Consider the following 72,089-nt stretch of genomic DNA (forward strand, 5'->3'; position numbering starts at 1 on the left):
TATTTTAAGACCAAAGGTCTTCTTTGAGTTTACCACCTCAAATAACATTCTCATATGCTGATCCTGAAATCACTACAGAAAGCATCTCACCTATTCTAGCAAATGTTCTTCATTCATAAGAAGGTATGAAAAAGTAAGAATTGTAGGGTAAGTCATATAATCATATAATGATTTGGAATAGGTTTGTTATTTGGTCTTTTCTATTATAATGATAGTTGCTATTTGGTGAATTATATTTATGAAATCATCATAATTTATGAAATCATCATAACTACCAGATGACATGAGTAGACAAGATGTACCTGCCTCAAGTAATGACCCTACTTACCTTCTAAAAAAAAGCTACTTATGCCAAAAAAAATAAGGAATATTGTCTTTAGGATGATTAGTATTAAAACTTGTCCATTGTGGATGGGGAAGTAGACAAGGAAAAAATTTAAGCTAGTGAAGCTACTTTTGCCTATTTTCATAACTACTTTGTGAAATAGTTGAAATATCACTTAGAGATATTAGTGACAACCAAGCCAGGAGAGCATAGTTCTCCCTTAAACAGCATTTATTTTTAATATTCCTATTTTTCTTACTATTACTTAACACTGACATCCCTGTTCTTTTTAATGGATTTAGGATCCTTATGTGTATTTATAAATCAATAGAAATACTTCACAGGGACAACACTTTACACTCTAACCCTCCCGAATGATGACACGCTATTCCTTAAGCAAAACATTTACCTTTTTGTTTGTTTGTTGCATTTGGTTAAGAACTAAAATGCCACTTTAATGAAGAAAGTTGTCTGTCTAAAATATGTCAGTTTTGACATTTCTGTTTTCAAAGTTCAGTAAATCAAAGTTGTTTTCTTGTGAAATACCAAAATAATAATAAATCTTCCTCAGCATTCCATTTCTCAGCATGAAAACTCTTAGCTGGTTGTCTGTAAAAAGTCAGCAAATCAGGCAGAAGAGAAATGCAAGCCTTGAAATTCCATTACCTCCTTATGGAAACCACTGAATCACAATTCAGTATTTTTCAGATCTAGGAACCCAAGGTTCTCTGATTTTTTTTTTTTTTTTTCCTAGTGGTGGTATAACTTACTGCAATTCAGACAAGACAGACCAGCCCACGAAAGAAATCATGTAATGAGTTATATACCAGCTGCCATGGTGAAGTTAGAAATGTAGAGTTTCCTAAAAAAGCAAAAATATAAACAAAAAACTGCTCAATTTACTGGTACAAAGAAAAGGTAGAAGAATAAAACATACAAGTATTTTTGTAAAAGTAACAATGTGCTTTGCAGAGATGTTATATTCTAATTTTACAAGTATAATTCAAAATTTAAGTTTAAATTTTCCAGTAACAATGAACGATAAGATTTTATAATGTATCTATGGAACAGGCAATCAAAATATATAATCATAATTTTACCAACAATACCAAGTACATGAACACATTATTTTTTTTTCATTTTCTTTTATTTTTTCAGAGATTGGGTCTCACTTGGTCACTCAGGCTGGAGTGCAGTGGTGGGATCATAGTTCACTGGAGCCTTAAACTCCTGGACTCAAGTGATCCTCTTGCCTCACTTTTTATTTTTTTCCATTTTCAAAACTGAAACAATGTTAATGAACTAGTTTTACTTATAGTATTTCTGACACCAAATGCATGGTGTTTTTTCCAACACTACTTTTCCAATTTTTTGACGCCACCTGAATGTCCTGCATACAATTCAACCCAACTCTGACACTATTTACCTGGAATTAGCAATAGATCCCATAAATTATGGGCACCCTCTCCTTCCTCTCTTGTTCCTTCTCTCACCATGTGACACGCCTGCTCCCCTTTCACCTTCTGCCTTGATTGGAAGCTCCCTGAAACCCTCACCAGAAGCAGATGCTGGTGCCATCCTCCTTGTACAGTCTGCAGAATCGTGACCCAAAGAAACCTCTTTTCTTTATAAATTATCCAGCCTTAGGTGTTTTCTTTATATTAATAGCAATGCAAATGGTTTAATACAGAATCTAAAGGAAGAAAGCATTATTTTGTGTACCAAAATGGCATTTTATTTATTCATTGCTCAGCAATAACACTTAGCCTTGAAAAGTACAAAAGAATACAGACTCATACACATTGTTATCTCAGCACCTACCCATGCAGCCTTTCTCACGTGGTGTTTGGAAAAGAAAAGTGTTCATGTAAAATACAGAAATTCCACTTCTAGGAATTTAGCCTAATAAAATAATTAAAAATCTGCAGAGAGATATATCTACAATGTTGTTCCTAGAAATAATACTGAGAGTGATGTACTACTAAAAATAACCTAAGAACCCAAGAAAAAAATGAATTAATTAAAAATATGGTATGCCTTTTTGAAGAAACATTAGGCTAATATGAAAAATGATGCTTTGACAGAACAATTAAATAATAGAAAATATTATTTTTAACAAATTATGAAGAAAAAAGCAGATGCTGAAATGATACTTAAAGGGTAATGTCAAAAGTATTACAAAAGAAGAGTATATTTTATATACACATATACACACACACTAAAGAGAAGTTAACAAAAATTATGTATCTATTTTGGTACTATAGTAAATGAGTTACATACGTAAAGATATCAGTGACTTTCTCTGAGGGGTAATTTTGCTTTTCTCTATTTTCATGTTCTACCTATATATACACACGTGCTCAGGAGGCATATATACAATATGTATAATCAGAAAATAGTAATAAAAATCAGATAACAAAATTGAATTTTTATATACTATCTGAATTAGGAATATTAAAATGAACAAAAATATTTACATATTAAAAGAACATTTCTTAAAGTTTATTCTTCATCTTACCTCCATGACTAAAGTGGAAAGGGGAAAATCAGATGTGTGCTTCTCTCTGCAAATTCTCCTGTATAAAATATCATCATATTTACTACATTGAGTTTCCAATACATGTAGTCATTTTTTAACTAGTACCCAGGTGCAAAAATAGCCTTGTGGTGCCCACTGACATCTTAGACAAATGAAAATTTTGAATTTTGTTTTTTTGTATTTTTTAAAATAAGCTTAAATTCCTAAATAGCCAAACCAATATAAAGAGACTGCCATTCTTAAAATTGGTCTTAAAAAGAAAAACAGCCATGATAGGCATCTGAAAAAACAATCACTCTAGCAAGAAACTAGGTTAAGGTGCTTAATTGACAAGATCTGAGGGTCGAAGGTAGACAACGTGGAACCGTAGAAATTTGAATATCGGGACACAGAACAGGTTTGTTTTGACTGTTCAGTTCAAATCTACCAGGTGATGAGGTTGGGGAGAAGTTGCACAGGTAAGGACTAAGCTAAGCCTTATCATAACATTTTCTGGAAATTATATTGACTCCAAAGAGGAAAAGTGCCTGAGCTATAAAAATATTCTCTCCTAAGTCCAGTAATAGGAGCATCAGTGAGGGCATGTGGGTGTTAGCAAAGAATCAGCTGTCCAAACACACAACTAAGTAGGCTACATTTTTTTAAGTGTTTGGTATATGAAACTCTATCCCAGAAAAATAAGTTTTATGGCAAATATTTAAGCAAAAGATATTTATCACAGTACTATGTATAATAGAAAAAACTGAATACAGTCTAAATGTCCCCAAATATGTGATTGTCAAAAATTAAAGCACGTACATAAAAGGCTCATTAATAGTTTGTAATGATTTTAAAAAGCATTTTTGATGAATGCTAATGAAAAATATAAAAAATACATGATAATATTATATAGTAAACATAGATTATGTCAATATGTTACATTTTTTAATCCTTGGATATTGGGATTATTTATGCTTTACTTTCTTCTTTGTAGACTTCTGAACTTTGTAAATTATCTTCAATTTTTGAGCATTATATATTTTGAAAAAATAAAGCTTGTAAAAGTTTGAAAATACTAAGGAAGGTCGTTTTGAAGAAAGTAAGAAGATTAACAAATTAATTAGTTAAAATATGTAGTTATGTTTTATGTCAGGAAATAAATTTTCTCATATCAGTGGTTTACAATTTATTCTATTCATTGCAACCAAAAAATCAAGATTAGTGGCAGTATATAGTTAAGTGCTCAATTTCAGATTAGGTAAGTGAAATTGTAATCAAAATTGAAAAGTTGCAAATTCAATTAGTGAATCATAGAAAAATGTCATTTGTGGTTAAATGAAGAGTCCTGTGTATTTATTGTCCATGACAAATTTTCATCTCTTACTGGCTTTAATCTGCAACCCACAAACCACCACCAAACTTCCTCCCTACAGTATGTCCAATATTCCATGTGCTCATGGACTATAAATTACTTTGAACAATAACAAAGAATAATAAAACAAAATTTTAAGAAGCTAGGAACTAGAACATGCTATGCAATCTGACATCAAATTTAAAAAAAGTCTAGTAGTTTATGTTTTCTATATGTGGAATTTTGTCCAATAGAAATCTGAAAACTGGGTTCTAGTCCTGTTTCTTGAATTATGATTCTGTGTTTTATTGGATGAATTATGTGACTTTTCAGTGACTCCATTTTACCGTGTGTTACATGAACTTTTATGTCCCTCCTAGCTCTGGGATTGTGGTCCATGTCCCATACTAACCATTTTCAATAAGGTTCAGATAATTTTCTCTTTTCCTGGAATCAAGAAATGGTAGCCAAGCATCACTTTGAAAATTATTTTTCCCTGCTGTAAAGAAAGACTGGAAAATAGTCTTCAAATGCTCCACAGTGAAACCCTCACCACTAGAGTCACGCAGTGGAAGCAGCCCTCAAGCGCTGCACTGAGGAGGCTGGGAGCCCAGCTGGGAGCCCAGCTGGGAGCCCGGCTGGTGGCATCTCCTTCCTGAACAACTTCCTGCCAGTCCTGCCCCCAGAGCAAGTCATCTTCCCTCTCTTGTCCACCTTGTCTCCGTGACATTCAATGGATCACCCTCCTTGACACTTGCCTAGTTATTCTCACATAAAACTCCCTTTGGCACATGAATCCTTTCTTGTGCTGTACACTATTCACCATTCCGGTATTTTTTAATTAATTATTTGTGACCTCTGTGTGAACATGTTTTCCTGCCCTCGGGTCTGTCCATGCTCCAATTTGCTTCCCATCCTTCTCATTATTTAAGCTTTGCTTGATATAAGGCTTGGTGCATACCATTCTCAACTGGAAAGGAACACTACTGGTGAGTGTAAAGCATTTATTACAGGAAAGACATTAACATCACTGTGACCTGTCATCGAAAATACACTCAATCTGCATTCATTGAGATCGATCCGTGATTTAGATTTAGGAGTAACTGTTAATGTGCCCTCCTTTACATTTTTAAGAAAATAGAATAATAGTAAAACCCAAGCCCGAAGCCAACACCAGCCCTTATCTTTCTAGGAAATGGGGTATCATAGAACCAAAATTCCAAATAACTTCTACACAGAATAAAATAGTAAATATTGCAGTAAATGGCAATATTTACCCAAAGTGTACATTTTAAGAAAATTCTATCATAGTGTAATTCTGCAATTTTTCAGTGCAGTTTATGGGTACGATATATGGACGGCCAGTCTGGAGGTGTTAAATGTCAGAGGAGGAGTACAGGGCCACTGCCTCAAGAATCAAATTTAACTAAAGGTGAAAAAGTTTTGAATGTGTGCACTTTTAAAAGGTTTTTTCACTTGCACGTGCATATAGAAACAGCAGAATTATTCATTTTCATGTTTTATATAAAACAGAAGATTTCAAAGGAACTTTGTGTTTTCAGGGCTGCTTCAGGCTCTCTGCCCAGACTTCCCCGGGATATGCACAGACCTTGTCCTCTGCTTTAAGGAGCACTTCAGAGGAAAAGTTTGAGAAGCAGTGCTCTAGTTGAAAGAAAAATAAACTTAGTGCTGGAAGAACCGAGGACAAATTCTGGCTTTGATATTTACTAGCTATGTCACCTAAACTCTCCGAACTTCAGTTTCCCCTTCTGTAAAATGGGATTCATATTATACACTTTATGGGTGGATGAGAGGATTCAATAATTAGCACATTTGAGAAAGCTTGGGAAGATGTTAAGCACAATTTACATAAAAAGTTTGGCTTGGAGCAAGATTAAGAAACATAATAATAACCAAGGCTTATATTAACCAAAAAAGTTACACCTTTTAAAAAATATTTTTATTTAGAGATGGGGGTCTCACTATGTTGCCCAGGCTGGACACTAACTCCTGGGCTCAAGTGTTCCTTCCACCCAGCCCCTGCCCCCAAGTAGCTGGAACTACAGGCATGTGCCACTGCACCAAGCCAAAAAAAAAAAAAAAATGCTATCTAAATATTGCACTTTCACATTGATTTTTGGACACATCTTTTGATAGTCAGAGAACTTTTTATTCTATCTACCTGCTTCACTAGTCACCCTCCCCCAAATTTCCTGAGGGTTTTGATGTTCAGTCTTGCTTTAGCAACTGGAGTTTATAGGTGTTACGTCTTATTTAAATGACTAATACCGCTAAGCTGTCACAGAGTTTTTGTTTTTTTTTTCTTGTTTTCTAGTACCTTCTACATATAGGCTCATAGTGAAACTTCCTGAATAAAAGAATTAATGAATAACTAATCTGAATTTATAATATAAACATGGCTTAAGTCTAGTTTCAGGAATCAGGCTGTCTGACTATAAATCTTGACTCTTATCACTTCCTATCTCTGTACTCTTAGACAAATTACTTACGTAAGACTCAAATTGCTTATCTAGAATATGGAAATTGCAGCCCTGCCATAGTGTTGTGAATATTAAATATGATTATGTATGTAAAGTGCTAGCATACCTTTTGCTACATGCCAAGTATGCAGTAAGTGGAAATTTCTCTAAAAATTGTTGTTTAAGTGGGAAATATGAAATAGCGCAAAATGTTACATGATGTTGGCTATAAAGTATCAAAATTTTTTCCCAACTTCTAGAACTCATGGCTTTATGATTTCTTCTAGTTCTGATTTTAATGACTAATCTTTGCTAGAAACTTGCATCCCTGCCCCTCACCACTCCCCTGTGTTTTCTTCAGTAGCTCGTCTTGGATTTAATGGTCCAGTTGCTAGTTCCTTTCCATAAGCACTTCCATTCTTTCCTTCCACTTCCACATGATTTAGCACAACGCTTTTTCACGGATAACTCTACCTTGTTATGAAGATGCTTATTTTTATGGTAATAATCTGCAAAGATAGGTGTACAAATTATTATTTTCACTTTTTAAATTTATTTCCATTTTAAGTAAATGGCTAGCCAAAAACATTTTGAGTTCAGTTTGGTTGGAATAATTGTGTAAAGTAGCTACTCAATATATGTTATTGATTGCTTTAAAAATGCTTCCCATCACCTATGCACATTACAATAGAAGAGCATTTATTCACGCATAAAAAGGGAACTTCCTGACTTCAAGATCATTAGATTCATAGAGTTGATCCACTGAGTCAGATTATCTTCTTTCCTTGATGTCTTTAAAAGTGGGAGAGGCACTGAAATGATTGTAATAAGGAAAATGCTATCATGATACATCACAATAAATAAGCTTCTCTTCCAGCCCCAGGATGTAGCTCCATTTTTTAAAATGGAACATTAGAAATTAAGAGGAAATTGAAATATTTCATATCCAGAAAAAAAATTACAGAATATTAAACTTCTTTCCATATTATTTTAGAGCCAGACATTTGACTCAACTAAAATCAATACAAAATAATATAGTTGGACTTCTGTTTATGGTACCAGGTTAGGATTAGAAAGTGGCAATGTACAAGCTATGGACCTTTTTTCTCAAGATGTTCACAGTCTATTTGAGAAGACAGGTATATAAAAAATGCCACTAACCAATAAACATATGTACACGAGAGAAAGTCAGCATAGAGAAATGACTGATTACCTCCGAGACAGGTTCAGAAGACAAACCTAATGATAACAGTACTACTGGGTCTGAGTTTTGAAGGATTAATAGAAGTATGTCAGACTGGGCCAAGAAGAGCTTTCTAAACAAATGGAACATGTGATTTGATAGAATGTAAATTGCAAGAGAGAAAAGGTGTCAGAGATAAAAAATAGAAAGTTCAGATTATGAGAAATTGTGTGGTCCAACCACAGAGAAATGAAAGAAACAAAATAGCAAATAAATAAAAATCTTTGGAAATAGGAAGTTAGGTGCAGCTACTGTTCTGACAAGCATTACTAAATATGTTGCTCTAAATATAGTTGCCTCACAAAGCATCCAGGCTCCGGTGACTTCATTCCTCTATTGGCAAAAAGAACAGTGCAAGAGCCTAACTACCTGGTACTTCACTGATGCCATTTTTCTCAACTTCCAATATCATAAATTTTATTTGAAAGTTACTTTCTTCCTATCTGAAGAAACAGAAAGAGGCTTTCAAATTCCTGCACATGTGCTTGTTTCGGGGTTGTCTTAGAATCTGCCACCAGAAAGCACAATTCAGAATTTCCAGTTCAAAGTATCAGTAAGAGTTTTCCTGAATTCATTCTAATCAAAAGAAAGCCACCTGGAATTAATCACGTGGTAGGGGAGCATGAAGCTGATTAAGGGTGATTTGCTTCAGTAAAAAAGGCTTTCAGAACAATTGCAGAAGGTGCAGCAGGCAAGGACAGAAGGGATTCTGTTAAAATTTTTCTTTTTTTTTTTTTTTTGGAAAATATCCCTCTTTGCAAAATAGCTAGTGAATATTAATTGTTACACTAAGACATAATTCAATAAATGGACACTTTTCACTATTAAAAATTAGCAAGTTTCCAAAGTAGCAAGCAGAATAGAAACATTCAGTGTTGTCAGTAACTTTCTCAATTGCTAATACTTATCTTTTTCTCAGGCTTGTCTCCCTCTTCCCGATGCGGTATGTTGGAACTACTCTCCCTGAGCTGCTCTTGTCCTAATCTTGAACTCAATGGCTTTTCTACGTCTTCTGTCAACTTGTCCTCTTCAAGTCATTGAATACTCTTGCCCTCTATCCAGAAATTCTTCTCGTCCCTTTTTCTCATAATCACTGCAATTTCTGGACATCTTATATTTTACTCTTCCTGAACCGACTCATTCACTGGATTCCCTTTCTCTTCCAGTTCCCTAAATACTACTGTTTCTTTAACTTCTGTACTTCAGCTACTTGCCTGCTGCTCTGAACCTTCAATGCCTAACCCACTTCCTAATTTACCGCCAGAAGATTAAAATCTGGTTTTTCATCTAAAGCTCTCCTCCTCTCATGAGAGAAAGATTACCTACCATACATTGTCAGCAGCCACAAGGACACCAAATCTTAAAAATCTGCTGCTGCTCGTTTCTCAAAATGAACACAGTCAGATTTACCTTTTTATGTTATATCCAAATAGGCTTATTTTCTTTCTTTTCTTGGAAATCTGTCTACTGTAATAGGTTTCACCCGCATATGCTTGAAATCTCAGAGAGCTCTTTGTTTTGCTCCCATGCAATTTCCTCCAGAACCTAGACGTCTAATTTTAGTGAACGCCCTTCAAAAACATTACCTCCTCCAAACTTTCCTTCCTCAAACTCACTGTGGCCACTTTCCCAGTTTCTTTCTATCTATCTATTTATTTATTTTTAGATAAAGTCTCGCTCTTGTCGCCCTGGGCTGGAGTGCAGTGCCATCATCATAGCTCACTGCAACCTCAAACTCCTGAGCTGGAGCGATCCTCCTGCCTCTGCCTCCCAAATAGCTGAGACTACAAGTGTGCCACCACCATACCCAGCTAATTGTTCTATTTTTAGTAGAAATGAGGTCTCGCTCTTGCTCAGGCTGGTCTCGAACTCCTGAGCTTAAGTGATACTCCTATCTCAGCCTCCCAGAGTGCAAGGATTACAGGCATGTGCCACCATGGCCAGCCTCCCAGTTTCTCCTTATTTTTTGAGACAGGTCATGCTGTCACCCAGGCTGGAGTGCAGTAGCCCAATCATAGCTCACTGCAGCCTTAAACTCTGGGCTCAAGTGATCTTCCCGCCTCACTCTCTCAAGTAGCTGGGACTATAGGTGTGCACCCCCATACCAGGTAATTGTTTTATTGTTTTGTAGAGATGGGAACTAGCTATGTTGCCTAGGGTAGCCTTGAACTCCTGGCCTCAAGTGATCCTCCCACCTCAGGCTTGAAAAGTGCTGGGATTACAGGTGTGAACCACCATGCCTGGCTCCACTTTCCCCAGTTTAACTGTTCTAAATGACAAAAATACTCTCATAATTGGTTTTCCTGCCCCAATCCTCTCTCCTGTAAACCATTATGCATAGTGCTGATATATTGATATTTTAAAGATTTGCACTAATTATATGCCCCAAGGCTCAAAACTTTACCTTTTCTACGATGTCTTATTAGCATTAAAGGACTTCTCCTCTTTGACCCAGCCAATCTTTCCACCAGTATCTTCTAGTGCTTCTCACTATGTATTTAATGCCAGTCACCAGAAATACTTGCTGTTCCAAATTTAGTATCTACCTTTACCTATGTTTTTGCTTCCAAATTCTGTGCTTCGAAACTCACCTCCACATCCATATGCTTTACATACAGTGAGATTCTGTTCAAATGTGTGTCTGGAATAAAGCTGCCCATGATTACTCTACTTAGAAGTAAAAGCATTTCTTCTGAGCACTCAAAGCCCATTCTCTGTACATCTGGAGTAGCACATATGGCCCTTTCTGTTACACAGAGTCATGACGACATGCCAAGTTTCATATGCTCCTTAGCAATTACAGGATGAAAGAACACACCACTAAGTTTCCTGATTTCCCGTGGATCTTGAAATATCTGTAAAGACAATATAAATTTGCCCTTGGATGTTAATATTTGGTTTCCAGAGACATTACATTCCTGTTCTCAAGAAATCAAAAAAAAGTTGCTTAAGTATTAATTTATTTTTGAGCAATTTGAATATCTATAATGTTTTATAATTTTTTTTAAAAAAACCTTCTTATTTCCCTTGAAGATAGATTAATTAATTCACGGTCATGGGTACAGAGGGTTGGTAATAGAAGAAAAGCATTCTGCTGTGTTTAATTCTTTCCTTGACTTATCCGTATATGCCACCATTCTGCTTCGATTTACATGGATAGATAAAGGAATCAGATAAAGAAAAAGGTACTAAAATCTATGTATGTGCATGGAATAGTAATAAGAGTTTCTGCAAAACTTTACTCAGTAAACCATCCCATCAAGCATGTGGGTTAAGAAGATTTAGACCCATTTTTGCAGAACAGGAAACTCCATGAAACTGGTGGCTGTTGGATCTTGAATCAGGTGTCTGACCCCAAATACAAGGCTAATACCCCTAACTATCCCATCTGCTGCGAGCTACACTTTCCTTCCCTCCTTTGGTGCTGCAAACTGCAACTACTTAGGTTGTATTTGATATTAAATTATCTCTAAATTTTCTTACACATCTAAGATTTTAAGGCAGTGATTATAAATAATTTTTGGCATGGGGGTGACAAAAATCAGTTACAGAGATGTGTCTTCTCACTACACATGTCCATGAGGTATAGTAAAAAAAAAAAAAAACTATCAGAATCTTAAAAAGGCAGTCATGAAAGAATTATAAGGAAAGTACCAAGAGTCCCTATATGACTCTGATATTTTCCCCTGGTTGAAGAGCTGGTATATTAAGAATTCTGTGATTTCTACACAAAAGGATCAAATAACAGGAAACCTATGTCTGAAAGATATCAGACACTTATGGAAAACAGAAAAACTTCATTTAAAATTCAAGTTTGACAATAATCTGAATGTACGGTTTATGTAGTGGTACTTATTCAGAGAATGTATTAAATTTTTCAATCACATCTTATTATTTAGGATATATAAATTCTTACTAATATGTCATAGAGATACAGGCAAAATGGCAAAAATGCAGTATATAGATATGTAGATGCATACTTATATAGCTATACTATATGAATTTAATTTTTGAGGGGTGCATGGTCTCAGTTACACTTTTTATGAAGATTTAAAAGTTCACATTTATTTATCAATACAATTTTGTATAAGCTAGCAGGATTTTATTCATAAAAAATCATGGCTAGATGAGTCCCAATAATGCCTTATGATTTAAGCAAAGTTACTGTTTTAAATAGACAACAGTTCTAATAATAAAAAAATATGCAGGAAGTGAAGCAATTTACTTATTTTACATTATTCATAAATGTTAACTCACACAGGTTTATGATTGAACTCTAAGTATAGAACACATTTTTATATAAATGATGGCTTCAGGAAATGGCATATATTTGTCTATTGTTTATACTACATTTTGATAAAAAACAGCAAAAACATTTCTTAGCAGCCAAAATCCTACATACAACAACCTTAAGCTGAATGAGTGGATTTCTGGATTCTAATTTTAAAAGAAATAATATTTGCTGATTCTAGTTTGATAATAGTTTTATTAATATCTGTGTACTGAGAACATTTTCTTAAATCCCCACAAAAATGGTTTCAAAATTTCAGTTGACTGACAACATGAACAAAGGTTCCAAATAAAACTACACTCAGGTCATCAAATTCTTTAACTTTCATTTCACTTTGACATGCAATTCATAACGGGCAAAGTAAATTTTCTTGTTTCTAACATAGAAATCATTGGGAAACCATGGGTTAGGGTCAACTTATTAAAAAGAAAAAATAATAGCTAAATATAACCACACTATCATAGTATGTTTTATAAAGAAATTCTAATTCTGGAACATTTTAAGATTATAATCTGTTTAGTAGAAATCAGTTAACTTAAGAAAAATTGTTTCCAATCTATGACCAAAATTACCAATAAAGCCTTTTGTACTTAATGAGGTGAGTTTCAGAATTTTGTGAATGGAGTACCTGTCTTTGCTGAAGCCACCTTATTTTCAACATTAAACACATGACTCTTTGGGTTTATATATCTTTACTCTTTTGGTGCTGCAAAATAGATGTTCTCTAGGTATTCCTGTCCTTGAGAAGAGAGACACTACAGTTCAGGGTATGGATTTCTCCGTGTGTGTTTGTATATGTTGAGGCTAATGGTTTACTGTTTTAAGAAGAAAGTAAAGTTCACTTGGCCTCTTGTCATTCTTAGAAATATATACACTCTACAGAACACACACACAAAAATAATGTACAATTCCTTCAACCAAATGAGACACACATTTGAGAAGCACGCATGACAGAGATATGGAACAATAGAAGTGCTAAGTTTTTTTGTTTTTAAAGCACACAGATATTATATGTATTATATAAAGCATCATTCTATAATATGTTTGATTCTTAAAAAGTCTTTCTTTTGCTTGCAGAAATGATTTATGTAGTATAGTAGATAAATAAAATTAGGAAAAGATTACTGTCTTTCCTAAAGTTTTTGAAGTTTGCCTTCTTAAACTTAATTTTCTTTTGCTTTTTGAGTTCATTTTTCTGCTTATGAATCAAAACATGTCCTCTAAAATGCACTTTTTCTTTCCTCCTTTTTTTTTTTTTTAATATTGAGAGAAGCTCTCACTCTGTTGCCTGGGCTAGAGTGCAGTGGCATCATCATAGCTCTCTGCAACCTCAAAATCCTGGGCTCAAGTCATCCTCCTGACTCATCCTCCTGACTAACTGGGACTACAGGTGCGCACCACTAACCCCATCTAATTTTGTTTTTTTTTTTTAGAAACGGGGTCTCACTATGTTGTTAGGCTGGTCTCAAACTTCTGACCTCAAGCGATCCTTTTGCCTCAGCCTCCCAAAGTGCTAGAATCACAGGCATGAGCCACTGCACCCAGCCTAAAATACACATTTTACCATGACATCTTACTTAAAATCCTTAGATGTCTGGTGACTGAGACACCGAGTTCCCATCACAAACTATGCCCCCAAAAGGTGTATAATTGCCAATTTCAAAGTGGGTATCATATATGAGTGTAATTACTATGCTGAAATATAATGAAACTCTCATTATGCCCACAATTGGCCACCAAAAATAAAATCATCTCACAGGATGATGCAGGTGCTTGCAGTGAATTATAGAAATAAGCTTGAAGTTTTACAGACTCTTTATCTATAATAAACGCAATTCATCTTTCCAATTGTGACCTCTATTTAGAGCAAGCCCAAATGTTATAAATATAACTAAATAACTAAAAACCTGTCTCTCTCTCTCTCTCTCTCTCTCTCTGTCATCGCTGGAGGTAGGGGGTGTAAACAAAATCCAGTAAAGGCTTATAAGTTCTATCAACTGTTAAAGCAAAATCTATATTATTATGACCCAAGTTCAGAATTCTGGAATCTGGGATCAAATGCCTCATATCTGAGCATCTCCTTTAAACATCTTATTTACTGTACTATTTTAAAACTCAAATTTCAAAGTTTGAAAGTGGTCTCATCTGATTCTTGCCCTTTATCTACCAACTCTAAAAATTCTGAAAGCATGTTTTACTTAAGATTTCTAAGAAAATAGCTTAAATAATATGTCTTGACAAATAGAACTTACTAGCAATATTACAAAACATACAATGTAATCATTTAGGAAATATTACAAAAAATTCCACGAAAATATTGCTTACTTTCTTTAACATTTAAACTTTCAAATATAACTTACAAATGGTGAATCTTCTGAAATGCTGTAACATTTCTTACTACATTTAGGCTCATCTATTTTTCACTAAAAATTCAACAGAAAAGGCACGGTTCAAAGGAAAATGACTTTTTTTTTTATTTTACACAATGTTAAGAATTGCATTTTGCTCTTACAGCTTCTTTGCTGTACAATTTTTTATGCTCTCAAGCTTGTGGACAATACTTCCATAGATCTTGTAGCACCAACAACTGTCAAACATGTCATCTCAACAGAATGAAGAATGTCCTTGGTTAGTTTATAGAAGATTGTTGTATTTTTACATTCTTTGATGCCATAAGAGTCTGTCTGAAAATAGACAACTGCATTATTGGTAATTCGGTTGTGAATTTCTTTTTCTTATTTCAGTGAATCAATGACTGTCTTATATAGATTGTATAAAACATATTTTAGAAACTTTTATACTGGCCCACAAAATTAAATTCCTCTACTGTTTTCAAATCCCTAGAGAAAACAGAGACTGTGGAAAACAAATCTTGTTGCTTTCAGAAGTGTCAAATATACATCTGTCTGGCTACTTACACACCTTTGTTTTATTCTGAGCTCCTCAACAGTGACAGAAAACACACATTGATGGGGGCTACAAAACATTACTCTGGAAACTGCAAGAAAATTTGGTAAAGAACTTTATCTTGTTTTGTACTTTAAGAAAGAGAAAGAACTAAATTTACTACTATTTAAAGTAAAAATATACAACTCTGGCGTGATTGCACATCTGTTAGCTGGAAGGGAAACTATAAATGTGCTGCTATTTCGGCCCTTAAATTGTTGCTGTAAACTTCCAAAAACATTAAGCAAGTTTACTTATCCCAGCTAGTTTAATTATATTGGCTTATTAAACAAGAAATGACAGAGGAGCAAAGTGACTTTGTTTTTAATATTATGATGTCTGATTTATTTTCATCCACATGTGGACAGTAGCCAAAATTTAGAAAGCACACTATTGACTACTTCCTACCTTAAGTTAATGGAATGTGATGCATTCTCCTATCATAATTACTACAGTGTGTTACTGTGTTAATTTTGTTTTCCTAAATGTGTGGCTTTTTTTTTTTTTTTTACTTTTTTAGCTTAAACAAAATAAACACATATATTCTGGGTTTGTGGTAACCACTAAATGAATTAAAATTTCTTTTCCTTCAAGGGAGGGAACACAGAGAACCATAAAAAATTTGCTCCCGGTCCAGTACAAGCGTGAGAGCTGATCTCACAGGACTTCCTTTTAGCTGAATGGCTTGTACTTTAGAGAACTGGGGGGAAAAACAAGGGATTTTGAACACAGTCAATTTCCACTGCAATTTTTTTTTTAACCTCTAAAACTTCTTAGCTCAACATTAGAATAAAAAGATTTATGTTCATTTGTTTTTGTTTATATAAACTCCCTTGAATTCCCAAGATGTGTCCTTCCAAGATTTCATGAGGACAGATTTAGGGTCTTCTTTTCTTCTTTTACCCTCACTCTCTCTCCCTTCTTTTTTCCCTCTGTTAATTCCCTTTCTTGTTTTCTTTTTGTTTGTTCTTGAATTTAAAAAGTATTTATCATCCACTATTTACATGGCAGAGATCACAGTAATGATCACATTTGTATCATCAAAACACAATGTTTTTGTTTTAAAATATTTGCTGGCTTCACATGGCCTCCCCACCAACATCTCATTATTTAAGGAAAATAAATTTTAAAATACTAGTAATGGTTACTGCCCCATCCACAAACCAGGTGTGGCTTTTACAGTTTAAATCCATCTCATGTGGGATCCAGAGTGGTGCCTGGGCTCATTACTCTCTACCTACATAATTCTTCCACTTCCAAACGTTTCCTTTCTGCATATCCCCACTGTTGGATACTAATTTGTGTCCACAGGTCACAACTCTTTATGCTTAAAAGCCCTCTCTTCAATGAATCCTTCAGAACTCAAAGAATAAAACATAGAGATGGAAGTCATATCTATATGCAAAGGAGGATTTGATATTTTCTCAAATGACAATCAGTTAAATAAATCCCAAGTACTCTTTAAAATTTTTAGTCATTGAACAAATTGAGTACCAATTATTTGCCCGGCGCTCAAAATCCCCTCCTTCATGAAAACTGCATTCTAATGGGGTGGGGACAAAAAATAAGATGAATACATAAAACATATAATGTGTTAGAGAAGTATCCAAGAGAAAGATAAAAAGTGAAGTAGGACAGAGAGTTTAGGGTGGAAGATTTTTCGACAGACTGAGAAAAGCAGCCTCCTTGAGAAGGTGATACAGTCAGCCCTTCTATATCATCTGTAGACTCAACCAACTGAGGATCAAAAACATTTTTTAAAAAACCAATAAAATAAAAAATAATACAAATAAAAAACAATACATTATAACAACTATTTGCATGCCATTTACATTGTATCAAGTATTGTAAGTAATCTAATAATAAAGATGATTTAAAGTATACAAGAGGGAGTATGTAGGTTATATGCAAATACTATGCCACTTTATATAAGGGACTTGAACATCTGCAAATTTTGGTATGTACCCAAGGTCCTGGATCCAATCCCCCAAGATAGACCCGATAGAAGTGAATGAATAGGCCATGTGGACATTTGGAAAAAGAATTCTAGGCAAAGGGAAGAGCAAGTTCAAAGGCCCTGAAACATAAGTGGGTTTTATGTGTTCCAGGATCTTCAGGAAGGTCAAAGATTTAGTTATATATATGAGTCTGGATTTCAGGGAAGAGTTTTGGGCTGAAAGTATAGATTTCGGACTTGTTAGCCATTTAAAAGCTAAAAGAATTGATGAGGTTGCAGAGTGAGTATAGAGGGAGAAGCAGTCAGAGGACTAAATCCTGGAGCATTCTAGTATTTATTTAGATGTCAGGGAGACAACGACGATGCATGAAGGCAAAGGCAAAGTAGGAGGATTCCACGGCTTATAAGCCACATAAAGAGAGTGATTCAATAGGAAGGTGTGACCAAGTGTGTAAGCGACGTGATAGGTGAAGTGGAGTTAACAACAGAGAGGGCGCTGTTCACTCCGACCCAAGCAATTTCTGTGTAGGTCTGGAGATGAATGTCAGAGAGTAGTATGCTGAATGGCAAACGTAAGGAAAGGAATTAGAAACAAATCCTACAGGAAACTCTTTTGTGGAATCTTTCTGTAAAGATAGAAAAGGAGTATTAGCTAAAGGGGGGAAGTAGAGTAAATGATATTTTATTTACATAAAAGATAGTACCGTGATTTTATGATATCAGAAACATCTCGGAGAAGATTTAAAAAAAAATGGTGATGATACAGGGAGAAAAGTGGAATAATTTCTGTAAGTAAAAGTTGCTACAATTTGTTTAATTGGAAGGATGACCAAGTGAATCAAGGCTATCTAATTAATACAGCCATGTATAGAGAGCTTTGACCATATGATTATCCTTTAGGTAGAAATATTTTGACATATCTGCATAGCCAAATTATTTCTCCCTCTCCAGGAGCCGTTGCTCTCACATCACAACATCACGAGGGTAGACTCTGGCAGTCATTTTTTTGAAAGACATGAAACTATTCCCTTTGCTGTAGTTGATCAGATCAAGAGAGGACACCACACAACACACACCAGCAGCATTTTCTCTGCCATTATTTGGAATTAGAATTGAGGGATTGCAGTGAGTTTTTCTCTGTACCAACTGTGTCAGTCAGGGTGAGTCAGGGACATAGAAATCACTTGATGTATTTTGAAAAGAGGGGATTTAATGCAACAGAATGGTTATTCAGATATTGGAACACTGAAAAGAACAAAAGGAAAAACCCTGAGGTGACATACATATGATACAACCTACAGAGCTGAGCTAACTCTTGCATCACTAAGGACAAAGGAACTAGCACCCATAAGACCGAGCTCACCCTGAAGCCACCGTCCACAGACAAAAAAGAAGAGATGGTGTTAATGGAATAGCAGTGCTCAGAGAGCCTCATCCCCCTGCAGAGGTCACCACGGGTCTGCTTCTCAAAAGAGAAAGGGGGCACCTAGGTGACACTAGCAATTATTAGGAGCATACATGGTAATAAGGCCGCTAAAATTATACAGAAAATAGAGTCATAGTTGTCCTCTGTTGCCAAAGTAAAAGTGAAAGGACAAGGAACTAAAAATCACCTCTCCTATCCTCCTGCCCTTCTCTCTCTCTCCAAATTCTAGACAAAAAGCGGGTGCCACTGAACAAGTCGGTCCCATGAATGCAATTTGCAGGCCCCAGCTCTAGGTCACAGAGAAGAGAGAGAAGGCCGGGCTTGGCACGAAGGACAATCCATAAATAAGCAGTAACCTGAGGAGTTTGGGGATAAACATCCTACACACGGATGTGGATGAAGAGAGGAGACAGATGCTTTCCTGCAGGGAGTGAGAAGGAGAAATGTACTCTTTCCTAGTGGAGACTGAGCAAAAATGAAAATGCATTTCCTCTTGGTTTTACATTTTTAAGTTCCCGTCACTGAGTCCCAGTTGAATTCCTGCTCTTGGAGTCACAAGACAATTTCATATTCTTAAAATTAAGTTTCCTTCCTTTAGTTTATAAAACTGAGGCACTCAGCAAAATATCTGGCACATATTAGAAGTTCAAACAATATTCACTGAAGCAGAAATCGGATGTTGTTTTCTGAAACTTGCCATAAACTGTCCGATCCCAACATGCTGTCTCTGTGCTGTCCACTGTGGTAAGCACCAGCCACACGTGGCGACCGGGCTTTTGAAACGTGGCAACTGAGGTACCAAATTTTTAATTTGATTTCATTTTAATTAATTTAAATCTAACAACTGATTCTCAATTCAGTTGCCGGAAAATTTTAAGTACGATTGGAACAATTGGAGGTGTGAAACTACTTTTTCCACTGTAAATTTTATGAACTCCAAATACATCAAGTATTTCTAATGAAGATACAACATTTAAATAGAGATATATGAAAAAGAATGTTGACTATCTCGTTAAAATGTTTATGCTGGTTCCATATTGAAGTAATATTTTGGATGTATTAGGTTAAATAAAATGTATTGCTGATACTAATTTTACCTATTAATTTTTATTGTTTTAATGTGGCTACTGAAAAGTTTAAAATGGCATATGTGGCTCATGTTACATTTCTCCTGGACAGGGCTGCTTTGTACTTTTGCTACTCAGCGTATGCCCTGTGGACCAAGAGCTTATGCATCACCTAAGAGCTAATTAGAAATGCAAAACTCAGGCCCCTACCAGACAAACGGAATCTGAATCTGAATTTGCTCTTTAACAAGACCTCCAGGTGATTTGTATGAATATTACAGTTTGAAAAGCACCACTTCAAACTATTTTCGTATTCATCAGTTCCTCTGGAGCAAAAATCAAATACCGTCTATTGTCTCAGAACATGGTTTGGTAATGAAAATTAGGAAATGAGAGTTTGGTAAATAGGGGAGTGATACCTGTTTAACATGGAAGTTGCAGGGAATAATAGACAATTTTCCCAGCAGGGGAACATTTCGTGCCACATGGTGGTGACTTTGCTACTGTTGCAACAAGTTAGCACCATGTACCCTGACAGAGCTAAACTCAGCAACCTGCATGAGAACCTAGTACTGTATGATGATGGGTCACTTTTAATTTTTTCCTGCATCTCAGTGCAGCCTGGTGACTTGCCTTGGAAACATTTGCTGGAAAATTCTGCCTCATCTTTGTAAATCTCACTTTTTGTCTTCATTATCAGCATTCTTAACCCCTCCTTATCACCTCTTTCATCAAGTTACTTTCGTATTGTTGCTAAAGTTAAATCATATATTGATTAGTGCATTCTTTTATTTGTCAGAACTTTGCCATGTCATTTGGATACCACTGACATTATTAGAATTGTTATTACTTCTGTCTGTTCTCGGATTGCACAGGTCCTAAATGATCTACTTCAGCCTTGTTTTTTTCTTTATGCCTTGAAATAGCTAGTGTGTGACTTTGCAGTATGCACTGTTTTGCAGAAATATTATACTGGGTGAGCAAAAATAGTTGTACTTACTCTACGTAAATTGTGATAACCTTGAAAAACATGAGAAATTCTCTTATGCCTTCCGTTTCAATTGTTAGGTTAAGGGACAACTTCCACAGAAAATTGTAAAATATGAGAGATGGTTGCTATAGAAATTATTTAATGCTAACATAGATTTTAAGCTATTCTTAATTTATCATTTATATTATGCTTAATTTCAAAAAGGTATGAGGTTGAGTAAAATAAAGGAAACAGACTTAAAAGACTCATTAAAACAACTGAGTAACAATTGAATAGGTAGAGAGAAGAGAAAAGAGTTGTGCTAGAAAATCTTGACTAAGAAGAGCTATTTTTTTCTGAACAACAAGCATATCCTAGTTCACTGGAAATGAGGGCAAAAGAGCCTCAATAACACAATAAATAATATAATACTTTAAATATTTTAAAGCTCTTTATATAAAGGGCAGAAAAACTCACTGGGTATCTTATTCAAAATCAGTCTTTCAAAGTAACACAAAGGTATTTTTCAAAAGGCCATTTCTTACACTAATTTTCATCAAAAGCTGAGAATTCACTCCATCATAGTTCTGTGATGCAGCTCTAAGAGGAATTGATGAAAACTTTGTTGATTAAAAAGGAAATTTAATACCTACCATATGTCGTGCATTGAGCAAGGGATGCAGCCATAGACAAAGCTCACGGGGTTCGCAGTAGAACTGTCATGGAACAGTCTGGGAAGGAAGATGGACATCAAACACACACCCAGAAAGTTAAGTTTAAAAATTTAAGGATGCTACATGAGAATATATCGAGAAGTTTTATCCTAGAGTGAAGGTCAGGAAAACTTGCTGGAGGAAATGACATTTACGCTAAGACTTAAAAAATAAGTTCAACTTCTCCAGACTAAGGGAACAATTTGTGTAAAGACTCTAAAGTGAGAAACAAGTCCAGTGTGGCTTCAGGGTGACAAGTGCGGTGGACTCTTGCTGTAAAGGTTAAAGCAGACTAATGGAAATGGCACTTCAGACTTAGTAAGATTTTACTCTTGATTATAGGGATACTAGGAGGGAAAGAAAGCGATTTCAAAGTAGGAGTTATGCACATTTTTTTGAAAAGATATCCAATTAGATGAGAAAGTGGATTATATGGAAGTTTCAGTGGACAGAAGATATCAGCTATGAGGCTATTGAAATGGTTCAAAAAAGAAATGATGGTATCTGGGCTCAGATAAAGAAAGTGAAGCAAATATAAGAAAACAGGTGTATAGAGATAAAATGAACAGAACTTGGGTTTGTTTGTACAAGGAAGGTGAGGATGTGAGTCATGAGGTCTCCCAGAATCTTTATTTGAGCAAAACAGTTTAGGATCATTCATACTGAAAGCAAAATTGTGGTTCTTGAGATGGGGAACTAGATGGACACAGCAGACTACAGCCCTACTGTATGCTCCAAACTGCAGTTGGTCCCCAACACTCAATCTGCGAACTGTTACCAGTCAGAGGCCTGTTAGGGACCCGGCCACAGAGCTCCTCTGCCCCTCCCCTACCCCTCCCCACCCTCATGGAAAAATTGTCTTCTATGAAACTTAGGAAGGTGGGGGGTGCACAGCAGGAGGTGAGTGGCGGGCCAACGAGGAGGGAGACTTCATCTGTGTTTACAGCCGCTCCACCATTGTTCGCATCAAAGCCAGAGCTCTGCCCCCCACCTCCCCATGCCCCAGGACCTCCTGCCATGGTGACATAAAAAAGAAAATGTATACACATATACACATGGAAAGAAGACAAATTGTGTGTTTGCTTTTGATATTTAAAGAATGACCTGAAAGGCACACAGATTTGGGAGTCTGAAATTATATTTCAGACATCAGTATCCTCTTGGTTGTGTTGTAGGTAGTGAGTTAATCATCCGACTTTATCACTACAACCTGATCATCGTCATAATTCTTTAAAAGCATCATTATTTTTCTCCTAGAAATCTATCAGCCCCCATTCAATTAGAGATCCTAAAGATCTATTTTCTTTACTCCTAAAGTAATGGACACTAGTAAATCATGGGAATCTTTTCAGTTTATAAGAAACTCCTGCTTTTTAAATTACCATTTTCCCCTGAGGAGCAAGACTTCTAATTGAGACAAGTTCCCCAATGTATTTTATGTTCTTGTAATTATTTTAAAACATAATGGCAATAAAAAAGTTATGCCTCTTCAGTGTATTTTTATGTGTGCTTGCCATTTTATAGGTTGAAGTAGCATTCACCATGTGAAATCATTTGTTTATTATTTTCCAAATATGATTATTATCCAATAAAGACAATATAGGTTTTTCACAAAATGTGTTTACATATTTCATTTCTTAAGTATGTTTAGTTTATTTAATATAGTTGTATTATAAATGTTAACTGCTGAATTTATTACTCATTTGTGTGGAACTATCAAATCAATTGTTCAAATTACAAATGGAAAATTAACAAATTAACTTAATTCAGTTCTTAATGCATAAGTTCTATGATAATGAATATAGTGGTTAGCACATGTTACCTAGAGGAATTTTAATTAGTTCACAAAGGAATTTTCCTAGCTCTGCAAAGAGAAATAGCCACTCCTTTCATCATTTAGACTTCTTTCATTAAAAATTCAGATAAAGAAAGTGGAGCAAATATAAGCAACATAAGAAAACAGGTATATAGAGATAAAATGAATAGAACTTGGGTTTGTTTGCACAAGGAAGGTGAGGATGTGAGTCATGAAGTCTCCCAGAATCTTTATTTGAGCAAAACAGTTTAGGATCATTCATACTGAAAGCAAAATTGTGGTTTTAAGACGTCAATCCAGTACTGCAAAGTGGCCCTACACTTTTTTTACTTTTATGGACTGACAATACCCCTCCTTGTAGAGATAAAATTATAAATCTTTATAAAAAGATTGATGATGGCCATACTGAATACTCCCAGCTGTATATGAGAGCTTGGCAATATCAATATGTGCAAACAAATACTATGGACTCTTATGTCCATCTAGTTCCCCATCTCAAGAGCCACAAAGTGGCTGGATCATTTGAGCTCAGGAGTTCAAGACCAGCCTGAGCAAGAGCGAGACCCCACCTCTACTAAAAATAAAAAAGAAATTATATGGGCAACTAAAAATATATACAGAAAAAATTAGCAGGGCATGGTGGTGCATCCCTATAGTCCCAGCTACTTGGGAGGCTGAGGCAGGAGGAACGCTTGAGCCCAGGAGTTTGAGGTTGCTGTGAGCTAGGCTGATGCCACGGCACTCTAGCCTGGGCAACAGAGTGAGACTCTGTCTCTAAAAAAAAAAAAAAAGTAGAACATTCATTGATACTCTGGAACTTGTAGAATAGGTGAACAAGTTATGTAGAATAAATTCATCCCAACATAACAAAGTCTTTAAACTCATTCTTTGCCCTATGTTATTTTAAGAAAATTCTAATATCTGGATATTGTCGAAAATGGATTATGAAGTCTAGGCTTCAAGGAGACCTCAAAATACAGTTACAGCTTCCTGTTTGAACTAAGAAATTAAATCCAAACTTAATGCAACTGTATCAATAAGTTTGAACTAACTCAATCTTAAATTTTAACTTGTTTGGTTTATTATCCTTGGAATCCATTCCTACACATGCTCCCCTGTCCTGGTTCACCCCGATACAGAGTAGCATGGTCTTGCAATTCCTTTGGCATGTATTTCTCCTAGAAAAAAGCATTGCAGTTCCACGGAGTGGTATTCACTTAACAATAATTATTTCATCTAAGCTGCATCGTAGACAACTGAAGATGAAAAAACTACCATTCCCATATATAACTAATTATTGCTGTACATTAGCAAGAATTTGCTTTAAATGTCCATGCCAATTCACAACCCCTGCACTGTGCCAGGCAAGGTTAGTGGCTATTGAAAAAACCACCAGGCCAGGGCTATCTGTAGACACATTTGGTATTGTAACTATACAAAAAAAAAAAAAAAGACACTGTACAGTTTAAAAACAAATCTTACACAGCCTTACATTTCAATTTTTTTTCTTTAAAAGGAGTAAATTGTGTACAGGGGGATTAAATGCTTTATGGACAAGGAAAAAGAAAACCTGCCCCAGGACCAACCTATTCATCATCATCTTCTTTATCTTCATCCTCTTTTTCTTCTTCCTTCTTTTTCTTGTTTTTTTCAGCCTTGACAACTCCCTTCTGTCTGCCTCAGGTTCTCCTTTAGTTCAGTGTGTAGCAATATCTTTTTCGTATTTTTCCTCTGGCTTAGAATCCTTCCTTCCGTGAGGCTCTTGTCACCTGCATGAGCATGGTTCCACATCTTGTCCAGTTCCTTTGCGCCATCACCAAGGGATAGGCCAGGATGCTTTCCTTTGATTTTGGGGGCGAGACTCAGAATAGAACAAGAAAAAGGTTGAAGGAGGCCTCATCAGTGTATTGGAATACTTGAACTTCTTTTTTGTTTCCCCTTTAGGAGGAATGTAGGTTTTCGTTTCTCTTTCATAATTGGCCTTGTCTGCCTTTATCATGTCTTCAAGTTTTCCACGAGTTAGCAGATATGGTGAGAGAAGAATACAAGTTTCCCACCACTGGCTTTTAATGTTTAATAGAACTCATACAGGCTTTTCTTGAACTTAGAGATATAGATCAAAACAAGGAAACTGAAAGAAATACGAAGCACAAAAGTTATTCTTAAGTAACTCCTTTTGTGTGGTCGTATCACACGTAAACATGCCATGCCACAGAGAGAGAGCTCTGTGTCACATGCCAGAACGAAATGGAAGTCCCCACAAACTGGCAGGTAGTGTGGACGTTATCCTCTGAAGAACGCTTGCCGCCACCTAGGAGTGAGAGCCAGAGAATTGCTATCTTCTCTAGGAATGGGAGCCTTGTATTAAGTTACCTCCTATAAACTCATCTAACTCACCAAGCTGGATTTGTCTGGGTCATTATTTAGTGTCTTGGCACCCTCTCAGTTGGTGGAGGGAAAACCCTACACCATCCCAGGGTTTTCCTGAAACACATGGCGTCCCACTTCTCTGAACACTTCTTAGAAAACTCTGAGAAGTTTTTCCATTCGTGAGATATCTTACTTAGGGTAATGGTCTCCAGTTCCATCCAAGTTGCTGCAAAGGACATTATTTCATTCCTTTTTTATAGCTGAGTAGTACTCCATGGTGTTTGTATATATAATGCCACATTTTTTTTATCCACTCATGAATCGATGGGCATGTCAACTGATTCCACATCTTTGCAATTGTGAATTGTGCTGTAATAAATATTCAAGTGCAGGTGTCTTTTTGATAAACATGACTTCTTTTCCTTTGGGTAGATACCCAGTGATGGGATTGCTGGATGGAATGGTAAGTCTATATTTATTTCTTTGAGCACTCACACCAGGGCACAAATAGAAGTAAAGGAGATTGGAAACCAAGAAGGAGTGAGGGCTGGTGGGAGGTGAGAAGTAAAAACTCACCTCTCAGGTATAATGAACACTATTCTGGTGACGGGTACACTGAAAGCCTTATATTAATACAAGGTATCCATGTAACAAAAACATTTGTACTCCTTTAATATTTTTAAATTACAAGAAAAGAAGAAGAAAGAAAACCAAAATACAAAAAGAAAAAAAAAAAGAAAACTCTAAAAAGTTGACGGAAGCATCTGAGTGCTGCTTCCCGTGCCCCGTCCCCAGGAAGTTTGCACAGAGAATGCGAATGATGACATTGTCCCTCTCTGCCGCTTAGGCTCTCTTTGCCCACATTTAATTATTCTTCCTCAGTGAAGCCCAGAGTCTCCCAGCGTCTGCCTGGTGCTCACTTGCCCCGGTGCTGCCTTCGTGGAGCTCAATCTACTGCAGCGGCTGCTGTACTTTCTAAATACGTAAGAGTGTAAGTAAGATTTTTACGTCCCCGTGTTCTCACTAAAACTTAGGTGGTATCTTTTGGTGATATTTTCAGATATTACCAATCAAGTACCTTCAGATCTAAGGTCACACATTTAATAAATGATAGAATAAGGATCGAAGCCCAAGATATCCCCAGAATCAGTACAGTGACATAGAAACCACACTTTGAACTGTTTCAATGCTAACATAGACAAAAATGGGTTTAATTATTCTTATTGTATAGATTGTGCTATTACACAAAGACAGGTAGAGCTATAATTCTGTACTCAAGGAAGAACACAGCTAATGTGCACCCTAGCTGGGGACAGAACATGAGTCTCCTGGACCAGAGACAAACATCTACTCTGTGTGCCCCTTTCAGATACTTCAAACAAGCTGTGTCTTTGCTATTGCTGCTTCCCAGATAATTATGCTATAATTGCATGCTTTAAATTAAGTTTCAGTGTGTTCTTTCAATATTTCTCCTGCCCACTTTGTGTACAATCAGCCTTAAAGAATTATGTAAATATCTTGTTTAGGTTCCCTCAGTTGCAAATTGCTTTTTAATTCTCTTGATTATAAAGGGCATTTGTCTCTTCTAATATGCAGTAATTAGGTGTAAATATGTGGGCAAAGGCATTGATCTTTGGCAACGCTTTTATGGCATGTGTAATTTTATATTTTTTATTTGCAATTATTTTATATGTATATTTTATTTTTATCTGGCTTAATATACATGTATATATGTTGGCATATGTAAGTGTATATAGATATACGAGGGCTGTCCGGAAAGAATCCAGCCATTGTTAATATAATAACCTTAGATGGCTGGATACTTTCCAGACAGCCCTTGCCTATATCAATAGATGTGTGTGTATATGTGTGTATACTCGACCCATATCTATTACTAAATAGGCTAAACATTTCCTAAAGAGGGCAATACCTAGGGCCAATGCCAGAAGTCTATGTCTACCTTATCTTTTTCAGGAAGCAACAGGTCTCTGCTGCTTCCTCAGTCTGTGCTGACGACCTGTGTGCCTCCCTCTAAGCGAGACAAAAGCCACCGACTGCCTCTGCCGCTGTACTTAACGGCATCATTCTCTAAATCAAATAACAACTAATCTGATGTACAAAAAACTCTGCATTTACACAGAGCACATAAGCACGGCTTCCTGGGTGGATTCATGAGAGGGAGCCCAGCCTGAACACGGATCCCAAGGAGATGTTGTGTGAAGCCTGGTGGGGGGCAGGGTCACTGCCAGGCCCTAGCCCTGTGCTCACCCAGCCCCTTCTGATGGGACGGGGTCCCGCAGGCGGCCACCACCAAGTCTGTTATGCTCATTTCCTGACAGAGCACAAGAACGACCTTTTTCTTCATTTAAGATTAAATCTGGTGTTTCCTTTTTTAAAAATTTCAAACACATATGAAAAAACATATAATGTCTCTCATTTCTGTAAGCTCCCGAGGGTGAGGAGTAATCACTCACAAAGTGATTCTGATCATGGATATTTGATTCATTCAGTCTGTCTATCCACATTTCTTCACCAAGCACTTAAGTTGCTGAGATAGATTAGTGAACGAAGAAATGAAAGTGTTCCCTTCGTGGCACGGATGGCACAGTTGAGGAAAACAGACTGCTGAGACATAAGAGGTACAATACAAATGTGCTAACAGTTGACATGTGCTATAGTGAAAACCAAAGCAGTGGTGGGGGTAAGGAGGTCTTGCAATATTAAATAAGGTGGTAAGGGAAGAACTCAATGAGGAGGCGTCCTTCCAGTAGAAATTGAAGGAAGTGAGCAAATGAGACCTTTGCATACTGTGTAGGAAGAGTATTTAGGCAGAGGAAGCAGCTGGAACTGCATCCCTGCGAGAGAAGCATGCCAGTGTCTTTAGGAATAGCAAGAAATCCCCATGAGCTATCAGGCATAAAAGAGGAAGGAACTCACAGGACGTGGAGTTACAGAGAAGAGGGTACAGGTAGGGACGGGGTGTATCTCGAAGGGCAGATGGAAAACAGTAAAAGGAATTGGAGAAAAACAATAAATGACATAAAACCAGTGCTGGCTTGGAAGCTCTCCATTCTTGGTTCTGCGTGACTCTTGACTGCAACGTCCATCCTTGTTTTGTGAACAAGGATGTTCACAAAGTAACGTATGTTGTGGAGGGATTAGAGTGCCTGGCTCAGGGTAAGTCTTCAATAAATAGTTACGGACTGACTGATTTAGCTCTATTTTAATTAAGTAAAAATAAAATTTAACATGAGCAGAATGAAATTTTAAAAGTAAAATAAGTTGTTATATTCAAAATATGCCAAGGTTTAAGATTTCAGTAGAAATATTTGCATCCCGCTGTGATAACTGGGCACATGTTGGGAAAACATCAAACTTCTATCATTATCTTACAATATTACAATTTTCTCTCATCCCCAGGACAGTTTAAATCAAAGCTGAAGGAAGTCCCAGTGCTTCAGGTTCGTAGTTATAACTAGATTTTTCATTATAATTTAATAATACATTTGTTACTTGTTATATAGTATTTGAGTCCCCAGAATTATGAAGTTTATGTAGGAAAGAATAATTGCCTTAACTAGATCATTTTCACAAATAAATTAATGAAATTAGTGACTAATCAAACCTCACACACCACATACCACTCACATCTTTGCCATGCTGTCATGGCAATAGGAAACATAATTAGTATATTGAAAATACAAATTTTGAATTTAATATTTTTAATCTTGGTTTTGAAGAGAAAGAAAGTGTCAAGAATAGTTAAAATTATACCCAAAGCCATGGACAATGAGTATCTGCAAAGTAAGAGCAATTAACAGCTGATGGAAAAAAAGATGACAAAGCCTGTGAAAGACAATGATGTGTATTTCAAAGATCAAGGCAAAACTTGGGAAAACTGATAAAATCCACCAATATTCTTTTTCAAAAATAGCAAGTTTATGATCATACTAAAAATCAAATCTGGATTAAAAATATGTCATGTTATAGAATCATACATTTTATATTAAAATTATGCACAACATTGCCACTTGAGTGAGGTTTTTTTTTTTTTTTGGTTTGGTCGAGTTAGAAATTCAGATTAAACAAATAATTGGCAATAGAAGATTTAAAATGTTCTTGTAATTTTCTGTTTTATTTCTAAATAAAAACATACAAGCCATTTTTATATTATTTCCTATAAAATGTTAATCCTCATTTTAAGTTAAATTACTTAAGAAGCCATTTTCCCTGCACTGGTTATTCTTAGCTATTAAGAATTTACTGTATGTTATTTAGATAAAATGAATTATGCAATAATATTTTGCTGTCTCACATATAATAGTATTTTTATAAATAATCTTATTTCACACTAAATGAATTACTGTATTTCTTAAACTATTTTCTATAGCCCTCTGATTATCTCAGGAAAGGGAAAGATCCTTACTGAGTCCCAAAGTATATTTCGCCAATTATTATATCACTCACTTCACTAAATTACCTAAAAAAGAAAAGAATAAGGGGCATGAATGAGGCTTAGAGACTTGTAAGTGACTAATAGCACATGATAAAGCTGGTAAGGAACAAATCATTATGTAAACTCAAGCTTTCTGATTCCAAGTTCGTTTTGATACCTTCTTATTTCTGCAATACTAATACATATTCAACTGCTAACTGTTTTCTCTTGAAAGCCATGTATGTTTTGTGAAAAAAGAAGTCAAATATTTGAATCTGTTTTTACAAGAATATTAAGTGAACTTTTTATAATTAGGATAATGAAAGAAGAGGAAGGAATAAAACTTTATTCTTACCTATCTCAGTTTTTATGACCAGCCACAAAATTAGTTACAGATTTGGAATTTTAATTAGTTTTCCTTTTTGTAATATAAAAATGTAATTGTTTTATGCCTCCAAAAACTAGGTAACGCTCAGCTAACCGAATAAGTGGCAAATATATTTTGAGTGTTCTATGATCACACTGTATCCAGTAATATAGGATGATTTTTTTTTTAAATGTGTGTTCTCAAAGAACTTATAATAAAGTTGAGGAAAGATTTACATATGAAAGAATTAGAAAACACAAAATGTTTTTTAAGCCTAAATGAATTATTACATTATCTTGTTTTTACTCAAAGAAACATTTAAATTCCTTTAATAAAAGTTTTTATTGTAACTGTAAATATGTTATGGTGATTTATCCCTTAACTATCATTTTGAAGCCTTTCCTTTTACCATGGAATCTTAACAGGGTAGTAGATGGTTTGCTTCAAAGTTTGAACCTTGACAAATGTTAGTCTTTCACAGCAACTACCCCTAAGCACAAATAATAATTTTGAGTTGGAAACAAAAAAAACAAAAAACAGTAGCTAGGGTTTTCTATTCTAAAACAAATATGTCTAGTCATTAGAGAAAAGGTGATTGCATCCCACAGAACTATTCATATGTCCTTCTGGCATTTGTAAGCTTAGAGAAATGAATGAACCAACCCATAAGATAATGAATAAAATATGTAGAAAATCACATTGCAGAATGTTGACAAATGTAAATTTCTACAGTCCTTACTAGAAGTTGGCACACGACAGAGCCATCAAAATTAAATGCCAGAAGCTTAGTACAAAAAGGCCTCAAGATGTTTAACTGTAGGCATATTTAGTTTTCTAAATCAGCCAAATTTCAACACATGTTGGAGACTCTTGTAATAGGGGAACATTCAACTGAATGTTTTGACATCCAAATTGGCATCTCTGAAAGTCAAGCTCTAAAAAGTACAGTACAGAAAGAAAGGCTAGAGATCAGTTTTTCTTCGTTTTATGAAAGATGTTTAATGCTCTTGATGTGACTCCAGCTCTAAAATGTTACTGGCACAAAATACCACAAATTATCCAGGTTTCTTTTGCCAAAGCCACATGGAAACTAAAGCTATTTTCCATATTTTTTCTTTAATTTTGTAAATGGTAAGCTTAATGACCCTGTGCTCTGCATGACTTTGGCAATGAGATGTTGATACAAAACAATAATGTAAAAATAACATGAATATTAAACCACAGGTTCTTGCTGTCTTTGTCTGCATAAACATTTATAAAATCTGTTTTTAGGGAAAACAAATATTAAACTCATTAAAAATAAAAGCAAGTTAATAATCAGTGGGTTGACTCAATTGAAATTGAACTGTTTATTTCTCTTATTATAGACTCAACAATATTTTTCTGTATCACTCACCACAAAGTATTTAATTTTATGGGTAAATTTATCAATTATATTAAATTTACCCATAAATTTAAATATTATACTTATAGATAATATTAATAAACTTATTGTAAAATATTTAAACTTACTCATTACAAATATAAGATATTTCAACTTAGAGGTAGGCATGGGTATGCTTTCAAGGGATGAATACCATCATATTCTTCACCCGGTATCAATAAAAATACAGTGAGCACAACATTTGCTCTTTTTTTTAAACATTCAGATGTGATCTGTGCTTCCTTAATTCCAAATAAACTTGTCAGAGATAGAATATAACAGATAAAAGTACTCTGACAAAAGGTTAGATCTTTGTTGCCAAAATTACAGGTTTATTTGAACATCAATTTCCTTTTCCTTTTTTTCCCCCCGTATCCTACTGGCCCTCTAATTTTTGTCTGTCTTAGCAGAGGAGGCTACATTCAAACTCTTGTTTTTGTAAGCCAGTGAAAGAAACCTGTAAAGACAGTAAGCCTTTGCAACACAGAGATGAAACATTTGATTATATTTCCATAAACTCCCATAAATTCTAGAGGAAACCAGTCGTTTTAAAAGCATGTTCATGAATATCCATCGGAATATTTTTCACGCTATTTAGGGTACTATGATGAATATATCTGAATTAAACCAACATCTATAGTTGTTTTGACTCCTGCAGTTCAACTTTTATTTCCTCTTTATTCAGAATAGTAATGATTACAATTAAAAATCTTTATGCAGAGCTTATTAACCATAAATTCAGCCTTCCTTTAGAGATTGATATATACTAAATGTACAGGATAAATGATGTGCTATGAAATGCCTTTCCCTGTGAGCACGCAGTGTGAGTGAATCATGAGAAAGAATTCAGCACTAGTGATAACAAATGACATGGGTTGATAATATTCTGGAGCATTTTAAAACTTATCTTTATACATCAGATGTTAAAAACAGAAAGCATCCATTATGTATAACAAATACACGCAAGTTATTTATTCAACTTCTGATTTAGTTCCATGGTTTGTTTTTTGGGATTTGCAATTATGAAAAGAATTCTAGAAGACCACCACTATTACATGCATATCTAATGTGGCTTTATGTTATTGTATTATATACATGATATGTGTTATGTGTTTCTCCACAAATGAGTTTTTGAAAGAACACTGATGCATGTGCTAATATACTTCTACGTTCTAATGTATGAGAATTGTGAACCTAGAAAGCGTTAGTAATATGAACCTCTTTATCTTAAAATTTATAATATAAGAATTATTCCAGGTCTGCCTCCCATAATCTTTGGAAGCATATTCTGTTTTTAAAACATCGATTTATCTTTTACCTTCATGAATGCTTTTCCTCTCTGACTCTATTAATGCTGTTTTCTCTTTTATTTCCTTGACAATCTCTGCTTCTCTTAGAGCTTCAGCTTTTGTTTCTGAGAGAATTTCACCAGTTGGAACTCTCAGAATGTATTTTTATATAGTATTCATGCATTTTTGTTTTTTTAAAAGTCAGCTTATTTGAACAAGACGACTAGTTTCTCCAGCTGTGCTGTATGTCTTTGTGTTAAGCATTCATTACTACTGAGAAAAAGGGTACAGCAAGATCCCAAGTGCTGGAACACACTATCCATTTTCTAGACGTATTTCATGATATAAGAGTAAGACTCTACCAGAAGGGTTATTTCTGCATCACATGACTCTAGTTAGTTAAATGCTTTAAATTTGAAAGAATCATTTAGGATGGTATTGCCTATGCTATATTTAAATTAACAATGGAGAGCACAGGAGATATTTTTAAAAGAAAGGAGGTCATCCTTTACACTGGGTAAAACTGAGGTAAATCAGGAAATATGAGGGACTGCCAATTTTGAGAAACATGCAAAATAAATAGTTCTTTCAGTATTTTCTCCACTACAAATGGCAAATGCTGATTTATGATGAAGCTACTTTTCTGATTGGCATCATTCTCTAGGTTATGACAACATATACCTCTTTATTATAAGGTATTTGGGATTCTCATGGACAATGAAATAGGGCCATTGGTTTATAATATGAGAGAATGTGTCTGGCTGTTTAGGGCACCATCTTTCTTGAACATGCACCTGTGAGCAGAGGTTGCCTAATTTCTGTTGCTCATTTCAATATGAACTCTTCTCCAGCATTTTTATCTTTAACTACCAAATTTGACTGCCTAGGGGAAACAGAGGCAGTCGAATTAAAAGACTTGTAAACATACATAGTCAATTATGACCACTTCCATTGGTCTATTGGTTACTAAAGGCTATTTTCATTCATATTTTCTGCAAACACTTTAATTTCATTCAGAATAATTAAAACCTGAACTTAAAGTCTTTCCAGAAAACCAGGATTCTCTCCGAATCTCCAAATGTTTCCATTATTTTATTAATGGTAACAAAATTCAACCACCTGTCCATAGTTAAAAGACAGTTATCACTTATCAAGCCTTGCAAATATTTTTTCTTTTTTTTTTCTTTTTTGTGGGGTGAAAAATCATTCTTATTTCTTTTTAAACATTTTTGCATTGACCAAATCTTCTAGGTAAAATTATTACTTTTATTATTGGAAAGGAATCAATACTCTTTTCAATTTAACTTTATCCCCTTGCATCGTATGTTAACATGCTTGAAATTTAAAAAATATTGTATTTTCAGTGATTCCAGCATCTCCAAATGTCAATATATATTGCCATAAACACAAAATAGGAGAAATATAACTGTATGGAAATAAAATTTAATAAGCAGTTTAACATATCCAGTACCATATATCCACACATACATAATTCACTCCCGCTTTAAAGAAATGTGAATAAAAGAATATAGTACTCCCTAGAAAGAGGGGCCTATCATACAGAGCACGATTCATGATTCTGTGGCAGTTTGGGGAAGGAGGCCTTCATAACCCATGCACATATTTTCCTTAATGAATATTTATACCAGCTGTTCCTTTTCATAAGTTACCAACATTCTGATCAGAATTTCATCAGCAAGAATATGGTGAGAAGTTTCTAAGCGGTTTTCTTCCCCTAATTTTACCATTCCCACGCATTTTCCCCACAAATTGAAGTTTTTTGTGTGAAGTTGCCATGTATAAATTTTTAATAAAAGTTCAGTATTCATCAAATAATGTCTAAATGACGTGACTAGGCTTTATGGGACCTTGACTCCTCCTACTCTACCTATACCCTGAATATTTATTTTCTACAATTTCCTGATAGGTTTAACTTTTAAAATCAGCAATTGGGCTCAAGTATTTTTCCATAAACACCTCTTTATTTGAGCTCCTGGACTTTAATTTCTACCATGTCTTCCAATTTTCAGGATCTGTCTATTCTTTAAAGTACAGGCGCACAAATGTACTTCTCATATGAAAACTTTCAATGTTCCAGTCAATCCCTCCTCCTCTAAATAATGGCAAAATGCATGGACCTCATCATTCCTCATCAGCAATACAAGATAATGTAACTGAGTCCAAGCTCGTACCACTCACCACGGGACAGCCAATAAGTCAAGAGAAAAGGTGTTGAGGCAAGGAAAGCAACTTTTATTCAGAGATCCAGAAAACCAAGAAGATGGTGAACTCATGTCCTAAAGAACCATCTTAAGTTAGTATAAACTTTAGGCCCCTTTTTATGTTAAGGGTGGGGCAGGGGTTGCAAGAGGTAACTGAGGACTGCAGACATCTGGGCTTCGGTGAGAGTGTGAGGAGTTTGTAAAACGTCTTTGCTTTTGGTCAGTTAACCTTGGATGAGTAGGTCAGCTTATGAAGTTCCTATAAATCTTCAACATAGTATTGTTACTAGTGTGCATGCTTTCCTTATCTCTCCAAGAGTTAGTTCTGGGAAAGGGATAGTTATCTTTCTTCTAGCCTACATGCAGAGCTAGGCAGACGCTTTTAACCTAAAGGATATTATTACAGTAAGTCAGAAGCAAAACAGAGAGAGTTATATTAAGCCTCCCTTCCACTATTACACTAGCACATTATATTTTTAATTATCTATTTCAAAATACAAACACCTTGAGAGCAAAGGTCTTCTTGCGTATTTCCTTATAGACAAGTACATGGCTTGAATTAGTTAGCATAATAGTGTTAGTTTGCTAGGGACACCATAGCAAAGAGCCACAAACTAGGTGGCTTGAAACAACAGAAATTTATGATCTCACAGTTCTAGAGGCTAGAGGTCCAAGATCGAGGTGTAAGCAGGTTTGATTCCTCTGAGTGCTGTGAGAGGGAATCTATTGCATGTCTCTCTCCTAACTGCCTATTGTTTGCTGCCAATCTTCAGTGTTCCTTGGCTTGTAGAAGCATCACCCCATCTCTGTTTTCATCTACATGTGGTGATGTGCTCCTTGTGTGCATGTTTGTGGCCAAATTCCCTCGTTTTATAAGGATACAGTCCTATTGGATTAGCTGCCTGCCCTGGTACAGTATGGTCTCGTTTAACCTTACCTGATTGCATTTGCAATGACTATTGTCAAATATGGTCATATTCTGAGATAGTGGGGGGTAGGATTTCAATATATGAAGGGGGGCAGGCACAATTCAACCCACAGTAAAAAAACACACAACTGCGTGGCTTAGCTTGTGATTCCATGAGTCAGCAGTTTTGGCTGGGTGCCGCTGAAGGGTTCCTCTGGCCTCAGCTGAGCTCACTGATTCACCTGCCCAGCAGGCAGTCAGCAAGGTGGCTCTGATTAGGGGGCCAGCTAGCTGTCAGCTGGTGAAATGAGGGCAACTAAGCCACAGGTTTTTCTTTCATCATCATCGAACAGACTAACTCAGAATTTTCCACATGGCAACTGGGCAAATTTTCAAAAGGGAGAGCAAAATTGTGAAAGGCCTTTTGAGGCCTAGGCTTGGAATTACCATAGTGTCATTTCTGCCAAAGCAAGCCACAAGGCCAGACCAAATCGAAGAGTGTTGGAAATAGAGTCTGCCTAATGTAGGAGGAGCTTCAGAGTCACACTGAAAAAAGGGCACAAGGGCATAGAAAGAAAAAAAATCTCAGTAATTTTTGCAAACTTATCAAATAGCTAATGCTTTGCACAATGTTGTCTCTGAAGAAATGTCATGGATGTTGTGTTTTAAAGTAACATAATGGAAATTTATTCCATGTCATTTCTCTCTATTCAATCCAGAGTTAACATGTAAAAAACCATGATAAACTTAGATATATTATTTTTAAGCCATCTAAATTTCAAATATGACCTCATTCATCTGGTATAATATATACTTGTTGACTAGAAAAATTTAACTGAAAAACAAAAAGACCCTAAGATACAGGATGAGAATGCATCAAGGCCTGATGTTGTAGGTATAAATGTTTGGTAGAAGAACTCAAGAAACATGTGGGTAGAATAAAATCTTAGGGAGGCATAACTGACAGCTGATTCATGTGAAAAAAAAATCTATAGCTGATTCATTAATATTAAAATGACTGCAGAAAAAATGTGTTAAGAGAGATTTCTGTGTATAATATAAAAAGTGTAGTCTATTGCCAAAACCTTGCTATGTTTACATAGCACTATTCAAGTGAGATATGAGAACTCTGAAAAACAGAAGGGAATTTCATTCTCGGCAGACAGGATGATTTATTAAGCTTCTCCATGGCCTACATTAAGTGTTTATCAAATCCGTGTTACTTCTGTGACTGTTTCCATACCTACTAAATGATCTTCTCATTTATGATTTGGCCACTCAGGCACTTTGCTACCAGGCATTGAGATCCCAATATGTTGACATGGATATGCTTGGTCCATGAAATTTATATATCTGTTGTAATCTAAAATTTGATGTTATGATATATAGATTTAAAAAAAAAACATACAGTTATAAATAGAGAGGACATAGACATATACATAGACATAGATGCATGCATAGATTTTTTTTTATGCAAGTCAATGCCTAAACAGTTTATTAGTTCAGATGAAACTGAATTTCTGATCTTAAAAAGTTGTTGATAAGGCTCTGAGCCTCATGAAATGAAAACAACAAGTTACAGGTACATGGTAGTTCCAATTTGGGGAATCCATTTCTTTAGGAAATGGCTGTACCTTCTCTTTTTAATTTAAAAAAAACTATAAAACTGCCATATTATTTATGCTATTTTATTTTAAAAACTTGAACATTTACATATTTTCTTAATGAATGGCTCCCAGATTGGTACCCCACATTATTATGAGAAAAATATGATATAGTTTACCTATTATATTTGTATGACCTCATGAATTTACTAACAAAACAAGCCCCATATATTATAGCATCATATCTATGCTATTTATCAATGTTATTCTATGATTCTTTTAATTTATTTTTGCTATATGATCTTAAGTTGCCCAGGAATGAGCAATGTAGAAAGGTGTGGATTTTATCCTACTATTCTTCAATTAATTTCAACAACACAGTGTTCTGTCAAGAGACATAAAAGATTTTTCTGAAGGTTGAATTTAGAGATAATGGTTACAAGGAAATACAACTTAAAGCAATAAAACATGGCCATTGATTGCTGCAAAGTGACAGCTGCTAGACAAGCCATGCTGACTTGCAACAGAGATATGTTCGCTTAAAAAAAAAAAAGTCATGGGAGAGTGTAGTAAAGTGACTGAGTTTCACATGGAGAAAAAGCCTAAAAGCATTGGCCACACCAGTCTTGGTTATCTGTAAAAAGTTTCAATTCTCCAGGGAGAGATATTTGTCTTTACACTCCAGTATGTTTACACATCCACAATGAGGGCTGAAATTGTGACTGGGAATACGAGAGAAGCCTACATATTGTTTGCATATTGTGTGGTTATTTGCCAAAGAAGATGCTATAGATGGTGGTTATTCATTTAGGAATTGCAGCCAAAGATGCTGAGGTATGAGTTTGGCCCTTTGTCTCATAGCCAAAACTAAATGTTAATGGTACTATTAGTTATTTAGAATCATATATTTTTTCTTCATGCTCTAAGTACTAGTTTGTAATTTTACTGAATACAGGAACCATATATTGTTTATATTTTTAGGGTGGTGATGTTGAGAATCTAGCACGTAGAGTCAAATAGATGTAGCTGAGAATCTTGGCTCTGCTTCTCTCTAGCTCTGACCTTGAGAAAGTCAAGCCATCCAAGCACCAGCTTCCTCATCTATAAGATAATAATCGTCATCATACAAAAAGATTATTTGAACAAATATATAAAATTATATGTGCAAAAATTATTTTGTAAAGGAGTACAATGCTATAGAATCCTATTATCCTAAAAAGTAAGAAGCATTTAGTTACCTGTAAAGAGTAAGCAGTAAAGAAAGCTAGGAAAATTACTGAAAATGTTTTTTCCCAAAAGAAAAACATATCTCATTACAGTGTAATCACTGTCCATCAAGTAAATGGCAGTTGGTGATGTTTTCAAATATTTTATATAGTATTTTAGATTGTACTATGGTGGGATTTTTTCACATTAACTTACTCTAAGTTCTATTCACCTTATTTCATATCCTTACAAATCACTTATTTGACTATACTTTTTTTCATGTTCCACTTAGGTACTGAGCTACCTAAGTTCTACACTGCAATAAGTACAGTTTCTATACTGAATATGAATGCCTTGTTTACATTCATTTAATGGTATCTGTTTGTGTTCTTTGTGAAAAATAGGAAAAAAATAAAATCTTGACAGATTTTCACTAAATTTAAAGGATATGTTTGGAATGAGCTAATGTAAAGTAGGAGGTATATAGCACTCAAGAAATTTACTTTGAGGAATCTCAAGGGACACCTCCTTTTGAGTAGCTGCAGGTGTTTTTTGCAATTTTGTGCAATTATAATACACAATTCTGTATAGGGTGTTCTGGGATGAATAGCAGCATGGAATTATTTTTTAACAATAGTTATTGTTTCTCTAAAACAATACAGGAGAACTCACCTAGTTGACAATACAGAATGACATTAGAAATACAAACATCCTTTCCCACAGCATTTTATTTGGAACTATCAATGACAAGAGTGTGTTATACTAATGCTGTATGGTAATCCACCTGCTCAAAAAGGTACAGATAACCTATTTACTACCAAGCATCAACTACCTATAATATTTTTCACAATTATGACATTTTGTAGTCTCATAATACAAAGAATGTATATTATATACACATTCCACTTAATAATTTACATTTTATATAAAAGATAACTTGAAATGGAGGATTCTGGAAAGATAGATAGTAGGAAGCACCAGGAACTTGTTTCCCCACCTGGACAACAATTGCTCAGGAACTATCTATCTGATAAAACTATTTTAGAGTTCTGGAGTCTATTGAAGGCTTGTAATTTGCAGGTGAAGGCTTAGACAGAAAATTATGGTTTCAGTCAATCTTAGCTCTTAACACAAGAGTTACCTGTCCCCTACCCATCTGCCCCATCACAGGCAGTTGTGCATGTGTTCCTGGAGTAGCTTGCACACACCTTGTAGGAGCCAAGGTAGGTAAAAAGGAACCTGTCCTCAAAATATCAGGGATATGTGCTTTAATTGCTGATTGCTCTGATCATAGAGGGGCAGACACACAGAGGTAGCAGCCACTGTTGTCACAGCACCAGCCTCCCTTGCTTCAATCCCCTTCTCCTCTGGCTTAAGTGATTTCCAGGGAATTTAAAAGGCCAGCATCTTTTTTACTCTCCCTTCATTTTTCTCTTTATCCCTTTTTGAGAGCCAGAAATTGAAGTCTAGAACATCAATATAGAGGGGAAATTAGAAAGTCATGATACATTCCCAGGGGAAGTCTCAGCAAACACCTGAGAAGACCTTAATTTTATATTTCAGCCTAATCCTTAGCACAGAGATAGCCTACAACAAAAACAAATTATAGAAAACCCTGAGGAAGAGGAAGAGTCTGATTTTCAGAATTACCATATTATTAAATTAAAATGTCCAGGTTTTCAACAACAAAAAAATCAAAAGACATACAAAGAAATAGAAAAATGCATCCCATTCAAAGGAAAAAATAAATAAACCAACAGAAACCATCTCTGAAAAAGACCTGTTGGTGGATATACTGGACAAACACTTTAAAACAATTGCCTTAAATGTACTCAACAAATTAAAGGAAGATGTGGAGAAATGAAGAAAATGATGGATAAACAAAAAGGAAATATCACTAGAAAGATAGAAAACTGTAATGAAAAATTCACTACAGGAATTCAAAGGCTGATTGGAGCAGGCAGAAGAAAGAATCAGTGAACTTGAAAGATAGGACAATGGAAATTATCAAGTTTGAGGAATAGAAAGAAACAAGATTGAAGAAAAGTGAACAGAAAGGAACCTGTGGGGCACCATCAAATAAACTAAATACACAATGTGGTAGTCCCAGAAGGAGCAGAGAAAGAGAAAAAAGAGGAGAGAATATTTGAAAAAATAATAGGCACAAACTTCCCAAATTTTATAAGAGACATAAATATAAACATCCACAGAACTCAACAAACACCAAGTAGAATGAACTCAAAGAGATCTACACCAAGACACATTATAATCAAACTGATAAAAGCCAAAGACAAAGAGAGAAATTTAAAAGCAGCAAGAGAGAAACTACACATCCCACACAAGGGATCCTCAGTACAGTCACCAGCATGTTTCTCATCAGGAACTTTGGAGGCCAGAAGGTAATGAGCCAGTACATTTAAAGTTACAAAAGAAAAAATAACTGTCAACTAAGAATACTATATCTAGCAAAACTGTTTTTCAAAAGTGAAGTATAAATTAAGACATTCTCAGATAAACAAAAGCTAAGAGAAGTGATTACCATGGTATCTGTTCTGGAAAAAAAAAAAAAAAAAAAAAAGGCTAAAGAGAGTCCTGGAATTTGAAATAGAAAGACAGCATAGAGAAACTCAAGGCAGTATGAAGAAATAAAGATCTTAGTAAAGGTAAATACAAATACAAGAGCAATTATAAAAGCTATTATTATTGTAACAATGGTGTGTAACTCCACTTTTGTTTTCTATAATTTAAAAGACTAAGTCATTAAAAATTATAAGTTATGTTTGAACACCGAATGTATAAAGAAGATATAATAGGACATTAATGAATGAAGGGGGTGGGACAGACCATTAAAGGAGCAGAGTTTTTGTCAAAATGTGGTAAATACATACAATGGACTATTATTCAGCTTTTAAAAGGAAAAAAAATTCTGACCTACACTACAACAAGCCAGTTACAAAAAGACAAAACCTTCCAGATTAACAAGAAAACCACTTCGAGTCTCCTATACTTAACACTTTTAGCATAACTACAAGACAGAGAAGCCTATACACTTCTATTTCTATGTAAATAGATAAAGATTTTTCAGGAAAGCTGATGGCAGACAAGAAAATCAGACAAGAATTTCACGGAGGAAATAAAAGTGTGCAAATCTCTAATGGCGACAAAAAAACAGATCACATTTCTTAGTTTTCAGTTCTGCAAGGATTGGGCTTTAACCTGAGTGTGGATACACTGAGAATTGAAATGAGACATGCTGGATCAGAATAGTATCTACCTGTAGTAGATGCTACGGTATACAAAGACTGACATCCACACAATGCTAATTACTAATAAAAGGAGGGCAGGCAAGGAGGAAGAAAAAGAGAAAACATACCACTTAATTATTAATAATAAAGCAAAAGAGAGTATATGTGTCTAATAATAATTATTAATATAAAGGTATTAGCTTAAGATAATATCTTAAACAATGATAGAAAACTTTTTAAATAGTAAAAGGAAAGAAAAATGAATAAAGAATACTACCTAGTAAATGAAATATTAAAAGAATGACAGACCTAGATCAAATGAATTGGTTTTCAGAATAAATAGAAATGAGCTTAAGTCATCTATTTAAAAATGTGTTATTAATAGGTGAGTTTGGCCACATACTTAAAAGGTGAGAAAAAACAGAAAAGGAGAAGAAAGAAAAAGATAGATACACATAATAAGATATAAGGAAGAGTAAAGGAGGAATAACTACCAAATTATAGAAAATGATAATGAAACAAAGCAAAGGTTAAGATTCTATTTTGTACAATTTAAAGTAAATAAATTTGAAAGCCTAGATGCCATGCATAATAGTATCAAAAATAATTCACCAGACATGACTCTCTGAGGGATGGGAAGTTTGAATAAACCAAAGACAATAACAGATGTAGAAAAGAAATCAAAGAATCTCTGCAAAAATGTTCCAGCTTCAGAAACTTAAAAGGAACACTTTCTTTTAGAAATGTCAAAATAAAAATTTGAAATAAATATCAGCAAAAAAGAATTTATTAGCATGTGAAAAAAAATAATACCTCATGATCAATTGTTATTTTTCCCTGGAATGCAAAGAAGTTTGATATTATACGAGACTTTACTATAATTCACTTCATGAAGATTTCTAAGGACAAAAGCCCTATGATCACCTTGATTGCTGAAAGGGCACTTAACAAATTTATCACCCATTCCTGAAAAAACAATAATATTTAAACTGATGGGTTCTTTCTTAGCAAATATTATGCCAACATCTTTTGTTAATGGAGAAACACTGTTTGCAGCCTTGCCAAGGTAGAGACAATTTTGCCACTGTTTAATATTCTGTTGAAGGAATTAACCAGTAAATCAGATAATAGAAAATATTAAAATCAGTGCTATCATTATTTTCAGATAATATAATAGTTAACTGAAAACCCACAAGTATCTAGAAAAACTTAATCCAAAACTAAACAAATAACAAAGTAACAGGATATAAAATTGACATAAATATTTATAGCTTTCATATATTAAAACAAAAATTATAGAATGTTTTTGCTTTGGATTATTTGAATATGCAGGGATTTTAGTCTACGGCCGTACCACCCTGAACGCTCCCGATCTCGTCTGAATATACAGGGATTTTAGTTGCCATGTTCTAGTAAAATAACACTGGTTTCCCCACCGACACAGTTCGCATTAGAGTTACCACGGTATATTTACTAACAGAATATCAAAAAGTGGAAACCTCACTGCTAGCTCTTCAGTCCTCACATTACAGTATAAATATCATATGTGCATCACGATAAATGAACAATCACATCACATCTGTCAAAGTTTGCATTTAGGTCACTGTGCATCTGTTATTCAGTTAATACACAAACAGCAAAGTTTGCAGTTGTTTTGTCTCCTTGTCTCCTGCATATTTTAGAAAATGGATAATCAAAAGAAGGAATTGACCAACAAAAATGAGAAGGAAGCAAAGAAACGATAAGTGATAATGCTAGAAGTAAAATTCTAATCGAACTTAAATGGAGTTGTAGAAAAAAGAGCCGATCCTGGAATGTCAGTACTGCTGCCCTTCCAGACACTGAGTATGCAGCCAGAAGAATTTAGTGAGGCAAAGATCAACATAAAAGAAGAAAGTGGTTGTAGCAAAAGGACGAAGGTATGCCAGAGGAAGTAATGTTGGCAAAGCCTTCACAGTAAAGAAACACTGAAATATTTCATAGCATTCAAAGTGCAAAGGATAAATAGTTTGAAGCTGATCCATCCTTAGAAAGTGGTGTGACAATTCAGCAAGCGTAGAGATGATTCACTCTGCTGTAAGCCTTCTGATGAGAAGAAAAAAGCAAGCATTGTTCAATTATTCCTGATGAGTTGTTATACAAAAAGTAAAACAAAAAATGTTCAGTTCTCTATGCTTCTCATGTCTTAAGTCTCAGTGTCCCCTATAATATTATTTCATGTTGTTTTGTTTTGTTTTCCTATACATTTATAACCTACAGGAAGAGTACTTTCTGTGGTGTTGACAAAAATGTTTAAAGATCAAGAACAGTCATAAATTTTCCCATTGAAAATTAAGATCACTCTCCAGGGTTTCTGCTTGCACAGTCATTTTTTAGTACTGCTGTATCCGTGCAAGGCATGAACAGTCTGTGTTCACTACAAGGTCTATACTTATGCCTACTCATGGTAATGAAAAGATGCCTGTTTTGTTCATGAGAATTAGCTACTAAGGAGATTCTCCCTTTATTGATTTGGTTGGTGTCAATCTAGAATCTAGTATTTCTCTATCTCAAACACTGACCTAAGTAAAACACAGTATGTAATACACATTTCAGCTATATATGGCAATAGGTTTTTGTTGAATGTCCTAATAATCAAAACAGAATTTATTATTCAGTAAAAATATATATTCTGAATTTCTAACTACCTTAAAAATTGGACTACGAAATGTTTGCACGTCCAGCACATTTTTTTATCTCATATAGGAAGATTGTATATAGCAAATTACTGATACTATTTCTTAAGTAGTGCTTCTGGGAATTACAAAAGCAAGTTCTTTTCTTTCTTCCAAGTATAATACTTTAGCTCAACATTCTTCCAAAATCAATAACCCATGAATTAAAACAATGTTTCACTTAACGTAGCTTGTGGTCTTATATAATTATTTATATTATGCATTGCTAATGTTCTTGGATTTGTTTCATTTATAGGATGTATTATGTATTGCCAACATTTATAGGAGGCATTCATTCATTTCAATTACTAGGCATTTATGGTACACCAACAGATTGCCAGACATTGTTCTAGAGATTTAAAAAATCATAAGTAAGAACAAATCCTTGCAGGTGACTTATCGTCTACTGGAGTATGCAGAGTTGTAAACAACAATTACAGTAGTCTGTGTTGAGATGTAGGGTTAAGTGGCTTACACCACGCTGATCAAGTGTTATTTTATATTATAAATACAGATCTTCCATTCTACATTATGACATTTCAGGTATAAGGGCATGTCACTAAGCACACATACTTAAAGACACAATTTCATAGATGTGTTGTAAAGTATGTGTGATCTTAATGATAGCACTAATTAAATTATTACCAAGGATAGTGAGTGGATTAAAAATAACATAGTCAAAATAAGAGTTAAAGTAAAGAACACAATATTTATTAAATTCTTAATTTCAACCAACCCAAAATTCACTCTAAATAGGTAGAGTAGTAAAACCTCACGGACACATTAAAAAGAGCCTGGCAATGATGAGCCTCAGGTATTGAGCTGTAGGAAATGATTAATATACTAAGTTTACCAACAAAACATTGATTTTTAAAATGGCACTCAATATTAATTTGATTCCATAACATTTAAGGAAGTTTCCATTTGCCCTTTAGAAACAACAAAATATATATAACATGGAACATTGTATCATTCACCTCAATAAGGTTTACTTTAGCACCAAGTCAATATTGTGGGATATTAATATATTTAATGAATCTACTCCCATATCCTCAATATCTTCTACAACTTACTAATATTATAACAAGGTTTCTTTAAAAATATCTGATTTGCAAAGCAACAAAAGGGAAGTTTTGTGTTGGCTAGAATATAGACTTCAGGGCCAGAATGAATTGAGTTCAAATCTCAGCTTTCAAAGGTGTTTATTTCTATTACTTTGGCAAATTACTCAAGCTTCCTTAATTTTTCTATGCATGATATTGGGAAAATAATAACCCTACCATGGACCTGAGGCATGAATAAAATTAATAATTTATTTTAAAAGCCAGTAATAATAGTGATGTCTAGTGTATATGTTGTGGCAGATTACAATAACAATCGCACTATTATCACAAAGCCAATATCCCTTAAAGGATTATGTTCTCAGAATTTCCATGCTACATAATTTCAGATGTTTTTAACTTCCCACCAAAGTCACAAAAACACAAATAATAGTTTATACTTAAGATTAATTAATACCTTTTTAGCTTGACAATTATTCCCTCATTTTCTCCTGTAACATATTGCTGACAGTTTAATAGCAAATAACTTAAAATTGAATGAATTTACCAGACATTTATAACTAAATATAAATTTCCTTTGCTGCTGGTAAAATAAGCATTATATAAATAGAATATAAATGATAACAGTGATTCTTTAACTCATGATGTGATTGATATTCTTTTGAACATTAAAACTCTTATATCAGCTTGATACATTGAGAAACATCAATTTTCTCATGTAAATAATATTGAACTTAAGATTAAAATAGAGGCAAATTAAGGAAAAATAAGGTGTTGACCAAAATAAAAGCACAACCTCTTATACTTTTCCTAAGGCTGGTTTTCTTTAAGCATGCCAAACTTGATTTTCCAACCAGAACACATCAGTGACAGAAGTTGTGGGATCTGCTTATCTTTTATGTAGTAAATGACTAATTCCACTTCGTAAGTTGAACTTCCAGTAATAAGAAAAGCAAGTTATGCTATTTCTTTCTGGTAAAATTCTTTAGGTCAACATTCTTTTAAAAATCAATGCTTCATGAATAGAGAAAATTACTCATTTGCTATATACTATCCTTTAAAATAATTATCTCATATATGAAATTTCTGCCAGAGTTAGTGTTGTTTCTTGGAGGCCTCTTTCTTTAGCCCCCATTCAACTGACAGAATTTACAATTCAGATCTGTCTAACATTAAAAAAAACTAGTTTTATGAAAATTCAAACTCATAAATTGGTGAGAGAATATTTGTGTTGTAAATCTTTATTTTAAAAAGTATTTTTATACATAGGAATTTTATTTTTTCAGAACTGGATTTAAAACAGCAAATTTCTTAGATAAATAAAAATGTAAATCACATAAAACATTTAGTATTGCAACAATTCGCAACATTTGACTTATTCACTAAAAGAAAAGAAAGTGAGAAATAAAAACTGATTCACATACAGACAGACACAAAGTTGTTTATAGTTAAAAGGCAAAAAGTAATGACACATATACAAAACATTGCAGGTCAAGTGAGTGATATGAGAGCCTACTTCAAATCTACTCTCATAGAAAAATGTCATTGAAACAAACCAAAATTCCATACATTGAGATTGCAAAACTTTAGCTGAAAATCACAAGCAACCCATATTTGCATTACTAATACCATAATTATTTTAAATATTCATTTTATATATATTGTACTTTCAAGTTGAGAAGGATTAATTAGTGGAATTCTAGTAAATCCAATGTAATCAGCCAAACAGTATATACCGAGTATCTAATTCCATAATTTACATAGATACCCTTATAATTCAAATATTTATAGCTCATTGTTTCAAAACAAAATATTCTTATAGAACCTTGACTAAGAAGACTGAAAGTGTCCTTTCCATACTTCCCGAAATCCTACTGTCTCTCAGAATAATGAGAACAAACTCACCATGATGCCTTTAAAATAGAATATGACTCTAGACTCAATAATAATTATAGCAGTATTAATAATGATGACAACAACTTATATTTAGTGAGTGCTTTCCATTTTCCACTTACATGCATCATCTCATGTTAATCCTCACAGCAGCTCTCTGACTAGGTACCATTAGTCCTCATTGTCCTGTGGGAAATCCAAGAAACAGGAAAGTTAAATAACTTGACCAGGATCATACAGCTAGGAAGTAGCAGAGTTAAGATTAAAATAGAGGCAAATTGAGTAAAAATAAGGTGTTGACCACGATAAAAGTACAACGCCTCATACTTTTCCTAAGGCTGCTTTTCACAGTTATGATCCATGAGGGCATGAAGACCACATCTTACCTTTGACTGTGAGACAGCAGCACCCAGCACCCTACCAATGCTTAGGAAGTCAAGTCCTTCGTAAACTCCTTTGGAGCCAGCCAAGATACAAAGTAGCTATTTCACAAAGCTTTATAGTTTCCCACACTCCTAGGTCTTCCAGATATTTCTCTTCCTCCCCTTACCCAGGGAGTAATCAGACTCTTCAGGAAAGGAAGAAACTGGTTTACCATACCCCAGATCAAATGAAGCTAATTTAAATCACAATACTTTGTTGATGATTTTATTTTTTTTGTTATTTTTATTTTTATAGAGATAGGGGTCTCACTCTTGCTCAGGCTAGTCTCGAACCCCTGAACTCAAGAGATCCTCCCACATTAGTTGATGATTTTAAAAGAAAGATAACTTCCTTCAGACAGTGGAAAAGGCCACTTATTTACACATTTACTTATGAAATCTGATAACATTTATCTGTTTACATTGTCATATTGTGTGTACTTTAAAGATAGCTTAAGTTAAAAATAAGGAAGTAAACTAAGTTTGGGACCCTGCTGAAATGAAGATGGACTATTTACATTCATATTCACAGGAAATCAAACTAAATATGCATTCTGAAAAATAGGTACGCTGTCCTAGTGTTGGGTCTGATCATTTTAGCAACAACTATGAAACAAAAACTAAACCCCTAATGAAATATCTACTAAATAAAAACCTATAAATACCAATTCCTAGGACAAATATGCCTATTGCTGGCACTATGGCCGTGCTAAAATTCTCATAAGTTTTCCAATAAAGAAAATTGTGTGGTAAAATAAACAACTCTAAATCTCAGTTTTATTACATGTAAAATTAGGATTAAAAACTCCATCTCATAGATTTCTTTAGAGGATTCAACAAGAGGAGCCATTGAAAGTACTGTGAACAAGACTTAACTCATAGTAGGAGCCCAAGAAATAGTAGCTACAAGACCATAAATCAAAATGAAACAAACATATTAACATCCTTATCTATTTTTATGTTCTTTAAACTCATGGTGAAATTCAACAATAGTGATTCTACGCATCAATTTTGACTGAGTATAGGTACCATTCTGTTTATTGTTTCTAAATACAAATATTTAATGCAGTAAGGCAGTATATCTATACATGTATATCTTCTTATAACTCTTTCAGGATGAATAGATATATTGGAATTATTGCAAAAATCTTATTTTATTATTTCTATTATATATGCTATGATGTCACTTATCTCATTCTATAAAAAATTTTATCCAAAAAATAAGTACTTCAAAAACAAGAGCACTAGACATTGCTTTTCCTTAGAAATGATGGGTTATTTTTACAGTTACCTAGTCAATGACAGGATGGCTCCACTTACCCCTCAAGTATTACTCTTCTGAACTAGTGAGACATTTCTTCAAATTGTGTGTAAAGATTATTCTTCTGTATGCTAGAACCGATATGGATTTGCCTTAAATGAAACATCTATATTTTTATGCATGCATTGCCTACTATTGATTCTCACCATCAAAGCTACTCAGATTTCGTGCTTCCTTCCAAAAAAAAAAAAAGAAAAAAGAAACAAACAAAAATAAACATTGCACATACTACTTATAGAATTGACTGCCAATTGTACATAACTTGAAATTTTTTCTCAGTGAATGGACTATTTTTTATAACAAGTATCAATGTGGAGCTGTTATTACTATATTCTAGTTTTCTGCAATATAAATGTGTATTTTCTCTTTTTAGTGTTTTCAAATATGTTTGGATCTGCCTAATAATCTCAAACAGCAGTAATATATATATAGAGATAACATAGAGTCACAAAGTTTTTCAAAAACATTATATTATTAGGCACCTGGCTTATTAGGGCTCTAAAGAAGTGGTTAAAAATGTGTGAAAGATGAAAGAAAAAAAGAAGGAAGGGAAGGAGGAAGTAAGGAAGGAAAGAGGGTAGGAGGAATGGAAGAAAAGAAGGCAGGAAAAAAGAAAACATTTGATTACTTGCCACAGTATTTGCAAAGCATAGGGGATATAAATAACATTTTTGTTGTCCCCAAAGAGTTTAGAATAGAAGTGATAAGTATGCAAATATATGTGAAAGAATAAATAATAAAGCAAGATAGTATAAGTCAATCATCAAGAGCTAAAATATCTATAAATGTTACTGAAGTTCTGAGAAAAGAGCCAAGAATGCTATTGCATATATACTTGTTATTTCATTATGAAGTCCAGTGACTCAAAGTATTATAATAATCTTCAGTAATATAGTTTTTGAGAATTGTCTGATTATCCAGGCATCAAATATTTGTTAAAGAATATCAATCTCCTCTTAAATAAACATAAGCTACTTGGTTTTGATTAGCAAATCAGAAAGTATGCCAAAGACTACAGTTATATCAAGGTGAAGTCTTCTCTATGATTGAAAATACAGATTTTATTGGAAAGAAGCAGCTGTGTTCTGAGGTTGGAGCACTTTGTTGCAGAAAGAATATCAATGGAGTGTTTATGAAATAACAAGGGAACATCACATCGCAAAGAGCAATGAAAGCCTCTTTAAAAAAATCTGTATAATAAACATGTCTAGATGGTTATGGTTCTGGCAGATCGCTACAGAGGAAATATTAGAAAAAAACTCTACTCATACATTTTTCATGAAATGTTCTGTATTATACATCACAGCTGCAAATCTGCCCTCTGAAGTTTGCAGCTTCTTAATGACACCAGCGATTTAGGGCACAGGGTGGAGTTAGGCTGACATGTGACTGATGAGGTGGAAGTGTGAGTCTGAGGCCCGTTGAACACAGAGAATTCTCTCAATGTATCATAATTACAGAAACACCTGTGCTGAGGAATTTGTGCTGATTCAGAGAAAATACATGGAACTTAATGGTCTGCAAGATCCTTTATCTCAGACCCATGGCAGTTGGGAACAAAGGATACAGTTGCATTTGAAAGTGATTTTAAGGCATTGGTTTTTAATCCCTCCAGTAGATGATATTTCCATCCCCTGAGAATGTTTGTCTCATCTGAGAATGGGAAATTGGATATCGAAACACTGCTGACATGTAGTAGGAGCATTTTCTGGAAAATGATGCAGAAGTGTAACGTCATAAACCACTGAGCTTCATAAGCAATCAAAGCTGGATTATTCTGAGTTTCCCTGATCTTTACAAAGCCCATCATTGATTGAAAACAAAAATTAAATGCAAGTGCATATTCTAAGGAAAGCAACAACAGATTTAATAGTAGATTCACTCTTCATGTTAGAATTCTTACCCCAATGTGCTCTTAACCATGTGTTAAGTCTCTGGGCTGGGATGGAGGGAAGTTGTAACAGTTTTATGTCTTTTAAAAAAGAGTTTAAAAAAGATAAATATATGTGTAGACTGTGATTTGAGAAGGGTAAGAAAGGAAAAGGATATGACTAAACGTTCATTATGGAGGGAAATGAAGTTCAATATTTATAAGAAGTAAATAGTATTGTTTTCAATCAGTGAAAGTGAAGCCAAGTTCAGTAGATAATAGTAAATGAAAAATAATTCAATACATTAAATCAAAATATCTTTCAGTTACATTATTTGTTTCTCTCTAAATATTTAATCTGTAATAAAAAGCCTTATTTTTTGGATACTATATCCGAAATTACTTATAACAAGATTTTCAGCAATTAACACTTTGGGCAATGTCTTTCTATGAGTTCTTTGATATTTATTCCTTTTTTGGAATATTCTATGTAAGAGTAATGAATAAAAAATTTAAAGACAGCATATTATTTTTTATATTATTATAGAAGTAGCACATTTGCCTTTTAAAAATCAAAATAATGTTAAGGGGAAATGTGAAAAGCAATAAAAAAATTGTTCATCACTTCAATCAGATATATATCTACAATTAAGAGTGCGGTATAAATCCCTTCAGAAAATGAATCATCTAACATTCTCATAATAAATTTTAAAAAATTTAAATGACAGACTGCTTTGTATATAAATTTAGTATCAAAGATCAATGAATCTTTTTCATTTTATGTATTCATTGAATAAGGTGTACCATAGTTGGAGAGCATGTGAATAAATAACAGATACAAATTTATCCTTACATTTAAATATGAATAATATTAATTACATTTACATGGGAACAATTAAGCAGGAAGATTGCACTTACATGAGTTAGTTATCTAATCAGTAGAGAAGTGAAGTAATACTGCAAACAAAATAAAGTAGCCTAGCTACTATCTGTAGGTGGATTAAGAAATGAAATAAATGTACATAACTTTGACACATAGTAGCATCTGATCTACACTGTAGATCTGAGATGCAGCTCTGTGTGCCTGTTATGTTCTTGCACTGTGGATCCTGATTTATTTGGTTCAGATCCCAGATCCAGCATTAACCAGGTGAGAGACTTGACCATTGTTAAGTAAACTAGAACTTCAGAGAACTCATTGACCTCTCTAAACTTCAGTTTTTTCATCTGTAAAATGGAATGATTGAGGATTAAACAAGTGATTGTCTGTAATGGAGTTAGTACATTGACAGACACACAGTAAGAACTATGCAAACATTATTTTTAAATTAATAGCTTTATAGCTTATTTTATGGGTGAGGATTTTGAATCTTAGAAAGCTTGATTTTCCTTTCATTCACCATAGAGGACTGTGGCATAACGCGTATTTTTCTGTCATGTAGTATTCTCTATTTTCTCAAATTTTTAAAAAATATATTCTGTGTTTCTCAAGTAAGGTAGCTATTAATTACTTATTAATATCTATCTCTAGAGTCACAATAGCAAAGCCACCCAAGTAAATAACAGAATGCAAATTTCCATGAGTTTAATATGCTTTTAAACTGTAGTATTTTTTTTCTTAAATAATCCATCCACTTTACCCTAATACTGACCCTGTTGAATACTTTCCTTATTTAAAATTTGGTATTTGTTCATTAGATTCTTTTTTCATTGACTTTTAGTTTTTTAAACTATTGCATTACAATGTTATTTATCTTGATCACTAAGTTTCCTGTGCTTGCTCAAGTTTTGCACCCGAGGCGAGTGCTTCACTTGCCCACCTTAGTCCCAGCCACAGGCAATGGTGCGCATGACGCCGGATGGACAAACAGAGGGTGAGATTTAAATGGGCCTTATTAGCCACGCTAAGAAGTCTGGGCTTTATCTTACAGGCATCGGGATGAATGAGAGGTACATTCAGTAGGTCATAGTGTTCGAATGGGCCAAGGGGTGAGGGAGGAGTCACATACGATGCCACTGTTTCTGCTGGATTCACTGGACAGACAATAGCATCATTCTCCAAGGGAGGGAAACGGGAGGAAGGGCACGTGTAACAGGGGAAGCCTGGCTGTGAGTTCAGATGTGAGACTGAGCTGTCTTTAGGAAATTCAAATACAGATGTGCAGAAAGCAGTTGAACATTCCATATATATTTTAGGTTTGGATATAGACCCTGGAATTGCCACCATTTTTATGGCAAGTCCTGGAAGCAGATAAAATTACCCAGAAAAGATAAAAGAAAAAAATCAAAAGACAAGGTAGATCATGGTCTAGGCCAAATATGGAGAACGATAGCAGAAGGAACTGAGAGTGAGTTGGGAGAGGAACCCGAACAGGTAAAGAAGCAGGAATGTTAAAACTGCTTTTGGCCAACGTGGAAACTTTGTGATATTAAATTCCTTAAGAAAAGAGAGTCCTGGATTTGCCTCTGAGCTCAGCCACCATGTTACCTTTATCCAATGATGTGTAAACTTTGGTCTCTTCAACTTGGAAATGGAAATAAAAATAGTCTATATTTTGTGGAGTAGCTACATGAATTTGATGAAATAGAAGGATGCTTGAAATAGTACTTGGCACAAAATAAAGTCTGAAGGAGTGAGCCATTATTAAAAATAATAAGTAGAAGGATCGTAGGCTCTGAAGCCAAACTGCTTGGGTTTGAAACACAATTTTGCCAGTGCTAGCAGTGCTACCTCACGTAAATTACTTAATCATTTTCTGTGCTTTAGTTTGCTTATCAATGAAACATAATACATAATAATATCTATAACATACAGGCTGGTTGCAATGATCCAATGCAGTTAATACACACACTCTCCTTACTACAGTGCACGCAATTATACTTTATAGTTTATAAACCTAGTTAAAGGCAGAACAATTTAAAGTTCAATCACTGAACATACACATGGGATTTTTCTTTTCCTCCACTTTTTTTCCATTTTAAGATTACTTTTTAAATTGATCTTGTCGCTTCTTTTTGAAAAATATTTCTTTCTAAGGGAAAGTACTAGATATAAATAGTCAATGATGATATCAATATCGAGAGTCAAAACAAGCATAAAACGTTAAAGCAGTGCCTTCAAATGAAAGCCAGTTTGGGTAGGATTATGTAAACAGGCTAACCCTGAACAATTCAGGATCTTTTTGTCCTTAGGCAAGTCAGTGCCTGCCTGTCGTAGAAGGATAATAGGATAACTGCATATCATGAGGTTACTCAAGAGAGAACTCTGGAAACACCCTGATCTTTAGGATCAGGCAAAGAGGTACTCAAATCCTTATTTCATAAACAATCGATTTTGTGACATAGATTAAGCTACCAACTTCATTGAGCTTCTGCTTTTTCGTCTATGAAGAGTAATAGGAGGGTCTGTCTCTGCAAACATTAAGGATGACATGGTATATCAAAATGCCTACACACAGTAGGCTTTCAACAACTCTTAGTTCTCAGCATTTCTGCCAGTGGACAGCTATTCCCCAGAGACATGCGTCCAGAGGCTGCATTTAAAATTACTGCAGAACGTAGAAGAAAGACACAGTAAAAATAAAACCAGGTATAAGAAGACAGTAGAGTTAAATTCCCTAGTGAAAAATGACTAACAAACAAGATTTTTATTACATTCAGAAGCCATGGATATTTTCTGCATTGTTTGTTTATTTAGGGATGAGGGTCTCACTGTGTTGCCCAGGTTGGACTTGAACTCCTGGGCTCAGGTGATCCTCCCCCCTTAGCCTCCCAAGCAGCTAGGACGACAGGCTAATCACCATGCACCACTTCAGAAGCCACAATTTAAAATAAGGCTGGATTGGATTTAGTTGTACTTAATGACCTGGTGTAATCATAAAAAGTAGTAAATACTTTTTGACATAATTATTGAATACTTTCATAACAATTATTCTATACAATGAATGCCTTCATATGGTTTACATATTGCTAAAAATTTAAATATGACAATCACATTTAATTGAACTTTTAAATGTTAGGTTACTAATACAGAACATGGAGCTTAAAATATGACCATTAACTATAGCCTGTGGATGCCAAAGAATACCCCAGATGGATGTAGGGCTAGACCACATCCATATCTACGCAAACTTGGAAATGAGCCTCATGGAGCAGGGGGATATCCTATTTGGGGTACGTAGAGTCAGCCCAGACCAGAGGCTTTGAAGTCAGAATTAGTTTTTTAGCACCTAGCACATTGTGAATTCTCAAAACTACTAAACACGCTTGGAATATTTTTAACCTAACTAATGTGTGTGATCAAATAAAACACCTGATCACAAATGTGTCAACTGCACCTTTGCTACTAAGAATTATTTATGAGTTTCTTTGTGAATCTTGATTACAATTTAATTAAAAATGGACAGTTTCTTCCAAATTTTACTACGGTGTTAAAATCTTCTTAAGATACAGAACATTAACCATGTCACTGTATTGTAATATGAGGTTAGGCATTAACTTTTTTCTTGATCTTGTTTCACCAAATGATATATAAAATTATATGATAATATTTTTCTCAAATGGAAGTTATATAAGAATAAATGGGCAATATAATCATGAATATTTGGAAAACTATAGTAAGGTTTTCTATTGCTCTGATATCTAGTTGTACTGAAATTTTTAATATTATATCCCCACATTTAATAATCTACTGAATGAAAAAATCACATTTTGCTATAGCAAACGTAATCTGAAGCACCAGAATTTTAAATTGGTGAGCATAGGTCTTGCTCTATAGAGAGTAACCAAAAATTGATTGACTATATGAATGAGGCATGTTTTTAACACAATTTAATTTACATGTTTTTTAAAACAGTGAACTAAATTAAAACATGGCATCTGGATCTATTATCTGCATTCAGAAAATATTTCCTTGGATAGATGTTTTAATTATCCAGCAAAAAATTTTCAGAGCATAGGTTACTATTCAAAAAAATTAATACTTTGGCAGACTGAAAGAGGTAGTCCTGCTTTCAGAAATCTTTAGCATTAAGAATCTCTGGCTCATTGATCTAAGTAGCTGAGATGAACTATTTTAGAAAGCCAACCTTGGTGAGTTTAAGGGAAGAATACTTTATATAGTGAAAATAAAATTATAAGAGATTATTAGAGTATCATTTTTCCTTCAAAGTCTGGAATGAATTCCAGTTTTATCCACAAATAAATGCATAGTGTCTAACAGTGAATAATCTGTTCATAAGAATTGTCCAGATTCCCAGCACTCTAGTACTCACATCAATATCAGAAGATTTTTTTTCCCAGTCTCAAGATAAACTAAGCAAACTAAAACAAACACCAGAAAGACAACTTTTAATTAAACATTTAAAACCTCTTGGGACATCTGGGGAGATATCAGAAGTATTAATGGGGGGGGGGTCTGGTACATTATTTATATTTTATCTTAATGGTTTATAAAAATATTTAAAAATAACAAGAAAGAGGAGTAAATGATTTGGTGATTGCCAAGGAAGCCCTCTTACTTATTTTATTTCTTTCTTTAATTATCTGAATTTTATTTAAACTGGAAGATTTTATCCATGCTCTTACAGTAAAATCAAATCCATGTTTTCCTCATCCATATGCATTAATTTATAGATAAAATTGATATTTAGAAGAAAGTGGGAAGCTAACCTTGGTCAATTGGCTGGTAACTCTCTTGGGCTTGCTATGGAAATTTGTCACTAATTTATTTCTTAGAACAAATTTATCTTGGTATGCTGCGTCTTAACCCCACGGGGGCGCTGCAGAGAGTAGTGCCAGCGGAGGGAAAAGTTTGTTTCAGGGCCTCGTATTTATTAAAACATAGCTACTTTTTATGAAGTTATGATCATGTTATTTAAATTATATCCTCCAAAGTAAGAAGCAATTCAGAAAAACTAAAGTGTTCATTATGGGCCGATTGTTTTAAAATGTTACTGGAGAAACATGACTCAACTTTTTAAAAAGCTATCGAGCTAATTGTACATTCAAATGCAGTTGTTAGAAGTAATGTAGAGTGATTCCCTGTACATATACCTTGACCTGTTTTCCCCAATGGTTGCACTTCACAAAACTATCCAAGATTCCCACTTTCATATTGGCTTTGATATGAGCCAGTGATCTTGTCCAGATTTCTGAGTTAATTATTTACGGCCAGCATACCTTGTATGGCACAAGTGTCAGAAATTGTAAACTTCGAAAAATCATGTGAAGTCCTCTTAGCTCATGAATACATGTTTGCTACCCTTAAATAAGTCCATTGAGGTAGGTACAGATTTTAATTGATGAGCATTTTACATTTTAATGGCATAATTTACAGTATAAACAAATGCACACAACATATGCTAATGTATATTCATGTACGTTCTTCAAAACTAAGAACTCATTGTCTATTTCATTATGTGAAAGTCAAATTATGGGATACTGGTAAGGATGTTCATACTTAGATATGAATATTAAAAACTAATTTATTTTATTTATGGAAATTAAATTAATTACATACTTTCACATATAACAACTTAATAAAATATTGAAATTTTCTAAAAATGATTTTAGTATGCTTAATATTATATTTTTAAAGTTAAGATTATAGCTTTCATAATGATATGATATTTTTGATTACCAATTTATTACTGGAGGATCATTAAAAAAAGCATGGGTCATAGAACAAGTGAGGTACATATAGACAAACTTTATTTTTGTCTTATAAAATTCATTAATCAATAGCACGCTGGCTCTGGTGCCTTAATTGGGCTAATGGAGATACTCTCCGAGTTGAGAAGATCTAGATCTTTATCTTTTGAACAAATGCAGGCAAACCTTTTTTGTCTGAAAATAATTTGGGTGGTTATTTTGTTATCTACCACCAATTCTATATAAATCTCTGATAAGAGTCTGTGTTTTCTTTTTTCCATAAGTCAAACAGGTTTATATTTTCCAGATAAGAAAATGATGTACCTAAGCTTCATAAATGACATCTCCCTTATCATCCATAAAAATGATATACATCTTTTTGTGGAGATACTCAGCAAACAATTCCTAGAAATCACCTTTACTGCAAGGAATAAAACAGATGTATAACTTCCTCTTTTGGACGTCAGATTTACACAAACAGGCAACAATGTACTCCCAAGCATAATATTAAAAAAGCATTATATTTGGTGATGTTTCCACTCAATAGATATGATGTCTACTATAAAAATATTTTTAAATCCTTTGTATAAATTGATTTTTCAAAAATATGAAAGGATCTTAGCACAGTTACTTAAAAGAAATTCCCAATTCAGCCAATATCACATTTAAGAAGTTATAACTAACATCCCATGAACAACAAAATAAGAATAATGAGGGAATTTAATCTATCTATCTTGTACCTACTTTTTGTAAACTATTCCATTGTCTGCAATTACCCAGGACGTAAATATTATAAAAGTGCAAACATCAACCTGATACTCCTTTTCTACTTCAACTGAACACAGTATGTTTCTTTCCGGAGACAGAAGAGGGACAAGGCTCAATTTACCATGGATCCCCCAGCCCTGTTCCTTCGGATTTTTCCTTTCAAGGCCAATGCCACTTGTCTTTTCTAATCTGAACATTTAAAAACATTTTTTTTACTTCAACATAGTTAAGTGATGTATATAGGAATGAAGTAAGTATTATCAAGTACCAAAACAGATGTTATTAAATTTATTCCAAGGCATATCCCCTGAATTCCTGAAATCTTCTCTTAAGTCCAAATGCAGTTGTGTGATTTCATGTAATTCTTTCTGAGTCCTCAATGGAAACAAAAAAGTGTTTAGTGTGCTCTCAGATGAAACACAGTAGCAAATATAATTATGTGTAATACATACCAGTGGGAGAATATATTTGAAATATATATATATATATGACTACACCTTTCCTGTTGTTCATCATTTAACTCCATTCATTTATGTTCATATTATACATACAACAGAATGTAGGAATTTGCAAATGGTGAAACATGGAGAAAGAGAGAAGGTAGTACCGAAATACTATAAAATAAAAGTTATCAAAAATAATGGGGAATAGAGAAAAATATGAAATACTATAAAATAAAAGTTATCAAAAATAATGGGGAATAGAGAAAAATATGAAAAATATGAAAAAAATTATGATCTCTTTATGAAGAAAGTTAGAGTATCCTTTCATTTTATGCATTTCATGAAAAGATAAAACTAATATATGTAGTTTAGGAGAAAAATTATTTACTTCTAATTATTATGTAGCATATCCAAATACACGTGTGTATTGAGGTATTTTACTTTAAAAATAAATTCAACTTTTTGTTAAATCATTGTAGCCACTTAGCATTTATTTGCTAAACGTGTTATAATGTTACTGTTCTGAGAATGAAAATTAATTGTGGGTTTTTACTGTCCTGAATGGTTCCAAAGCTGGATGGATTATGAACCTATAGATTCAAACTGTATATATTATTTTATTAAAATAAAAGAAGGCAGTCATCTCCTCAAGTAAAATATGAGAACAATGGAAATTTCCTTTTTGAGAGAATTCATATTTTATCATATAAAAATTATTCAAGATATTTAATGTAATTTAATTCATAAATAATTTAAGGGAAAAAAGCTTAAATAGTGACAGGATATTTCCGGTCCTCAGTGCAGTTATTTTCACAAGTATGTTTGCTCCTCAGGACAAGGGACAGAACATTTATGCACGTGCAGAACAAAAGACAGTTATTTGATCCAGTTGGTAGGACCCACCTGCCTCTCCCCTCCTCTCCCAGGTGCCCAGGACAACATCTCTACAGACCTTTAGATGGACCCAAACAGAACCAGGTTCTATTTTAGCAGAAACGAGCACATTTTTTTCCTGCTGTTGCAGAAACTTACCTCAACCACAGGACATGCAAACACTTGATTTTGCTCCAGGAACTCCAAAGTAAATGACGTGGGGATGAGGTGCTTTTTTTCTTCCTCTCTTCATGTTGTTATACCTACTGTCTCCTCTAAACACAATGTTAAGGGTAGTGGGGGGTGGCTACAGAGGGGATGGTTAATATTAATGGGTACAAAAATACAGCTAGACAGAAAGAATAAGATGTAGTGTTTGTAGCACAACAGAGTGACTATGTTAACAATAATTTATTGTAAATTTCAAAATAACTGAAAGAGTGGAATTGAAATGTTCCTAACACAAAGAAATGATAAACGTCCGAGGTGATGGATACCCCCATCACCCTGATTTCCTGTTTGATCATTACAAAATGCTCTTTTTCCCACCACCTCAAGCTTCCTTCAGGTGCTCCCTGCACTTCTGCATGTCTTTTCCTGTAGCCACCAAAGTAATTTCAGCTGACTTTCTCCCTTGCACTCACTGTTTCTTGAAAATACTTTTATTATGGAACATGTCTTCTCATTGCCATGTTTTATTTGTGTTCCACCACACTCCTAGATGACGTACTGTCAGTTTCCCATCCTCTGGTGTCCAGCACACTCAGACACAGAGCTAGTAAGCCACAGGGAAATAAATGTTTACATGAGAAAAAAAAAAAATATCACTGCAACACAAACAGAAAGACAGCAAGATTTCTAACAAGAGTGACCTGACATAACACTGGATGATTTTCCTGCAATGAGTTGAAGATATTAAGTAAATTGATGAAAACATCACAACAACCAGCCTCCAGTAGGCTCTTTTGTAATAATATTCTAATATTCTCTCCGTACTGTGTATCCAGGTTTTGTGACTTCTGAAGCTTACAAAATTAGGGAGTGGCCTCTTCAAGAATAATAATCTAAAATTATAAACAGAGGAAGTTCATGGCCATCCCAGGAAAGGGCTCTTGCAAGACACTCTGAAGCCTAAATTTTATAACTTCATGAAATCTGTTCTGGCTATGATGGGTGATGTTTTAAATGAGGTTGAGAATCTTGCTATAGTTTTACCAGAAGCAGTTTACTTCCAGTGGAATGTATGATACTAGGAAAAGAGATTTGAAGGCAGACTTGAAAATGCAAGACATGCAAAGGAAATATTCTGAAGATAACTTCAATTCATAAATGCGGTAAGTGAAAGGGGGGCAGTCTAAAAGGAATCATACCGTAATTTGGGAGAAAATTTTACTACTTACTATCTGTGTAACATGAGGCAATTTATTAACCTCCCTCAGCCTTCATTAACATAATCATCATGTTGAGCAATACATAGCATTATCTGTGCCAGCTACGACTCTAAGCATATGCTAACATAAAATAATACATGCAATCTTCGCAGTATTATTACACTATTTTACCCTCATTTCATAAGTGAGGAAACTGAGGCATGTGGGGTTAAGTGACTTGCTGAGGTCATGTATCTCATGTATCTAGAAGAGGCAGAGTCCAGATTCAAACACAGGATTCTACCTTCAGAGTTGGCTGCACGATGCATACAACTATAGAGATAATTTCCTTTTCCTATCTGTAAAGGGAAGTAACAGTTACTTCATATTACCATCTGAGCACATTTTAGTTTGTGCATCTCAATTCCGTATTTAGGTGAGGATCCATGGGATCAGAGTCAGAAACAATGGCTCAGGAGCACAAGGTTTAGTGAGGGGACACTACAGGAAAAATCTGTGCGGTGTGAGGAACCTAAGATAGAGGAGGGGGTGGAGCACAGTGTGTCCTTCCCTGAACTACAGGCAGCTCTGGAGCATCAATCATCCCACAGAATTGCCGTCCCCTCCCAGCCCACCCTGTCCATTAAGGAAAGGAGGGCAGACTTGGTTTTTGTGTCTTGTTTTTTTTTTACTTGTATTTTTTAACTGACATATGAGTACATCATAAGCCTTAGACTGCCCCAGGGTGCAAGAGGAATAAGAGCAGAGTCTGCAACCTCCCAGACTAAGCAAGCACGAGTCTCCAGGGAAGGTGGACAGTGGGCCTCTATTGCCCAAAGCTCACAGCGCTTGGAGGAAAGAGGTCTGGGTGGGCCCCAGTTGCATCTAAAACAGTTCTGAATGCATGGTGGTTACTCAGTAAATGCAGTCATGCACGGCATAACAAATTGCTGGCCAATGGCAGACTATATATAAGATGGTGGTCCTGTGAGACTATAAAGGAGCTGCCCTGCACAGATGTACCATATTTTATCTTTTATACCCTATTTTTCACTGTACCTTTTCTATGTTTACACATGTTTAGATAACACAAACACCCACCATTGTGTTACAATTGCCTACAGTATTGGGTACAGGGACATGTTGCCCAGGTTTGTAGCCTAGGAGCAGTAGGCTGTACCATATAGCCTAGGTTACATCAGGTAGGTTGGTGTGAGTATGTTCTGTGATGTTCACACAATGACAAAATCACCTAACTACAAATTTTTTGTAACTATCCCCCTAATTAAGTGATACACAACTATGTTTGGTATCATGTATTTGTCTGATCCATTAAGAAGTAAAAGAAGAAGCAAAATCCCTTTTTCAATTCTGGCAGACTATATTATAATGTGGAATAAACACAAAGATTAATCAAATAAAAGATTTTAGCAAATATTGAGCGAGTGTGCTATGCATGACATGTTTCCAAAGAAATTAAGATGTACCTGATTACAATGGGTAGTCCTGCCGCCTAAACACAGGATGTGTAATAATGACCTTAATGAATAGATTTTGGAGTTTGTGTAGTGTATTCTCTACCAGATTCAGTCTATTTAAGTACGGAGATAAAACATCAGTGCTTTCATATAAAAAAAAATCCTAGTTATGCTTTAGTTATAATTAAAAAAGCAGTCAGTGATTTATGTCAAAAAATTATAAAAGAAGGAAGGGATAATGTTTTGCCTAAATATCTGTTTCACCAATCAGTCTAAAAAGTAAGTTGAAAGGAGCTTTGAATCTCTTAAAAGGTAGATTTCATAGGGAATTTTTTTAGAGTGATGTAAATACTTCTAACTAAAGAGTAAAACTCCTCCAAACTCTGTTGTGGCTGATATAGTCTCTAAAGCAGAGGTCCCCAACATTTTTGGTGCCAGGGACTGGTTTCACGGAAGATAATTTTCCCACAGACCAGAGTAAGGGGGATGTTTCAGGATGACTCAAGCCCTTACATTTATTACATTTGCAGCCGCTAGTATCACCACCTCAGCTCCACCTCAGATCATCCGACATTAGATTCTCATAAGGAGCTCACAACCTAGATCCCTTGTAAGTGAAGTTTACAGTAAAGTTCACGCTCCTGTGAGAATCTAATTCCGCTGCTGCTCTGACAGGAGGCTGAGCTCAGGCAGTGATGCGAGTGATGGGGAGCGGCTGTAAATACAGATGATGCTTGGCTCTCTTGCCTGCTGCTCACCTCCTGCTGTGCAGCCCAGTTCCTAACAGGCCACAGACTGGTGCAGGTCCATGGCCTGGGCATTGTGTACACAGCTCTAGAGCATCCAAGAGATGTAACTACTGTACACAAAAGAGCAGGTGCAAAGAAAAAGGACTTATTTTTATGTCTTTACCTAGGACAAAGAAATAAAGGAAATCAAATTGAAGAGTGGTGTAATCACCCATTAAGTGGGAATAGAACAGAATCAATGGCAATGTTTAGACATGCTAACTCCACCTGGCTTGCTTTTGCCACTGAAGGGGTACACGGGTGGCCCTGGGCAGCAGTTGTATGGGGTGGGCAGAGAGAACATCACCTTATAACTCTTTATAGCAACCCAGCCTTTCTGAAGTGCATGCCCACACTCCAATAACTACAGTATTTGAAACTACAGGAAAATTGCAAAATTTCAGCTCTAACAACCAAAAAAGTATAAAAACAAAGCACATTAATCAGATCTTTCTAGTTGAAATTCAGGTCAGGGTAAATTTTCTTTTATGTGTCAAATTCATAAAATATCCATTTTTGTGTTATTTTACTTCCTAAAAGCATACTAATTGATAACTCACTGATTGCAATTTTTATAACTTAAACACCTCATGCATTAAAAATGGGCATGAAGATTTCAGTGAAATTACTCACTCCCACTCAATAAAAAATTCTGTGGCAAAGTTCCAGAATATTTTACAACACAATTAAAATAAAAACCCAGCACACAACTCACCCTTCACATTTCAGAATTAACCTAATTAGTGCCAGGGGAAAAACCCTAAATAAGTCAAACCACTTTCAATGTTTTGTTTTCAGGAACTGATTCGAGCCTATATAACATAGGACAAGAATATTAGTCAATTAAAAAAATATAACCACATTACTTTTAACAGGGAATCTTCCTTTTGGATGTTGTTTTATTGTTTTTTCACCCTGTTGGATTAAATGTTATGCCCAGGCTTTTTCAGGAGAGCTCACAATAAATTCAAAGTATTGTGTTTATTTATGTGATCAAAAATACATCTACCTTGTTGAATATTACCAATGATTAAAGATTCAATTGAATTCAGAGAGGTTAAAAATAAAAAATGTCTAAGTACACATAATGATTGATCTTAGATGAATACAACTAAATAAATATATATTGCTTTGTATCTCACTAGTGCTTTTGTTAGCATAGCTAGAAAAGAGAGACATGAGCAGAGGAAGTGTGGAATGAGCCATGTAAATAAACAGGGTACGGAGTAAGAAGACACACTACACGATAAGGGTAATGGCACGTGTCACAAGAAACAACAGAAACAACACAGGACACGTTCACATTACAGTTCCTCCCCCAATGGGCTTTGGACACCACAACACATCCGAACCTAACCATGTAAGATGGAAAACTCCCCCACCCCACAGCAGCAAGGAGATAACATCTCCATTGGCCAAGAAGAAAGAGGAGAGATACCAGGAAGGAGGAGAGCCCAGACAAGAGAAAAAGGGATGACACAGAGATCCCAGTGCCACTGTCCGCTGGGATGTGTGCCCACTCCTATCCTCCTACTGGTGTGTATTATCACTTGCTAATCCTTCTTGACAGTCCACCTCCGTGTCTGGAAGTGTGCTTGCTTAATAAATTTCTTTAACTTTGCCTTGCTGCTTTGGTGTTTGGTTTCAATTCTTTGTCTCCAAACTCTAAGAACTGAGGAGGATCACTTGCCAGTAACACTCTCCTTTCATATCATCGCAACTCAAGAGACCATGTAGCTTTCAAATGTTAATATTTCTCAAAGTTGGCTAAGGGAATCTTAGTTCTGCACATTCAAAAGCTAATTTTTGAGCATCTACTATGCATTTCACCTTCTGGAGAAGGTGAACTGACCCTTTACCCCTCCATTTTAGAAGGCCTGTCTTGGTGTGCCCCACACTACTGGGGGCTATAAATTCTTTAGGGGTTAGAACTCCCTGTTCTTGTGATTCAGGTCAGAATTTTGTTACTTGACCTTGATCTTTCCTACTTATACAAATCAAATAAGAATTTAGTAGGCTTACTATCTATTTTACTCCTAGGAATGCCATGACCAATTAGCCAACACTATAGGTCTGTGTGAATCAGAATATTCCTGATTGCTGCTTTGACTCTCCTGTCCATTGCTGTAACCACACCCAGCTTGCCTTTGGTGGATGAGTCCTGCCACTTGGCCCCTGCCACTCTGGAATCCAATTACTCCTACTTCATTTAGTTTTCTCAATTCACTGACTGCAGGTCCCACTGTAAAGTCTGATGTACAGAAAAGAGTAATCAAAGAACTCTTTGAGTATGCTGGGGCACCCCTCACAAACTAATTCATCACGTTGTTGGTGAAAGGTCTGTCTTCTGGACCCTCCCAGTGTGAGTGAGTACATCTTAAATGACAACTCCACCCTAATGTTCCAATTTCCCTAAGCCTTTGTATCTCTTCCTCTACATTACACTAAGGCACATTGGAATTTCCAGTTTGCTCTCTGTGGGCAATATTTTGGTGCATGTTTCATCCAACCAACCAAACACCAAACGAACTATCAGAACCATTTCTAACTCCTTGAGCTTTAACATTAAATGCAGACTCTCTACCTAGTGAGCCCCATTTCCATAAATTCAGCCTGATTCAACATTTTGCTCTTTCCACCATGATCCCAAACCCTTAGTGTCCATTCCCAAACAGGTTACTTGGATTTCTGTCCATATAAATTAGAAAATTCAAGTAATTATTGTGGAGTGTAATGCACCTTTTTATGGGTCACACATTGTGTCTCACTGTCAGGGAGCTGCTAGAACTTGAGCCTAGTTGTAGGCCTAGATGCAAAAAGAGAGGGTTGGAAGGGAAGCTGGAGGGAATCAGCACTGTCTTGCATGGCCATGTCCTCAGGGGAGGCCCTCACATTTTCTTCAGGCAATACAGGATTAATCCCTCAGACGGAGGTGGAAAGGCTGATACCTCTGTGGATAGAGAAGTTTATACCACCCTCTTTCGGTGATAAACAAGGCTCCTCAGAATTTCAGGGCCCAATTTTCCCTTCATCACTTCCTCATCCTAATTTTCAAGATCCCATTCTTTTCCCATCATTGTGCTCACTTAAACAGTAAGCATCTGGCAAAGTTTGAAGTTGAACTTGCATTGTAATGCACCCAGTTGCAGATAGAATTTGGCATTTGATTTTCAGCAATTTGAGAGCTGTGACTACAGGAAATAAGGGTCTCCTTCAGGACAGGCACTGAAGCTCTTAGGTTATCTATGTGGCATTTGAGCTCAGAATTCAAACCCCTGAGTTGATCCTTTTCCTGTACCACTCTGTCTAGGGACACTAATAGCAACCAGCCAATGTCATTACAGTCATTTGTTTTCCAAAAATGTTCAAAGATGTCATATGCAGAGTCACCCAACTCCTTGCTTTCACGTTAGTGGTTGATTAGAAGTATCCATTGTGGATACTTTGTGGGTCTCTACTGCCAGATCATGCCATGGACTATTACTCCTGAGAATAGAGTCATTCATGTATTTAAACCTAATCAGATTAAAGAGACAATTCATGAAACTCTAGAACAAATTTAGAAAACTCATCTTTAAATCTTTATTCCTCTAGAACCATTCTTGGTATCAAAATCTATATTGCTCAGGATTCTCCAGAAAAAAAAGAATGAACAGGAGATATAAATAGATAAATAGAAAGATGAAAGATAGGCAGATAAATAGATATTATATTGCATAATATATGTATATATAATGAAAGAGATAGGGAAAGAGAAGGAGAGGGAGAGAGAGAGAAAGAGAGAGATTATGAGGAATTGGTTCAAGTGATTATGGAGGCTGAGAAGTCTCACAATCTACTGTCTGGCAAGCTGGTGAACCAAGAAAGCCAATTGTCCAATTCCAGCTTGAGTATGAAAACCTGAGAACTGGGAAGCTGACAGTGTAAATGCAAAAAAATCCAAGTCCAAAGGTAAGAGAAGACGAATATTCCAGCTTAAGCATGAAGACAGGGAGAAAAAGAATCAAGTTTGCCTTTCCTATGTCTTTTGTTCTATTCAGGCCCTCAACAGATTGGATGATGCCCACCAATATTAGGGAAGGCAATCTGCTTTAATGAGTCCACTGATTTAAATGCTAAACAAATCTGAAAACACCCTCATAGACACGGGAAGAAAAAATGTTGAATCTGGGCACCCTGTGGTACAGTCAAGCTGACATATGAAATCAACAATCATGCACCTGTATAAATCAAGCAAGAATACAGAAGCAAGTCGGTATAGTGAGTATTCACAGCAGGGAGATCAGCAGCCTCCTCTGGGAGACAAGGTGGTGCAGGCTGTTCACTCCTCCAAATCCTCACCTTAAAAATAAGTAGATTCAAATAATAAAGTCTGAATGAATGAGAGTTACATCAGACCCTAAGAAAGTTCCATTAGCCTCCTAAAGTCTAGCTTTTACATATCTGGCCAGGTAGGAAAATTATGCATGTAGGCTAACCTAGATGTGGGTTGCTTATCCTCATCTGAACCAGGAAGCACTGTATGAATCCAGTCTTATAAATTTGAAATATGACTACAGAGGGACAAAGAACGAAGAACATTTAGTACCAAATATAGGCCTCCCTGATCACTCTTAACCTCTCCAGATTGAGAAAGTCTAGCATAAGTGCCTCCTGAACTCAAGCTGCTGAACAAAGGTCAGTTACCCAGAAGTCTCAGGGGCATAATGCTAACTGGCCCTTAGACCAGCTGTAAAACTTAACCTGTGCTATCAAAGCAAATTAAATAGCACAAGGGACAATTTCGGTGCATTAAGCAACATTAATGGCATAAACATTCTTAAACTAGTTTCCTTAGAGACACAAACCATAAATTAGGGCTACTTCCAAGAACTGTGAAATAATTGTTCATTGAGAATTAGAGCAAATAATGTGTACCTCCCTTCTAATAAAATATTTCTGAGAAAAAAACAAATTAAGCAGACATTCTAAGTATATATGTATGACTCACACAAAAATAGTACTTGCATATAGTACACCAGCTATTGAGGAGTTAAAAAATATAAATACCTACACTTCTTGTGTATATTTGTCCACACTAAAATATTGTTTCTGAAGAACATTTTTAATTCTCATGTATATTTGTCCACATTCAAATTTTGTGTTTATAAAGAAAATTATTAATTGAGCAAAACAAAAACAAAACAAAATCCCAAAACTATGGAAGAAATGTAAAAAGAGTTTAAATTTCAAGCATGCAATAATCATTGTGAACATTAGATCCATACTAGGTGTCTCTGAAAGTATACTCGGTGAACTGTTGCCGGTCTGCTACAAAATATGGACTGAAATTGAGAGTAATCATTTGGAAATGTTTAAAGCAAGTTGACCTTCCTGTGACATCCAAGCGTGTAGTCACATATTACCAAAGTATTGGGCTGTAAATAATTGGGGAGGGGGGACGCCTGCCACTCCATCACAGATATTTTGAGAAACACTGCTCAAGGTTGTTTCTTCCCAAGAAATATCTTTTCTATGCATTTAGAAAAATCTTTCTTTTGTTGGAGAAACATGCACAATGACCAGGCCTATCTAGTCATTACTTCCCTGAAGATATTAGGTATCCAAAGATATTAATATGGAAATCATCAGTAAGATGATCTTTGTCAGTTTGGCTTCCTTCTAGGCACAAGAAATACAATTTAAAAGATAAAGAAAACTGTCTGATGTAACAAGACATTCAGAAATGGGGAGCTTGAGCAGTTAAGCCAGAGGTACAGTCAAGGTTCTTTCATCCATGTACTATGCCATCCACAAGGATCTAGTTCTTGAGATGGTTGTAGCAACCCTAGTCATCACTTCCTCACACAGAAAAAGGGAATTCTCTTTCCACATGCTCTATTTTTAAAGCAAAGGAAGATAACCAAGAAATTTTCAAGCAAATGTCCCCTAATTTCGCATTGCCCAGAATTGGGTTGTGTTTCCATACTAAGGCCATTAGTGCCAAGGGGCCTGGAATTACCATGGTTGGTTTTATATTAATAAAGATTCACCCACTTTCTGGTTTGGGAAAAGGTCATTCATTCATGGAAGATGCTAAAATCTAAATTTTAAAAAGCATTCTTAAGTAAAAGAAAAGGAGGAGTGTAGCAGTGAGGTATACAACAAATATATATTCTAGGATGATATTTAAATTTTGGTGTTAGAGAATGTTTCCACAGAGAGTGTGCAAGTGATAACACCTGAAGATGGTACCCTGCTGTCTTGAAGATGAAGAAATGTGCACCCGGCCAAAGAATGCTTGGCAGCTTCTAGAAGCTGAAAGGCAAGAAAATAGATTCTCTCCTAGAGCCTCCAGAAAGAACCAGCCCTGCCGAGAATTGATTTTAGCTCAGTAAAGCCCATTTCAGACTTCTGACCTCCAGAAGTGCGTCACAATAAATCTGTGTTGCTTAAGCCATCAAGTTTGTCATTTGTTAGAGTATCAACAGTAGACTAATTTAACTCTAAGGAGATATGTTTTCTGATGAAGATCTGATTTCAAAAAATCTGTTCCATTTTTCCAAAGATACTTGCCAAACTATGCTGCCAACAAGAAAAAAAGTAGAATATTGTGCCAATATTGAATAACCTCTGATATGTAAATATAATTTAAATATTTATAAAATAAAATATGCATGTTATGAATTTATATGGATGCATACTTATGACAGAAAAATATATTTATAAACATGTATTTTGATTTTATAAATATATCCCTGATATGACTCTGAGCACAAAATTTGTATATAAGTGACTAGTCAGAAAGCCGTTAAAAAAATATTGTATATATAGAAATGCATCCTAGACATACCCACTTAAATGTTTAGTTGCATCTCAAAATTAATATTTTAAAATTTAAATCACAATTTCTTCTCTCCACAAAGTCCAACCTGTCTTCCCCACCTTAAATATCAATAGCATTATCCTCTAGGAAGCTCAAGTAATACAGTAGAGAATTAACTATGGTTTCTTCTTATTCTCTCACACTTCACACTCAAACATCAGCAAATCCTACCAGATATATTTCCAAATATTCTGTATCCAAATATAACCACTTCCTCCATGTCCAAGGCTACCACCATAGTGTAAGGTAGGACAAATTCATCACCTGGACTGATATTACTCTCTCATAATTAGCATTTCTCTCCTTGGCCCTGTATTTTATCTACTCCGTAGTCAGAATGTAGACTGCTATTTTAAAACCTAAATATTACTACTCTGCTTAAAACTCTGGCTTACGTTAAAATAAAAGATAAATTCACTACAATGGCTACCACACAAATTTGTTACAGTTACCTGACAAATTGCCTCACTGCTTATTATGAAGTACCTAAATTATAGGTAATATTTTTCCTTGAAGTACATATTTTCTGATATTAATATAGATGCTATAGGCTTCTTAGTCTTATTCTTATTTTATTGATTTATTTAGAGACAGAGGCTTGCTCTGTCACCCAGGCTGGAGTGCAGTGTCGTGATCATAGCTCACTGCAACCAATTCCCAGGCTCAAGCGATCCTCCTGGCTCAGGGTCCTGAGTTGCTAGCACTACAGGAGCTATTTCTCCCTCTCCCTTTCTTTCTCTCTTGCTCAGAACCTTGTTATCACCATCTGTGAATAAGCCTGGGATGATCTTTGCTGGATATTTTAAAACACATTTCAGACACGACCCTTGTCCCAGCTGTTGGCTAGTCAACATGTGAGGCCACTCTAGACTGGCCGGGCCACAGCCAGTGTGTCAATGAACTTCAAATTCATGGAAGAACTCTGCTGAGAGAACCCACACCTTACTTGAATCAACAAGCCCACATAGCTGACCTACAGATTCATAAGCCATAAAAAGTGTATATTATTTTAAGCCACTACATTTTGAGGTGGCTTATGTTGTAGTCAATAGGTAATTGATACATTGTCTTTCTTTAACTAAGAATTAGTAATAGGTGTGTGCTTTCAGCTTCATATCAGATTGATTTCCTGGTCTTTGGAATCAAAAGGCAATCTGCTTCTCCAGAGTTGATCAGGGAAATAAAAGATACAACAGCTCTAAGTATTTTGAGCAGGAAGGGATTTCATATTAATGAAAAAGTGCTTAGAAAAGCTATGAAATTTCTGAAATTTTGTGAGTCAGGAAAGGTTGGTGACAAATTTCAGTTTACCACTAGTTTTCTCAAAGTAAAGAATTTCTAGGAATTAGAAAAACAACTAATATCAATGATCATATCTCTGAACATATGTATATGTATACA

This window comes from Eulemur rufifrons, chromosome 18 (assembly GCF_041146395.1).
Source record: "Eulemur rufifrons isolate Redbay chromosome 18, OSU_ERuf_1, whole genome shotgun sequence".
NCBI classification, from domain to species: domain Eukaryota; kingdom Metazoa; phylum Chordata; class Mammalia; order Primates; family Lemuridae; genus Eulemur; species Eulemur rufifrons.